At 39.2% G+C, this 72,089-nt stretch overlaps 3 protein-coding genes across 3 annotated transcripts; 2 read left to right on the top strand and 1 right to left on the bottom strand.

Moving 5' to 3' along the window:
• Positions 1 to 13,408: 13,408 nt before the first annotated feature.
• LOC118713760 (speckle-type POZ protein-like) lies at positions 13,409 to 14,506 on the top strand. The gene has a single exon (XM_036428653.1). It carries the CDS (start codon positions 13,409 to 13,411, stop codon positions 14,504 to 14,506), a length of 1,098 nt encoding a protein of 365 aa, XP_036284546.1.
• A 19,324-nt stretch (positions 14,507 to 33,830) lies between these two features.
• Positions 33,831 to 62,149, top strand: LOC118713759 (putative tripartite motif-containing protein 49B). Its single transcript, XM_036428652.1, has 7 exons — positions 33,831 to 34,238; positions 34,537 to 34,632; positions 37,119 to 37,349; positions 38,095 to 38,117; positions 41,065 to 41,162; positions 42,848 to 43,225; positions 62,034 to 62,149. Exons 1-7 carry the CDS (start codon positions 33,831 to 33,833, stop codon positions 62,147 to 62,149), a joined length of 1,350 nt encoding a protein of 449 aa, XP_036284545.1.
• A 2,490-nt stretch (positions 62,150 to 64,639) lies between these two features.
• Positions 64,640 to 65,767, bottom strand: LOC118712532 (speckle-type POZ protein-like). Its single transcript, XM_036426341.1, has one exon. The coding sequence runs from the start codon at positions 65,765 to 65,767 to the stop codon at positions 64,640 to 64,642; it is 1,128 nt and encodes a 375-aa protein (XP_036282234.1).
• Between the last annotated feature and the right edge of the window lie 6,322 nt (positions 65,768 to 72,089).

The following is a 72,089-nucleotide window of genomic DNA, read 5'->3' as shown; positions in this document are numbered from 1 at the left end:
ACACATACAGTATGATTGAAACTTCTTGGCCCATGCACAGAAATTGGTTTTTGGATCTCAAAAGAAATTTTAATCTTTGTACTATTGATATTTGGCTCTGTTGACAAATGAGTTTGCCAACCACTGCCCTAACTTGATAATTATTTTACTGTTTACTAATTTTTACCTTTGATATGCCTGAATGCATTCCTAAAAGGCAGATTTGTGTTCAAGTGAATAAAGGCAGCCAGGACTCAGAAGCCTAGGAGCTTCCCCACTATAGGAAAGTTTCCAGCCTGGCTCCCCATGCCTTCTAAATTTATATTTCTTGTCTAGTGCATTTGTTTATGCATGGCCCCTTTTCCAGATCCTGAATCTTTGCTGCAAAAGATTGTGGCAGGAGTTTTCTACTTAATAAATAGGGAATATGCTAATTAACCCTTATGCCATTGCAAAGATGGTGGCACTGACAGCCAATAAGGAGGGAATATGCTAATTGGCTGTCATTCCCTCAAAGATGGTGGTGCCCACAGGCACAAGATGGTGGCACCCAGTTTCCTGAGCCCTGTCTCCAAAGTTCCCCAGTTCCCTTAGCTCTCTAGCCACTCAGGGCTAGTCCAAGGTGCAGGCAAGCCTCAGATAGTGGCTGCCCAGCTGCCCAGGGCATCCTGAAGTTTAGGTAATCAGGGCTGATTGAACTTTGCACTGCTGGCAATGGCAGCAGCAGAGGTGTGATGGGGCATTGCCTTCCCCTGATTGCTGAGTAGCCTCCCTCCCCTGAGGGCTCCTATACTGGGGGCAGACTAGGCTGAGGGACCACCCCTCCAGTGCATGAATTTTCATGCACCAGTCCTCTAGTCTACATTAATAAAAGAAAACATGCAAATTTACCATATCTCCACTATGCCCACCAGCCACTGAGAGTGAGTCTAAAAATTAACAAAGATGGCAGGTAATTTTGCATATACAGGTGCAGCAGGCAGTGCCATGGCTTGCCCCTGGGCGTCTGGGTCCATTGGGGGCCAGGGCAGTACCAGACACCACCCATGGGGTCTGGGTCCATCACAGGCCCCAGGAGAGACAGTGGGCCTGCCTAGTCATGCCCGCAGGGCTCTGGGAACATCACTGCCCCAGGGAGGAGTGGCCAGCCTGCCTAGTCACTCCAGTGAGTCCCCAGGAACATCTCTACCCTGGGAAGAAGCTGCTGGGCCTGCTTAGCCATTCCTGTGGGGCCCCAGGAACATCACAGATATGGGGTTGCTGAGACCCAGACCAGGCCTCTGGCCACAGATTCACAGCTTCTTGGAGACCGACTCTACCAGGCAGCCTGGAGGCCATGTGGCTGGGCCACAGGTTGCCCGTTCAAGATGTGACACAGTGAGGAGGTGGGAGGAATTCCAGAGAATGGGATGTGGGCTGACAGACACTGCTCTGTGGGAGAGGCTGCTGAGGAAAAAAAGAGTGAGTAGTGTCCCTCAGAGCACCTTGGATACTGGAGGAGAATACAGCAAAGAGATGAGGATTCCTTGGCAACACCAGTCCCTTCTACATTTGGCCTATTGTAAACTCCTGGAAAAGCTCTCATTTTACTCCCTAAAGTCCCTCATTGTCCCTGGGCCATGGCTGTTCCTGAAACTTTCCAGGGCTAGTGGAGCCTAAGGGTTTTCCTCAGCCCCTTTTGAGAGCCAGTCCTTGGGCAATGGGAATTGTTTCCTCTCACAAGTCCCAGGAGCTAGAGTCAGAGGTGTTGCCTCTGCAAGAGCTGGGTTCTCTGTTCCTCCAGCCCCACCTACAAGTAACTCCCCTCCAGGACAACATCAGGGAATGGGGATTTCTCTCCTTTGCTCCAAGGACACCAGAGGGCCCTGTTCCCCCTTGAGGCCTTGAACTGGATTTCGTGGAGCAGGGACCCCACTTGTAGCTAGATGCTGGAACCAGGGACAGTACCTAACCACTGAAACTAGGCAGCTGCCTACCCTGGACCACAGGTTCATTGCCCCTGAGCTAGATTTCAGAGATGCACATTCCCTTCCATGAACCCTCTGGGATCTAGGGACTAATTTTATATTGATATATGCCGGGAACCAGGAACAGGGAAAGGAAACCTAGCATTGTCACTGGAGATAAAATGTAAAAAGAGCTAGAGGACCTTGATGGCTCTGAATGGTCAGAGCTATAAACTCATTGTCTAGTTGAGATAGTGGTGCTTGAGGCAACTTTAATTTGTTAATCATATGTAAATGTAAGTTGATTTTCTGCTGTTGGAACTTCCTCCTTAAGAGATGTCTTTGTTTCAGAATCTCCAATAAAAGGAATGGTAAAAGGCCAGAGAGCTGTTAGTCTTCCCACTAGAGGTAGACTTCCCGCCAGGCCCCCATTTTCCCAAATTAACTCTTTTCCAGTCTCTCTCTTCATTTTAGTGTGCAGCCTTCTCCAGAAACCGGACCCTGAATGGGCCCTGAACCACGCGGGTCGTGTTAAGGGATCCCACAGATATACTCAATATTTTCCAGTAGATGGAATTGGACATATAAATAAAATATTTTTCAAAAAAAAGAAACCAACCACCTTAGCTGGTTTTATTCAGTGGATAGAGCATTGGATTGTGGACTGAGTTAGTAGGGGATGTGATTCAGGTCAAGGGCACTTTCCTGGGATCCTGGCTTCTCCCAGGCCAGGATCCTGGTTGGGTCCCATGCAGGAGTCAACCAATTGATGTATTCTCTCACAGAGAGATTTCTCTCTGTCTTTTTCTTTCTCTTCCACCCTCTCTAAAAAAAAAAATGATGCAAAAAATAAATGCAAAAATATCCTCAGTTAAGGATTATGGAGGAACAAAACAAAAACAGCAATTTGAGTTATTCCTAGTCTCATTAAATATCAAGAAAAAAAAGATAACTGTAATCCATAAGAACTAATAATAGAATGACAGATTAGCCTTTTTAAACTGAAAGATTATTTACATTCTATATGCAAATACCACCAACAACCTTCATAATTCTCCAGGCACAGATAGTCCTAGCCCCCTAACTTCTTTTGGTCACCTCCAAGTGGTCTGGCCATCCTCAAAGTCAGTGGCAAAACCCTAAGTATAGATTAGATGAGTGGCAGTTGACAATGCTGACATACTGGACCACAAATCAGGTCATAGCAAGCCAAGACCCTGACAGCTTGCTTCTGTCCTGGCTCCTCCATTCTGCAGCAAACAGGAAAGGACTATGGAATCTGAGCCACAGGAGCGCTGCTGTGTGTCCATGCGTATGTTTGTGTGTGTGGAGGGGGCATGCTTAGATAGACAACCTGAAATTCCCTGTCCATCATCCCCACACTTACTAGGCTTTGTTTCACTTTTTCAATGTTGTAATAAAATAAAAGATAACTGATAGACAGAAAGAAAAAAAAAATATTAAAGGATTTCTATCCAAAGAACTCTTACAATTCAAAAAAGACCAAAATCCAGTGATCATTGTATAATTTAGAGGACTTGAGTAGGCACTTCACTAAAGAAGATATATGGATGGCTACTTAGGACATTGTCTTAACCTATTTGTATTTCCATAACAAAAAAAACTGTAGACTGAGTGGTTTATAAACAACATCAACTATTTCTCACAGTACTGGGGGCTGAGAAGGCCAAGGTCAATATGGTGGCTGATTCAGTTTCTGGGAAAGTCCTATTTCCTGAAGGAGCTGTCATCTCCTTCAGTCTTTACCAATTAGTAGAGGTGAGGGAGCTTTCTGAAGTTTCCTTCATAAGGGCACAAATCCTATTACTGAGGGCTCCAGCTTGATAAGATAATAATCTCCCAAAGGCTTTTTAAGTCTATCAATAATTGTAGGTAGTAGGTGATGAGTAAAGAATGAAATTGTGATTTATTGAGATTCTAAATCCACTACAGCTGCCTGGGTTACCATATCTTACATAAACTCAAGGTCATTGCTTGAAGGAAAGAAAAGCTGAGATAGATCTTCTCAGACCTTTATACCCTGTTCTTATGACAGTTTATCTATTCTTTTACACAAATATTCTCCCCCACAACATGGAAGCAGTTTTATGTGTGCTATGTAGATATGAAAGTAATTGAGGTGATAATGCCTACAAACTAGTACTGATTCATTCTTAGTGTGTGGTCTGTCTCTCCATTATTAACGAAAACATCTTCTAAAAGTGCTAGTCAGACACATTTATAAACCAATTTCTCAATTACATACACATGTATATGCACACACATTTTTTAAGCTTTGAATCTTATTTATGGTATTAGTCTCTTTGGTGAGAATGGACATAATTACTATATTATGTCTTTCAATCCATGAATATGGGATATTCCCATTTACAGGACTCATAGTATTTTCAATGGTGTTTAATAGATTATATACACAGAATCATATGACTTTTATTAGATTTATTTTCAGGAATTTCATTTTCTGATTATGTAAGATGCACTTTACATTTCCTTTTCTATTTTTTTTTTTTTATTGTTTAGAGGAAATTCACTGATCTCATTTCTTTCTAACTTCTTGAATTACAGATTTCAGGAAAATTTCTAATTATGCAATCATGTTGAGCTAATAATATTAATTATGATAACTTTCTTTCCTCTTAGAAGATTTTTTTTTCTTTCACTTGCCTAATTGCATTGAATAGGAATTCTTCTTAGAGTTGAATATATGTGGTAACAGCAGACATTTTGTTGTTTTTTTAATATGTTTTTATTGATTTCAGGGAAGAATGGAAAGGGAAATAGAAACCTCAATGATTAGAGGCAATCATTGGTTTTGTGCCACTAAGGATGGAGCCCACAATTTAGGCACAGAATGTACGTATAAGCTCTTATTTCTGGGGCCAATATTTTAATACATATATATATTAAAAGATTTGTATCCAAAGGACTCTTACAATTCAAAATAAGACCAGAAATCCAATGATTATTGTACAATTTAGAGGACTTAAGTAGGCATTTCACTAAATGGATGAGCAACATCAGAAGTCCAATGTTTTGGAACTTGCACATGGCAGAGAAGTATCTTTTTTCTTCTTAGTGCCCAGCTCATTGTAAACTCTTTGTAAGGCAGAGATTCTAACCTCTTTAATCCTCTTTAATCATTATTTTTCCGGGGCCTTTTCTGGGGAAAGATGAGGGGGAAGGATTCTCAGGTGCAGTCATCTGCTCTTCCTTTTCTTCTAAATTGTACACAGAAGATCCCTCTTATTTGAGCTTTAATAATTTTTTTATTTATCTGTGTATGCATTTATCTTTTCCACTAGCCTATAATGTGCAGATTCTAAGAATTTTGACTTACCTTTGAAGATTGGATTTGGTGCAGGGAAATTGAGAAGTTACTATGCTACCTAGGAAAACTTGGTTATAATAACTTAGTTAATATATTTATTTATTTTGATAAATATCTGCTTTTTCATTGATTTCAGAGAGAGGAAGCACAGAGAGAGATAGAGGGTAGTATCAATGTTGACAGATAAGATGGATTGGCTGCCTGCTATAAGCCCTCTAAGGAAATCTAGCCTGAAACTCTGGCGTGTGACCTGACCAAGATTCAAACCAAGTCTATCTGATTCATTGGTGGAGACTCAACCATTCAACCTCACCTGTCAGGCTAGTTGCTATATTTATTATTTGAAGTAGGAATGAGATTGCAGGAGCTGGCTTATAGAAGGTTAAAATGCTTTGTGACAGAATCAGAAATCTAGGAAATAATAGTGCACTTGACTGCTGGACAAGTTCCTATAAGGGACAGCACAAGGTAACAGCTTTATAGGAGGGCACTGCCCACAGAATTAATTGATTTTTGCTGGGAAATGAAATGTCTGCTGCAATATGCTTACGTGGTGACTTTCAACATGTTGAGAAATGTGTGATATAATTTTCTGAGAATTAATTAATTTTGGGTTCTTGCTGGTCAATGACCCTTCTGTTGGATTACAATCACAATCCTATACACTGAGTTAGAGGGCAGAAGCTTCAACTCTTTCTATAATAGGTCCTAAAATCTAGGATATGTGGTTTTTGTTGGCTTTTACATTTGTTTTTCCATAATTTTAAAAAGTTGAGTGTAGAGGGCCCCTGGGAATGCACATGGATGACCTTTAAGTTAATGTCAACTGAGAACGAGATGACTGGCAAGTCTGTTCCAAAATGTCAGAAACCGTTATCAGTACTGATTTCTTATCTTTATCCGTGTGCTTGGAATGAGGAACAAATAGGACCTTGACTTACCCAGATCTAGATATGCTAAATCCCAGGAATGAGGGAATGAATAGGACCTGGGCACACCCAAAACTTCTTTGACCTTAAACACCCCGTCCCTCCCGGAAATCAATAAATGCACTGTGTTGACAGCATCCACTTGGCACCCATCTTATGGATCTATTTCTGCCTCTGGTCTCTTTCTTTCTTTTATTTCTTAATCCCCAGTTCCTCCACTCAGGAACCTGTCCTTCCCCCTTTCCATGCGGGACACGGAAAGAGAAGCTCCCCAACACAGTGGAGTTACTTAGATTTTCACTTTTTAAACTTCCTGCAAGGTTAATTATTTTCATAGATTTTTAAAAATAGGACTTAAATTCCCAAACATTTGATAATGTGGGAAATAATTCATAAGGCAAGGGCATCAATAACTTGCTAACTTGTGATGCGTTTCAACAAAATACAGGTATCATGGCAACTCTGTTAAAATTAACTTTCTACAGCATCTGTAAGATAGTGTCTATAGTTACTACTGTATTGCATATTGAAAAGTTTCATGTATCTTACAGCAAAACACATTTACATTATGTTAAGATATCAGCTCTCACGTGTTGTTTTCTTTGTGTTGTAATCTTAATTAGCTATCAGACTACAATCTGTATAATCTATTCAAGGTGGTTAAATCCTTTTATGGATTTCAGCCCATTGTAGCAAATGGGTGTGGCCTAAGGGGAGTCTTATAAAAGGCCCATCTGTTCAGAGGCACTTCAGTTCTCCAGGGTAGACTGACTGAAGTTGGATCTGCCAGTTGAGTGAAGAGAATCCCTACAGACCTTGATATCAACAGAATTTACAGAGGTGGGGGTAGATTCCGGTGAGTATGGAATTTAGAATAGATATGTTTTTATTTTTTTGAGTAAATATCTCAAAAATGCCTACTTTATCTTATTACAAATATCTTCCTTTTAACTCTCCAATTGCTGTTATCTTCTCTAAGTAGAAAAGTACATTTCTTAGTTAATGGAAATGACATCAATATTTCAAATATCTGGATTTGGAGCACTTGTAATATATTGATATTTGCTATAAGCTTTTTCATTTTTTAAAAATTTTAGTATCATATTGCCATTAGGTGGTTTTTAGGTCATAAAAGAGATTTCTCTAATTATAGAAATTACAAACCATCTAAAATGTTTCACATAATGTATGCATGTTAGAATTTCATACTCATTAATCTGAAATATAAATGTGTCAATTAATGAGAAAAAAACACACACACACAATAAACACCTCATAAAGGTCCTTTATGCTCTTCCTTTAAAACCTTTAGTTCCAGGCTATATTAGAAAACTTTGAAATAGATCCTAACAACTGTAAGGCTTTCAAATAGGTGGCACTGGACTTAAAGATGAACTACTCATGGTCCCATGAACTGCATCTCAGGATCTTCTAGTGTACAGAGGCCATCCTATTGTTCTTCTTATTCTTTTAAATTTATTTCCAGGGAGAATTAAGGAGAGAGAGTGAGAGATTGAAGTATCTATGTGTGAGAATAATGGGAATCCAGTGCCTTGAATCCATTCACACCTTGAATGGGTGTGAAACCTGAAACCAGGGCTTGTGCCCTAATCAGGAATCTAATCCACAACCATTTGGTATAGGTGATGATGCTCTACCCAACTGGTCTTCCCTGGCCAGGGCTTTTGTATTTATTTATTTGTTTATTTATTCATTCATTCATTTCTCACCCGAGGATATTTTTCCATTGATTTTGAGTGAAAGTGGCCCTAACTAGTTTGGTTCATTGGATAGAGCATCGGCCTGCAGACTGAAGAGTCCCAGGTTTGATTCCAGTTGAGGGCATGTACCTTGGTTGCAGACACCTCCCCAGTAGGAGGTGTGCAAGGGGCAGCTGATCGATAATTCTCTCTCATTGATGTTTCTAATTCTCTATCTCTATCCCTTCCTCTCCGTAAAAATCAATAAAATATCTGTGTGTTTTTTAAAAAGGGAGAGTGAAATAGAGAGGGAAAGGCAGAGAGAAATATCTATGAGAGTGGAACACATCCATTGGTTGCCTTCTGCATATGTCCCCACCACGGTCCGGGCAAGGGCAGAGGCAGCAACCAAGATAAATGCCCTTGACCAGTATTTAACCTGACACCCTTTGGTCCACAGCTCAAGACTGTATCCACTGTGTGGAGGACATAAATGTTTCTCTGTCTCATCTTTGTCTTCCTCTCTCTTAAAAGTTAATAAAAACATTTTATTTAAAATAACTTATTAGGATATTCCCTCCCTAAATTTCTTTTCTTTTTGTCTTTTCATATAAAGTCATGAAGATATGGCACACCAGAAAAATACAGTTAGTCCTTCCTCTTACTTACAGATTCTGCATTTGCAATTTTGCTTATTCACTGAATTTATTTATATTCCTAAAACTAATAATCATGGTGTTTTCCTAGCCATTCTTGGACTTGCACTGAGAAGGAGAAATTTGAGTCTGGCAAGTTGAAGATTCTAAGCAGAGTTTGAATAAGGAGAAGATCAAACAGCAAGTAAGTGTCTTTGCCATGGTCTTATTATGTCAGGCTTTTGGCATTTGATGTTTATTGGTGACAACACTGTTTAAAATAGATCCAAACTAAGTGCCAAAGCACTGGGATATGCCTTATGGAGATAATGTATTTATCAGATAAGCTTCCTTAAGGAATGAGCTCTAGGGTTGTTGGCCATGAATTCAATATTAATAGTAAATAATATATATAAAATAAGATATCTTTAAATAGAAACACACACAAAACAAGATTATGTACTGACTGATAGATGGTCAAGCTATGACCAGAGCCTGGAAGGAGACTAACTCTGCCTTTTGGCCAAGAATAATATTTTAGTATGTACTATAAGTGTATAATATATTTAATTTTAGTCAGAAAGTAATTTGTTTATAGAATGCAATGAAAAAATCTATACTTAGAGTTAATAAAAGTAATAGGTTATGCAATAGAAACATGAACAATTTTATTTATTGCAAAGAAAATTAAAGAGAAAAGAAACTGGAAAAGATGCTAACTCTAATTACAAATCGGGAGAAAGCAATTGTGTTCACAAGAATTATTGTTTTATACATGAGATAGACAAAAAAAAATATTTTGTTTTAATTTGATGAGAGTCCCAAAGTATTGGATTATTTGTAATTTCTTTTAAGTGTTGGAAAGGGGAAGTAATTGGATTTTTAGGGAGTCTACTTTAGGGATTATACTGTAGTGTAAATACATTAGATTATAGGGGTGAGGAATCTTTTTGTGCCAAGGGCCATTTGGATATTGTTACCATTATTTGAGGGCCATACAAAATGTACTGAAATTATTAACAATTAGCTTGCTTCATGTGGTCAAACATTTAAATTACCCCTAATGCCTTGGGAGGGCCAGACCAAATGATTTTGAGGGCCTTATTTGGACCTCAGGCAGGACTTCTCCACCAGTGGATTAGAGGATCACTTTTAGAAATACCAGGAGAAGAGAAAACCAAGATTGTGGCCTAGGTAAGCACCTAAGCTGTCCCCTCGAACAACAATTTCAAAACAACTAAAATCAGAAAGGGATTCTGGGAAGATGGCAGCATAGGTAAACACTTGTACTTGCTGCTTCTCACAATCACATCAGAGCTGCAACTGGAGATCGTATCTGAGACCTGAAAAAACCACAACTGTGGAGACTACTGAGCAGCTACGGGGCCCCAATTAGTGTAGACACTCAGATTCCAAAGAAAGGTTGGATTTTGCCAGGGATAACGAGGGGTGTCTGGGTCCCTGAAGCGGAGGTGGCAGATGCAGAAGCTGTGGCCGCCACGGTGGCAGAGACAAAAGCTCAAAGTGACAATGCGGTACCATCTCACACCTGTCAGAATGGCCAACATCAACAAATCAACAAACTACAAGTGTTGGCGAGGTTGTGGAGAAAAAGGAACCCTCGTGCACTGCTGGTTGGAATGCAGACTGGTGCAACGACTCTGGAGAACAGTATGGAGTTTCCTCAAAAAACTGAAAATGGAACTCCCATTTGACCCAGTAATCCCACTCCTAGGAATATATCCCAAGAAACTAGAAACACCAGTCAGAAAGGATATATGCACCCCTCTGTTCATAGCAGCACAATTTACAATAGCTAGGATTTGGAAACAGCCTATGTGCCTGTCAGCAGATGATTGGATCCAAAAACTATGGTACATCTACACAATGGAATACTATGCTGCCACAAAAAAGAAGGAATTCTCATCATTTGCAGCAACTTGGATGGAATTGGAGAACATCATGCTGAGAGAAATAAGCCAGTCAATGAAAGAGAAACACCACATGACCTCACTCATTTATGGATAATAAAGAACATTATAAACTGATGAACCAAAACATAGATATAGAGACAGTAAAGCAACAAGCAGACTGTCAAATTACAACGGGGAGGGTAGGGAGATCTGGGAGAGATAAGAGATCAACCAAAGGACTCATATACAGGCATATAAGTACAACCAATGGACACAAAACTCTGGGGAGGGAGGGCATGTATAGGAGAGGGGGGGTCAATGGTAAGATATGTACACAGATAATAATTTAATTTAAAAAAAATGATTAAAAAAATAAAATACTGAATGGAAATCATCCAAAAATATAGGAAAGCTGGTAGAGTGGGAAAATCTACAACCAGAAAGGAGAGAAGCTCATGGATTGAATCGGGAGCCCCAAAATGCTGAGGTAGGGTGTTGCGCTTGCATAGAGGAAGTACAGCCTAATGCCTGGCTGGCAGGAGGGGAAAAGAAGTCCTCGATTGCATTGAACCCTTTCCAACTGCACTGAACCCCAATCCCGGCCGAAACCCTGTGGACCCAGGCTCATACAGGTGGAGTCCGGACTGTAGAGAAAGGCACCTGGAGACTCAGACTGGGAGACTGGGAGAGCTGAGAGCCTCAGCAGGCAGGGTCTATGTCGTTCAGGAGTGAGTGTGCACAAAAAGGTCTGACCACGGAGGTTACCGTGGCCTCTCCATAGCAGAAGGAGTCAGAAGCTCCAGACTACAGAGACCCAACCCAATTCCGGGAGTGCCCCTGGGGCACCCACGCTCTTACATGAGGAATCAGGACGGTCAGGCGGAAACTCAGGTGAGTGCACAAGGTCAGGGCTGATGGGAAGCCAAGATTGTCAGCTCAGCACAGACTCGGCCCCATCAAAGCTGAGCTCCGAGGCTTTTGCAAATTTGCAAGTCTGATCCTATAAGACTGTCTCCAATACAAAACTATCCCAGAGTAGACACAGCTGATATCCATATCTAATTGGCCTGAAGGCCATTTCCTCCCAGGGATACCAACAACAACCAAGACTTAACTACAACAAGGCTGTACATGCAGTCCACAAAGGGGAGCACCAACAATGTCTACCTCAGGTAACTGGGGAGGCTGACCCACTGAGCCATATAGGACACCAAACACACATCCATCCTACCAACTCTGGGAAGCAGCGAAAATGCGGAGACAAAGAAACATCACAAAAGAAAGAAATGGAGGACAAAAAGCAACTGGATATAGAGTTCAAAACCATGGTTATAAGCTTTTTCAAGAATTTCCTAAAAAAGACCTATAAAATAAATGAGACCTATGAGGATATGAAAAGGGATCCACTAGGAATAAAGAATACATTGTCTAAAAAAAAAAAATTTATTACACAGAGTCCTAAAAACAGAATGGAAGATTGCAAGAATCAAGTCAAAGATTTGGAACACAAAGAGCTAGAGGACACTCCTCCACAGAACCAAGAAAAGAAGAGAATCCAGAAAGTTGAAGATAGTGTAAGAAACCTCTGGGACAACTTCAAGTGAATCAACATCAGAATTATGAGGGTCCCAGAAGATGACAGAGAGCAAGATACCAAAAACATACTGGAAGAAATAGTGACAGAAAACTTCCCCCACCTAGGGAAAGAAATACAAGTCCAGGAAGCACCCAGAACCCCAAACAAAAGGAATCCAAAGAGTACCACACCAAGACACATCATAATTAAAATGCTAAGAGCAAAAGACAAAGAGAAAATATTAAAAGCAGCAAGAGAAAAGCAGGTAGTTACCTATAAAGGAGCACCTATACGATTGTCAGTTGATTTCTCAATAGAAATCATGCAGGCCAGATGGGAATGGCAAGAAATATTCAAAGTGATGAGTAGCAAGAACCTACTCTACCCAGCAAAGCTATCACTCAGAACTGAAGGCCAGATAAAGAGCTTCACAAATAAAAAAACCTAAAGGATTCATCACCACCAAACCAGAATTATATGAATTGCTGAAGGGGGTTCTTTAGGAAAAGGTAGAAGATACAAAAATTATGAACAACAAAAATGTAACTATCAACAAGTGAAACTAAAAATCAAGGGAATTAAAAAAAATCTGATGAAAATATTAACTGGTGAATATAATAGAATCAGAGGTATGGAATGGGAGTGGATTGATGATTCTCTGGGAAAAGGGGAATGGGGGGTGTGGGAAGAGACTAAACATAAACTGTGCACTATGGATGAGGACAATGGGGGGTGGGGAAAGGGCAAAGGGTGGAATGGTAATCTGGTGGAGGGGCGCAATGGAGGGGGGAAAAAGAGAAACATTTGTAATCATCTGAACAATAAAGAGTTATAAAAAGAAAAAGAAAAAGAAATGCCTGGCACTCAGAAGGAACTCAATAAATATCATTATATGAACCTTAGATATTGTTGGGCATCTGTCTGCTATGATAGCATATGTTTTATTTATTTTATTTTTATTTCAGAGAAGAAGGGAGAGGAAGAGACATAAAAATATCAATGAAGAGAGACAGTCACTGAATTGCTGCATCCTGCCAGACCCACAGTGGAGATCCATCCGGCAACTTGGCCATATGCCTGACCTGGAATGAAACAGACCTCCTGCTTCATAGGTGGACACTCAATCATTGAGCAACACCAGCCCAGCAGCATTTACGTTTTAGATGCATCTTTCAGACAGTTAATAGAAACAATGCTGGATATTGTAAAGAGTATGCAGCATATGCAGAAGGACATTTTCCAGCAGCTGTAGGCCCAGCTCTGGGGGATTTTGTGTTAGACAAGACAACTTCATCTTTCCACTACTGACTTAACCTGGCTGAAAAGAGAACAGAAATCTCTTCACTGACTTTGGAAATATTGTTTAACCTTCAAACTCACAATGTCCAACGTTGCAAGTCCTCCATTTCTGGCAGAAATGTCCGGAGGCCCTGTAGCTGCCAGCTGGTGCCACACACAGATCCAGGTAATGAAATTCTCCCACATGTGGACCATCAGTAACTTTAGCTTTTGCTGCCAGGAAGTGGGTGAATTCATTCAAAGTTCAACTTTTTCATCAGAAGCCAATGATCAACTGAAATGGTGTTTGGGAGTTTACCCAAAAGGGCAAGATGAAGAAAGCAAAGATTACCTGTCACTTTCCTTGTTTCTAGTCAGTTCTCCAAAGAGTGTATTTTTTGCAAAATTCAAATTGTCCATCCTGAATGACAAGGGAGAAGAAGTCCAGTCTTTGGAGAGTCGCTGTGCATATAGATTTGTACAAGGCCAAGAAAGGGGATTCAAAGAATTCATCCCTAGAGATGTTCTCTTGGATGAAGACTACAGCCTTCTCCCTGATGACAAGCTGACTCTCTTCTGTGAGGTGAGTGTGGTGCAAGATTCCGTCACCATTTCTGGCCGGTATCCCAGGAATATGGTAAAGGTTCCCAAGTGCCAGCTGGCCGATGAGCTAGGAGGACTTTGGGAGAATTCCTGGTTCACAGACTGTTGCTTTTGTGTGGCTGGCCAGGAATTCCAGGCTCACAAAGCTATCTTAGCAGCTCGTTCTCCAGTGTTTAGGGCCATGTTTGGACATGCAATGCAGGAGAGCATAACGAATCAGGTGGAAATCATTGACATGGAGCCTGGAGTGTTTAAGGAAATGATGTGCTTCATCTACACGGGGAAGGCTCCCAACCTGGACAAGATGGCTGATGGTTTGCTGGCAGCTGCTGACAAGTATGCCCTGGAGCGTTTGAAGGTCATGTGTGAGGAAGCCCTGAGTAGTCAGCTGTCTGTGGAGAGTGCTGCAGAAATGCTCACCTTGGCTGACTTGTACAGTGCGGATCAATTGAAAACTCAGGCAGTGCATTTCATCAACTTTCATGCTGAGAATGTTGTGGAGACATCGGGGTGGCAGGCACTGGTGGCATCCCATCCCCACTTGGTGGCTGAGGTGAACCCCTCAGGACCCCCACACAAGCGCCTGAAGCAGTTCTGAGCTCCTGCTTGTTGTGAGACTCCCTTGACTTTGCAGAAGCAACAGCCCCTTTTGCTGTCTTTGAGCACCAGATAGACAGCCCAATCTGTGCAGTTTTTCATCTGCTTTGTGTGTGTGTGTGTGTGTGTGTGTGGGGTCTGCATCTCAGCCCCAGATATTTAGTTTTATTATTTTCTTTAAAGAAACCATATGTTTTAATGTATTTTTATTGACTTTTAAGAAGAAAGGAGAGAGAGAAAGAGAAAGATAAGTTATGAGAGTGAATCGCTGGTAAGCTGATTCTTGCATGCACCCTAATTGAAATCAAGCCCTTAACTGAGGCATGTACCCTAAATACCAATGAATCCTTGATCTGCTGGTTCATAGATCTACATTCACCAACTGAGCAACACTAGCAGGGCTAAGGACATTTTTTCCCACTGATTTTTAGATTGAATGCATAAGAGGCTGTGCAAAAGAGAGACAGAGATACAGACTCAGAGAAAGAGACAAAGATGGAGTGCCCAGACAGATTCATTGCAAGGGGTAGAGACTGCAACCCAGATATGCACCCTTGAGTGGAATCAAACCCCTGATCCTTTATGTCTGAGCCAAAGCTCTAAACACTGAGACAATGGCCAGGGTGAAATGAGTCTTCTATTGGACCATGAACATGTAAATTTTAAAAATGTTCAAATGTGTGTCTTTAGGGATTTGTTTGTTCTACAGATGTTGTGGTCATCTCTTTATTAGATGTGACAACCAAAACTGCTCTTACTGTTCTGACCTCGTAATAAAATAACATCTTGAAAGACCAACTTTTGCCCCACTCTGTGAAAAACATTTATTTTCCTGATTAAATATGAAGAGTTGCTTTAATTTCAGAAATATGCTAATTTTTCTTGAAACCGGTTTATAAGGTTCTCCCTCCTCCCACCTGGTGGGTGGAGTTATGACATTACTGGCATCTGTCACAAAGACATCCCCAATACATTGAACCACAAATCAGCTCATGCCAAAGTGTCCTGGAGCCCACCCCTTCCTGTTCTGCCCCTGGATCCTGTTCCTCTCCTTAAAAAGGACCACCAGACCAGCCAAGTGCTGCTTGTCCTCCATGTCCAGGAGGCAGCCTGGCTGGGTCTATCCCCAATCCCCAACTCCTTCAATTTTGATTTCTCTACCTCAGTAATGAGTCCTGCTCATTACTGGGGAATAAACTTTACAATATCTTGGTGGTCAGTTTCCTGCGCCTCAAACCTTACACTGTTGAAACCTGTAAAGAATTTTTGTGAGTTTATTTGAGCTTAATTGTCAACATATGCTATGAATTGAGATAATGCTCTGGATAATGGAGGGTTACATCTATATACATTGCAATCAAAGGAAAGGGATGTAGGTGAGTCACATGGCATTCATTGGTGATAGATTAAAGAGATGGGATAAAGCAAAGTGAGGAAACCTGGGATAGGGCAAAAAGTGAAATGATGGACATGTGCTTCTCTTACAGAAATAGATACAGGATACATTAATGTAATTAACAGTTGACAACTTGATAACAAGAACAATGAGAGAATGTTCCAGTGCCATTTATTGTGCTCTGAGGGGTCCTAGGTAAAATGGAAGTAACAAGTTAAACAGACATCTCACAGATATGTTATCCTACAGGCAAAAAAGCAAGTAGGCTCAGTAAAGAAAATCTAAGTTGATCTTTGTCAGGGAAAATATTGGCCTAGGACATGACTACCTACTATACCTGTTTGTAGTTAAATATTTAAATTTCAAACCATCTTTTGTGGTTATTTTAGGTCTCTGAGTTTGCAAGACTGCCACCTGAGCAGTCTTTGTAGGCCTCCCCTGAGCTTGTCAGGTTAGCATGTGGCTCCTTTCATCCACACAATGATACTCATTTCTTTCTTTTTTTCTTTTTTTTTCTTTTTTTTAAATACATTTTATTGATTTCCTACAGAGAGGAAGGGAGAGAGATAGAGAGCTAGAAATGTCTACGAGAGAGAAACATCGACCAGCCGCCTCCTGCACACCCCCCACCGGGCATGTGCCCGCAACCAATGTACATGCCCTTGACCGGAATCGAACCTGGGACCCTCCAGTCCGCAGGCTGACGCTCTACCGCTGAGCCAAACCAGTTTTGGCGATACTCATTTCTTTTATTGTGTCGCCTAACATAAGCTATAGTTTGTAATTTGCTTTTCAACACAACTCTACACTATTCAAAGCTTACCATATCATACAATTAATGTTGGTTAGTGAAATTATTTTTAAATTAATTTATACGTCCAAAGAGCTACACAGAAAGAGTTTATGAGAGTAAAATATGTAGAGGAAGGGGAAATAAAGATATGGAAGTGGATAAATGATACCAGTTTCCAGCAAAAAAAATAAACAGTGAATATATATATATATATATATATATATATATATATGTATATATATGCCAGCAAACAGAAAATAGTGTCCAGAATTCTAATAAATTTGATTCTTGGACAGGGATAGAAGTTGGCTGAAGTCCCATTGGCTTGCAGGCAAATATCCACATATAACTTTTGATTCTCAGTCTTATCTGTTAGGCAATGTTTATAGGACCCCATTGATAACAAATTCAAGGGATTTTCAGGTTACTTTAAGAAAATGATATAAAAGAATGAATACAGTTAGCCCTCTAAGTTCATGCATTTCCAAACAAAGGTTAAAATTGTATTTGATACCAGGACAACACAGATACAGATGGTCAACTGTGTATTTATTGAATTAAATCAGAGTACTAGTTTAGTTTCTTCACAGTTCAAACCTATGTTGAGGAAGTTGCACTTTAAAGGCTTGGTGTATTTTCCAGAATCAGAGTATAAGACAATACTACATTAATTTTGACTATGAAGGAGAAAAAAGAAGTATAGTAATACCTAGAAAAAAATCAGAGAATATTTAAAAAAAAAAACAACCTGAAATAATAGAGTATATAGTTAAATATTTTTAAATGTAAAAAATTAGCCAAGGAATAAGAGAGAAAGAAAGAAGGTAAGAGAAAAGAAATGTATGCACTTATAACCTTAATGAAACATCATACTGGGACCCTGAAGATTGCTTTTTTTAAAAACATTTTTTTATTGATTAAGGTATCATATATTTGTCTTCATCCCCAATTCCCATCTCAAAACCCTCCCCACATATGCCCTCATCCCCCTGTTGTCCATGGCCACTGGTTAGGCTTTTATGCATGCATACAAGTCCTTTGGTTGATCTCTCCCCCTTTCCCCTGCCCTCCCCTACCTTCTCTCAGAGGTTTGATAGTTTTATCGATGCTTCTCTGTCTCTGGGTCTGTTTTTGTTCATCATTTATATTGTTTATTATTTCCCCTAGATGAGTGAGATCAAGTGAAACAAGAAATATACTTATAAGAACCGAAAATCAGACAAGCAATATGGTTATGCTGGGAGGCAAATGAATCAGTCTGTAGTGAGTTTCATTCTGGGCTAACAGTTCTTTTGAGTCCAAATTTCAATGTTGAACAGTTTCTTATGTGTACATGTCAGCAATGATATTTCAGTTCTGGAAGGTGGACAAATGGTGATAATACAGGTCTAACAGCATAAGAGGACTTGATTCAACAGGAAAAGAGCTCAGCAATATAGGGTCAAAATGGGCAGAAGGACTAGCAAGTACTCAAGACACTTTGGGGTCTGAGGCAGAGAATTTTCCAAGTGAACAGAAAATAATGAACAACAACAACAACAACAACAAAAAAAACTTTTGAAATTCTGCTTATGGTGAGGATATGTCATCCCTTTGACCCTCTATCTGAGCAGAAGTGCCAGAAGATGCTTCTACTTCTCCATGAGGAGGAACACCTCCACTGCACATGATGGAGAGAGAAGCCAAGGAGATCTTCCAACAACTGCAGGGAAGCAAAATTTGAATGACCTAACAGACAGAAAGCCTGAGAGAAATGTTCAGAGAGCAGATGGACATGTGTCATAAGCTGGACATGGGACTGCTCCAGGTGAGAAGGGAGGGTCCATCAATAAGACAGAAAGCTTCTTCTGGACAATATTGCCATGAAACTGAAATGTTAGTTGCAAATACCACTACCCTCAGCTTAGCGATAAGTCTCCGTGACTCCCATCATGTCTGTCCAGTCAGTCACTAATTTTTTTATGTCCTCTTAATTCTAAGAAGTGATATTGGACAAAATTATTTCAGGGCAATCTGAAGGACTATCTACAGACACAGATTGTTCAAATTCAGTCAGTATCTGAGCAGGGCAATGTTAACTTTGCTGTAGTAATTCTGGATTTACATTCCCTAAATGCACTGTCACTCTCTATTATGGACACAAAAGCAACTTGCTAAAGAGTTGGAGGTTTTACCCATTACTTAAGCAAGGTTTCTAGAATTTGATGATTAATGTTCATGCTCTATGTAAGTCAAATATTTTGATTTCCTTGTTATAAATGATCAAATCTGTTCTTGGAATAACATGGGCAATGAGTGACATTGGAAACATAGATCTTGTTGCATCACTTCCCTTCTCTGCCTGGTCTCCATGTGTTTTAGCTGAAGTGTTATGATTAAGATGGCCTCTGATTGTTCCTTAAAAGAGAATAGGAAAAAATACACTACCGTGTTTCCCCGAAAATAAAACATCCTCCAAAAATGAGACCTACTTACAGGTTTCCTTCTGAGTGAAATATAAAGCATCCCCCTAGGCTCTGTCTCAGAATGAAAATTAATTTACTATAAATTGGTCGCTAAAGCCGCCCGACTGGCAACCAGTGACGTTAGGAATGACGGCCTATCTCCAGACTCTTGATATTGCAATAAACAAGCCATTCAAAGACAATTTGCACATGGAAATTAATGACTACATTGAAAATAGAATGGAGAGAAATCAGCGTGGAAACTTTGTGAAACCTAAACTGAAAGAAGTTGTGACTTGGGTGAAGAATGCAGGGAAGAAAATCACTGAGAGTTGCATTGCAAATGCACTGCAGGCTACCTTGACAAGAAGTACTCATTTAAAGACAATGCTATTGCTAAACATGAGAGATTTGGTCCACTGATTCTGAAAGAAATAGAGTCACAAGAAATTCACCGGGAAATTCAGGAATTGGATTGTTATGATGATGTTCCAGAAGATGATGACATGATTGTCATTGAATAAATGAGTAAATTCTTGATACTGTAGGATTCACAGTTTGTCTGGTTTGTGTTGACAACTATCGTACTACTGTACCATATACAGGAAATAAATTTCCTTTATTTTCATTTAACAATAAATGTGTACCATATTCTTCATGGAAAAATAAGACATCCACTGAAAATAAGACCTAGCCCATCTTTGGGAGCAAAAATTAATATAAGACACTGTCTTATTTTTGGGAAAACATGATATTAAAACAAACCCTAGCCCTAGCCAGTTTGGTTCAGTGGATAGAGAGTCAGCCTAAATCTTGGGCACATGCTAGGGTTGCCTTCTCAATCCCCAGTAGGGAGCGTGCAGGAGGAAGCCGATCAATAATTATCTCTCATCATTGATGTTTCTATCTCTCTTTCCTCCTCTCCCTTCCTCTGTGGAATTGGTAATAAAAAATACTCAAATAGTTCCCTCTTTTGTTTAAAAAACAAAACTATACAATGTGTAGAAGGGCACAAGTTGCATGCTTACCATCTTTTTCTTTTTGCTTTGCAGGATTTTGGCATTGTATTGGAAAAGTGAGTTTACCTTTATTCTTTCTGAGAAAGGAGTTGGCTCTTGATGAGGTAACTGTCCATGTTTTGAACTAGGAACCTTGTCCTCTGTAGCTATTTTCCATTTTCTTTCAAAAATGGCCCTGAGACCTTCTGGTCTCAAAAGTTTTCTTCTGTGGCTGAATTCAAACATACTTACATACACGTGACCTGGGTTTTCTTCCAGCTCCTCTTCCCCATCCTCTCCAGGCTTAGCACAATAAACATTAAGGGATGGATTTTTGTAAGGTATCACTGAGGAGCTACCTACCGTGCAGAGCTGGAAGGTAAAAATGGACAGGAAAGAGGGAGATTTCCTATGAGTGGATGGGGGATTCTTTTATTCAATGGTCTATCAATGACTCAGACTGTTCCCCCACTGCTTGTCCCCTTGTAGGCAAACCTCAATGGGAATGACCTCTTGGTGCCCCCAAAGAAGTTAGAGTTTCAGGAGCATGCTGCCAGGCAGGAGTTAGATTTTTTGGCTTGGGAAAAAAGGAGCAAAGATGTCTTTTACCTTTCAGACACTGAATGTCTCATTGGTAATGACCCTGAAACTCAAGTCCCAAAGTCACTGTCTGGATGTTCTTCTCTCTGTCAGATACACAGGGGTTTTCATTCCCTGTGGTGGAATAGAGAGAGAAAATTATTCTCAGTCATTTTTGAAATGGAATAATATTTCAGGAGAATGGGGAAGTAAACATTTTATATAATTTAAATTTAGAAAAAGAAGTAAAGCAACATTTTTTTTTTTTACGTCCCCAGAAAGGTAGACTAAAATGTAAGCTCCATTATGTCAGAATGGAAATATTATGGTGAAATATCTTGGATTAAAAGCTCCAGTTTTTTTTTTTTAAATATATTTTATTGATATTTTACAGAGAGGAGGAAGGGAGAGAGATAGAGAGCTAGAAACGTCGATGAGAGGGAAACATCGACCAGCTGCCTCTTGCACACCCCCTACCGGGGATGTGCCCGCAACCAAGGTACATGCCCTTGACCGGAATCGAACCTGGGACCTTTCAGTCTGCAGACTGACGCTCTACCACTGAGCCAAACCAGTTTCGGCTGTACAGAGGCATCAATATTTATATCCTCAAGATAGACTACAATGTAAGCTCCATTATGTCATAATGGGAGTATTATGGTGAAATATTTTAGATTAAAAGCTCTAATTTTTATAATGGTTGTGTGACTACCTTTGGTCTCACATGCCACTGATGTCACTGCTTTCAGGACTGAATTGGTGCAGATGCAAAAGCCTCAGCCAGTGAATCCAGAGCTCACCTCACAGAGCTTCACTGAACTCTTAGACCTGCTGAGCACATTCAGAGGTGAGAGCCAGCCCTTTTGGCATCAGGCCTCAATGTCTTTGGTGGTTTTAGGTTCTTCTTCTATTTTAACTTTATTTTTTTCTGGCATGAATGCAGTCCATGACTTCCCAAATTTAGGATCTTCTTACCCTATGAATCATATCACAATGATCAAGACTGAACTTTGCAATGTATTGATAATACTAAGCAAGATACCTATTTTTTAAATCACATTTGGTATACATAGAGGAAAAGCAATGAGGTTGACCATGTGGTCATGAGGAGATAGAATATTTAGTTCTCAGCGTAGCCATCAATATTGTATGTTTATTTAGTTACCACACTCACACTCTTGAATGTTTAACTCTGACATCGATGGCTTTAAATCTGTTGTATTTTGCAAGTGTATTTATGCATTGCACTAACAATATTCATCATTTATAAAATCAGTAAGTGCAACAAATGACTGAAAATTTCATTATCAGAATGATTTTAATGCTGTTGGATCAATATCAGAACCACTGACAAGAGAAGGATCTGTGACCATGGTCCAACCACATCAGGCTCATTCTAGGCATCAGGGCTAGGTCCTGAGGGCTGATATGGATGAATGTAGATTGAGTGCAGGGTCTGATCATTTAATAGGAAGCCAAAGCATTAATTTCAGAAACTTCTAGTTTATTTGTAAATGTGTATTCCCAGCAAATATTTTGATTCCTAAAAATGTAACAGGAGCAGCTTATATTCCAATAACAACACACACGATAGCAAAGTGCTGTCTATTTGTTAAATAGTAACAAGGACAATCAACACAAGAAGAGATTTCTAAAGGTAAGGAAAGTTTTTAGGTGTGACCTGCAAGAAACTACCTGAGGTTGACACTAAATCTCTGCTTCACACAGTGACACTTTTCATGATACATATAGAGGTTCTCTTTTCTTTTTCTGTATAATTTGAAGGACTTCTGTTTGCTATAGAGGTAATAACGACCTTTTCTTTTTATAGTGGGGCCAGTTTGCACTCTCTTTCCTATCTTTATCTTGTATTTCCTTAGAGGGGGGACAAATGAAGAGACTGCCCCTCAGGCAATCGGAATTTCACTCATTGACCTCTCTCTGCACTGGAGGAAGCAATCATTCCCTGCCTGAGCCTTTCTGAGGATGTGAGGAATGTGCTCTTTAAAGCTGGCCATCACAGCACGTCCATGGACTCTCAGAGAATGCGGAGTTGTGTAACATGGGGAACTCAGACCTTCACCTCTGGTAGACATTACTGGGAGGTGGATGTGCCATGCTCCTGGATTTGGATTCTGGGAGTCTGTAAACATTCCCTCATAAGTGATACTGATATCATAATGGATTTTGAAGAGGCATTTCTCCTATTTTCATTAAGATGAATGACCAGTATTATCTCCCCCACTAACCACCCTTCCTTAATTCATTATGTGCAAAGGCCTCTGGGAAGGGTATCACTGGAGTGTTTCTGAATTATGACAAAGGAACTGAGAGTTTCCATAATGCTGGCAATGGTTTCCTCAGATGCAGTTTAGTTTCTTACTCCTTTTCTTCTCCTCTGAAGCCCTTCCTTTGCTTTGAAGCTTCACAAAAACTTGTTTGGGCCAGTTACTTGATGAGCTTCCAGGTCTCTGGAATTTATGAAACATCCTAAATGGCAGTAGGATGACACCTGACTGTCTCTGAGCACATTGTGATGTAAGGGAAGATGATTTTTCTATTTTTATAAATGGCACAGCCACATTAAATATATACATGTGTTTATAAATTCTTACTTAATAAATGTTTATAATGGAACACTTACTTCCTAGAAACAATCAATGGCTTTTGTTTTTGTTTATTAACAGTTATATTAAGGTGAATGTTAAATACCATCACAATGTCCTTCTGAATACCAATCTAAAATTGTTAAAATATTTAAAATTAATTTCTCTTCCAAAATCTGCTCCTTAATTAAGCATACTTCTTCTTAGCAAGGACCATACTGAATCCTTCCCACACTCCATTCAGTTGCACTCTCCCTTACCTCCTCCTGAAAAGTGAGCCTGATCTCTCCTCTCACCAAACAACTGAAAATGTGAGCTCCTTGAGGAGTGTCATAGGGCCTGCCAAACTTTACTAGGTTTTTAGAAAATAATCTTGGATGATTATACTTTTCTTATGCTTTATCTGACATTAAACTCATATTAAGTTGAGAAGACAGACAGTTGCAGAGACCCCAATAGGAGCAATTGGGAACTCTCCCAAGGAGCATATTCTTAGCATCTCTAATAGCAGGAAAAATAAGAAGAGGTCAGCTCAGGAATCAAGCCTCTAAGTGTGGTCATAGCCTCTTCCAGAAGTCTCCTCAGCTGGGTGACTTCCCAAGACACTCTCTCTCTTAGAGAAGATTGAGTTGGGTTTCCTGATGTCCATATATTGATTAAAGACCACACCCATTTCTTCTAAGGATTACATTTCAGAGGTGTTTAGATAGAATTAATTTCATACTTTAGCTAATCTTCATAAATATACCTGAATAAGCATAATCTCATCAATAAATTACTGATTTTACAACAAACCAGCTTTCCCATGCTGCCTTTCTACCAGAATTATTATACATAAGTGTTTTGATTTTATTACTGGAGGGCCAGTGCATGAAATTTGTGCATGGGTAGGGTCCCTAGTGGCTACCAGCTGCCAGCTACCAGCTGGGGTCTCCCTTCCCAGACTGCCAGCCACTGGTCCAGGAGCCTCCATTTATTCTGTGCGGCCCCTGGTGGTCAGCACACATCACAGCGAGTAATCGAATTTCTGGTCAGTGGAACTTCTGAAAGGATACTTTGCATATTAGGCTTTTTATATAAGTCAGTTCTCAAATGTATAAGTATTTGATAAGGCTTGCGTCACAGCTATCATTTTACTACATTATAGTGACCCCATTACTAAATAGGACCATACATTCCATTTACAGGCTTTTCTTCTCTGCAAGATAAAGCTTAGCAAAAGGAAAAGGTCACCCACAACGTACCCTAACTGGAGGACCCCGCCAGGTGACACTCACCTCGGAAGAGGTTGAGCCTGCCCACCAGTCCAGTGATGGGATATGCAGGGAGCTGTGGCTATAGAGGCTGAGGCATGTGCAGCTGCACCTACTCACTCCTGTCAAGAGGAAGAGGCAATTAATCCTGCTGGTGGCATCACCATTCAGTTGAAAATTTTTCATCAAAATCCATTTGTTCATAATCATGGTACAGAATTGGGCCATTCTTAGGGAATCTCTCTTACTTTTCTTCTTTGCCTGCTATCAGCCCCATTTCTCAGATGTACTTGTCTCTATTACCAATTCTGGGAAGATCTATTCTTTGCCATTTCAGTTCTTATTTATTGTGAAATATTAAATTATAAATGACTGGTCTTCCGAAAAAGTCTGCATTGGGCCTGACAACACATACCCCCTCAGCCACAGAAGGGAAAGAACTAACTTCTGGTCAAAAGGAACAAAAAGTCCTATTTTGCCTGGGGGAGGCAAACCATCAATGTTTCTCTCTCACAGTGAAGTTATTTCTCGCTCTTTTCTCTCCCTTCTTCACTCTCTATGATCAATAAACATATTCTTGGGTGAGGATTAAATTAAAAGAGAAGTGGCCAAGGTGTTCTTATATTAAAGTCTTACATTAAAATATAAATAACATCCCTAGCTGGTTTGGCTCAGGCAGGGGTCCTCAAACTTTTTAAAGTGGGGGCCAGATCACGGTCCCTCAGAGAGCTGGAGGGCCGGACTATATGAACTACTAATTCCTACTGTAACACCTCGGCTGCGCTCACTGCCCAAAAAACCTGGCGGGCCGGATCAGACTCCTCTGCGGGCCGCATGTGGCCCGCGGGCCGTAGTTTGAAGACAGCTGAATCAGCCCATGGTTCCATTCCTAATCAAGGTCATACTCCTGACTTGCAGGATTTATCCCTGGGCCTGGTCGGGTATGTAAGTGAGGATACCTCTCTATGTGTCTCTCTAAGGTTGGTGTTTCTCATTTTCTCTCTCTCTCTCTCTCTCTCTCTCTCTCTCTCTCTCTCTCTCTCTCTCCTCTCTACTCTCTCTCTCTCTCTCTCTCTCTCTCCCCCTTGGTCTCTCTCCCTCTACTCTACTTACCAGTCTCTCTAAAAATCTATTGTAAAAATAATAAATAACAGAATGAAAATAATAGTAACAATAATAAAATTATACCAACAAATAAAGCTACATATAGAATACAGTTAAAATGTTTCAAAAAAAAACCACAGTAAAATATTTCTAAGTTTTTGGACAGCTGCTTAAGTCACTAATTAGTAAAATAATCGATTCTATTTGTTTGTAAGTTAAAAATAAAAGTTCTTAATGTCCATAAATGTAAAAATAAATGCAACCTGTGAGGGTTGGTTTGTTGGGAAATTGGTGACTTGATGAGATTATGTTACTGTGGGTATATTTAGGGAGATTAGCAAAGGTGTTGCTAATTTTCCTTCCCCTTAGAACAGACTAGCTCTATGGAGAGCTCTCAAATCCCATCACCTGGAAAAAATGGGTGTGACCTTCTGGGACTCCATATAAGGAGTAAAACTCTTCCCAGAACACAGGGAGTGTGCTTGGAGCTTACCTGATCAGGAGTCTTCTGAGAGCTACTCCTGCTACCATGGTTGGAAGGCTTGATCCCTGAGCTGACCTCTTTGTACTAATATTTCTTGAGCAAACATTGGTGAGTTTAATTTATCAGCAAACTGAGGATGTTTCTATAAAATCACATTGTTTGCTAACTTAGTAAAAATGATTTTTATTATTGTTTTGTTTGGTCTGTGTTTTGAAATTAATATGACGATTAATTTTAGTTCCCTTATTTTATTAAGCCTTAGTAGTTCCTAGGACTCAGAAAATAGGGGCCAGATATCTTGTAGTTTTGTACATGCTTATAGATTCTAAAAACACTTAGGAGTATTTGATTCTATACGTAGTTACACATTACAACCTACTTAAAACATGATGAATGTCTTTGTACACAAGAGAGATGCTATTCTATAATGGTGCTTCCACATGCATAAAAATCCAAAGTACTGAATGACATGAAAGTAAAACAAACAAAATACCTTACTAACATCAATCAAGGTCACAGTGAGTGACCTTGAGGCTAAAATTCAATTTATTGCTAATGTAATCAGAAATATTTATTAACATTATCAATGCATTGTTTTGGGAAGATACATACATCCAGGGCCTTTACTCTGTAGATGGTTGACATGGGAAACCTAGAATGGAACAAGGAGACCTGTTCTTATATTTCTTAAATTTAATGTCATATCAATTTATGATGGTTTTCCATAGGCCAACTAGATTAGGCAGAATTATAAGGATGAAATTGAGGGCAGCAACTTTTTTTTTTAACATACATTCCTCTTGCCTAATTATTCAATCAAAGGCTAATCTACTTGGTGCTGTGAGAAGACAGCAGGTGTAACTGAAGTCCCTTATTTTGACTGTGAGCTAAAGAAATTCTGAAGTCCTGACTTCATCAGTGAAAGTCCTTTCAGGAAAGGTGTAGACAATCCTTGAACAATACTCCAAACATCAAATCAGTCTGTATTGCTCCAGAAACTCCTTGCTGATAGAGACAAATACTTTGTCCCATGACTATTGGGTCCAGCCTGCTGGTGATTTCTCTTTTCCCTTACTCTACCACAGATCTCACACTTGCTTAACAAGTCCCTATGGTCCTGTAAGCCATTTCTTTGTAGTAAATCTGTACATGGATCTCTTCACAGGTGTGTACATATTTCTGGTTCTGCTTCTGTGGTTGAGCCTTGATTGGCAGCACTGATAAGTCCTTCTTCACTGCTGTGACAGTCTTATCCATAAATCCTGTGGTCCATCGGCAAAGAATTCTTATCATATTAGGCCCTGCCCAATGTGATTCAGTTGGTTGGGTATTATTCATGTACCAAAAGGTTTCCAATTTGATTCACAGATGTGCCATGATTTCTGGGTCAATACCAGTAAGGGCTGTATAGGCGTCAAGTAAGAGATGGTTCTCTCTCCCTCTCTGCTTTCCTCTCTTTTTAAAAATAAATTTAAAATATTTTTAAAAATAAAATATTAGGTAGCACTCCCCAAATTTACTTCCTTTATTTCATTTTCATATAAAAACCACATAGATATAGCATACCAAGAAAAATAGTCAGTCCTTCCTCTTTATTTGTGTGTTCTGTAGTTGCAAATTTGCTTATTCACTGAAACTTATTTGTTAGCCTAAAACTAATACTCATGGTGTCTTCCTAGCCATTCTTGGACTTTCACTTAGTAGGAGAAATTTGAGTCATGTCAATTGAATGTTCCAAGCAGAGTTTGAATCAGGAGAAGCTCATACAGTAGTGCCTTTTCCTTGTTATATTATGCCAGGTTTTGGCATTTTGGTGCTATTTTTTGGTGACATTGCTATTTGAAACAGCATCAGCCTTAGTGCTATGCTTTATGGAGATGATGTATCTGTTAGATAAGTGTCCTTAAGGAATGAGCTCTAGTGCTTTTGGCCATGAATTCAATGTTAATATATAAACAATATATAAGATGTCTTTAAATAGCAACACAGCTAAACTGAGGTTATATATTAATGTGCTATGACCAGAGGCTGGAAGGAGACTAACTGCATTTTCACAGGGAACAATGCTTCAGTACTTGCTAGCAAAGTACTTTGTAGAACATGGATGGAATTTACTATGTATAATATCTGTCACTTTAAGAAGGAAGTAATTTACTTTTAGAATACAATGAAGAATCAATAATTATAGATAAAAGTAATAGATTACCCAATAGAAAAATGAACAATTTTATAAAGAGCTTATTTACAGAAAAGAAAAAGAACAAATTAACAGGAAAGGGTGCTAACTCTAATTAAGAATGGGGAGAAAGAAATTAAAATCAAAATTATTTTTCACACAAGTGATTGACAAAACTTTTGTAAATTTGATAATAGTTCCCCAGAATTGGATAATTAGAGACTTCTTTTAAGTGTTAGAAAGGGAAAGTATTGGGATTTTTAGAAAGTGTTCCCTGTGGATCTATTCCAGGGCATAACCTGTGATGTAGATAAATTAGACGATAGGGGGGAGAGAATTTTTTTTCTGCCAAAGGCCATTTGCATAGTTATAACATCATTTGAGGGTTATAACAACATTTGCAGAGTTATAACACCATACAAAATTATCAGCTTAAAAAGTATCCTGCTGCACTTGATCAAACATTTAAATTACTCACTCCTAGTGCCTTGGCAGGATCAGACAATGCTTTTGAGGCCTTATATGGACCTCAGGCAGATCACTCCCAAGCTGTGAATTAGAGGATTGCTTTAAGAAACTCCTGCCACTCCCACAAAAATAAATAAATAAATAATATATATTAAATAAATCTTAGATCATTGTTGAGTATCTGTGTACTATGATAACATTTATGTTTTAGATGCATCTTTCAGAGAGTTTTCTTTAGAAACAAAGCTGGATAGAATTTAATCAATGGACCAAAAATGAGTTGTTAATAGATCATGAATTCCTATTGTCCTCTGGCTACATACCTAAGTACAATCTAAAAAGGTGGGTGTGGACCTAGCAGGTTTTCTCAGTGGATAGAACAATGGCTCTGGGATTGAAGGGTCTCCTGTTCATTAAGGTCAAGGAGCTTGTCTCATTTGCTGAGTGGGCCTAGTTCCGGTGCATGCAGGAGGCAAACAATCAATGTGTCTCTTCTTACATCAATGTGTCTCTCTCCTTCCCTTTTACTGTCTCTAAAATTCAATGGAATAAAATATCCTCTGGTGAGAATTAACAAAATAATAATAATAATAATAATAATAATAATAATGATGTAATTTTCAAACATTCTAGTAAAAGGGCCTACATAACACAAGTTTATTTTTCTTTAGAGGAGACAGACTGCTCTTAAACGTGGCTGCCCTGTGCAGACCACTGTAGCCAGTGAGCTCCTCAGCCTGAGGTGTGTTTCACAGAATTCGTTTCAGAGAAATCCTTGTATAAACCATTCACAGAACTCGGAGGTAAGTGCAAGTTAAGTCAAGAAAATACTTTCTATTTAGGTGCTAAACATATTTTATCTTTGACCTACTCAGTTATATTATTTGTAACTCCTATTCTTCTTTTTTTTTTTTTAATCTTTATTGTTCATATTCTTACAAATGTTCCTATTTTTCCCCCTCCATTGCTCCCCTCCACCAGGTTCCCACCCCACCCTCTGCCCTTTCCACACCCCCCATTGTCCTCATCCATAGGTGCACAGTTTATGTTCAGTCTCTTTCCACACCCCCCACTTTCCTTTTCCCTGAGAATCGTCAGTTCACTCCCCTTTGATACCTTCGATTCTATTATATTCACCAGTTAATATTGTTCATCAGAGTTTTTTTTAAATTCCCTTGGTTTTTAGATTCACTTATTGATAGTTACATATTTGTTGTTCATAATTTTTATCTTTATTTTCTTTCTCTTCTGAAAGAACCCTCTTCTGCAATTCATATAATTCTGGTTTGGTGGTGATGAACTCCTTTAGCTTTTTTTTATTTGTGAAGTTCTTTATCTGGCCTTCGATTCTGAGTGATAGCTTTTCTGGGTAGATTATTTTTGGCTGTAGGTTCTTGCTATTCATCACCTTGAATATTTCTTGCTATTGCCGTCTGGCCTGCATGGTTTCTGTTGAGAAATCAGCTGACAATCGTATGGGTGCTCCTTTATAGGTAACTACCTGCTTTGCTCTTGCTGCTTTTAATATTCTTTGTCTTTTGCTCTTGGAATTTTAATTATGATGTGTCCTGGTGAGGTCCTCTTTGGATTCCTTTTGTTTGGGGTTCTGTGCGCTTCCTGGACTTGTGAATCTATTTCTTTCCCCAGGTGGGGGAAGTTTTCTGTCACTATTTCTTTCAGTATGTTTTTGGTATCTTGCTCTCTTTCATCTTCTGGGACCCCCATAATTCTGAAGTTGGTTTGCTTGAAGTTGTCCCAGAGGTTTCTTACACTATCTTCAACTTTCTGTATTCTCTTGTCTTCTGGCTCTTTATGTTCCAAATCTTTGACTTGATTCTTGCGATCTTCCATTTTGTTTTTAGGACTCTGTATAATATTTTTTATTTCAGATAATGTATTCTTTTTTTTTTATTATTTCTAGTTGATCCCTTTTCATATCCTCATAGGTCTCATTTATTTTATTGGCCTTTTCTAGGAAACTCTTGAAAAACCTTATAAGTGTGGTTTTGAACTCTATATCCAGTTGCTTCTTGTCCTCCAATTCTTTTGTTCGTGATCTGTTTCCTTGTCTCAGCATTTTCACAGCTTCCCTGAGTTGGTAGGGTGGCTCTGTGTGCTAAGGTGTTCTATATGGTTCAGTGGGTCATATAGGACAGTTACCTGAGGTGGACAGTGTTGGTGTAGCCCTTTGTGGGCTGTGTGCGCAGTCTTGTTGTTAAGCCTTGCTTGTTGTTGGTATCACTGGGAAGCGTTGATCTCCAAGCCAATTGGCTATGAGGATCAGAAGTGTCTCAGCTAGGAGGGTTTCTGTATTCCCCTTGGAAGGGGTGGAGTCTCGGGGTGGCACAACCTAGGTTTGGTGAATCCCGAAGATTGGTTGCAGGCATGCGCACCTTTTTGGTATAGGTGCAGACAAGCTTTGGATTGCTGTCTGTCCCTCCCTAGGAAAGTCCTATTTGTGGTGAATGAGAAAGCTAGCGACTGGAAGGGCTTCTGTGCTCCACTTAGATGGGGCGGAGTCTCGGGGTGGTGCAGACAAGCTTTGGTCAGCCCCTCCCTATGAGGGTCTGGTTTCTGAGTCCCGCAGTAATGGCCACTGGCTTCACACACCTTTGAGAAATCTCTGCCCACTGCCTGACAGTCTGGCCTCTCCCTGTCTGAGGCTGTCTATCAGAGCAATAGGGTGGTTCTGTTTTTCTCTCGAACAAGAAAGCTAGCCATGCATTAGCTGTCCACCCTCTCCGTGAGCAGGGAGTAAGCCAGCAGCGAACTCGGCCCGCCCTCTCCAAGCTCCGCAAGCAAGCCAGCAGCGAAGTCTGGCGGCCTCCTTTTCACGCACACAGTTCTCCGCACCTTCACAGCTTCTGAGGTTCAGTGTGCCCTCTCTCTCCTTCCCAGATGGTAGAGCCTCCTCTCAGCCAGCCATCTGGTGCTCTAGGGCAAGGTTTCCCTTGTTTTCCAGTTCTAAATTCAAATTTGTTGTGGTAGGCTGCATTCAGGTGTCTACCCTATGCCGCCATCTTGGTTTTTCCTGTAATTCATATTCTTACTAAGTACTTTTATGAATCCTCAAGGTTTAATCTGCTACTATTTTGTATATTTGTGTTATTTGATGTATTGCTATGCCTTAGAAGGTAGTTATCAAATATCATGTAATTTTATAGCAAAGCATCTAAAAGATCCAGTTTGCTGCTATAGGTATGGCTGAGTAGTGAACTTATGGAATTCACATGAATATCCATTTACATATATATCATGAGAGCATTAGAAATATCTTATAATTGAATACTGTAAGTGCTATACCCTTTAAACTTTTAACTTTTATACTTTCTTTTAAGTTATTAAGAAAATGACTAGGGCCGGGACCGGTTTGGCTCAATGGATAGAGCGTCGGCTTGGGGACTGAAGGGTCCCGGGTTCGATTCCGGTCAAGGGCATGTACCTTGGTTGCGGGCACATCCCCGGTAGGGGGTGTGCAGGAGGCAGCTGATCGATGACTCTCTCTCATCGATGTTTCTAACTCTCTATCTCTCTCCCTTCCTCTCTGTACAAAATCAATAAAATATATATATATATATTTAAAAAAAAAAAAAGAAAATGACTAGGAATACAAATCTAAGGGAAATGAGAAGGCTCACTGAGATACTTATGTTAGACATTAGACCCCAATTGTTTGACCAATTAAACATATTTGAATGCATAATTTTACATATGATTTGGTTGGCATTTCACTTTAGGCTTACAGTACATCTCCTTAAAGCATGAAAAAGTTCCTGTAAATTCTGACTTGACTGAACTTAATTGACAATTCTGTTCTTTTTACTTTTTACCTTATTCAGAAATGAAAAGCACCATAGCTGGTTTGGTTTTGTGGATAGAGTGTTGGCCCATGGACTGAAGGTCTTGGGTTTGATTCTGGTCAAGGGCATGTACCTCAGTTACTGGCTCCATCCATGGTCCTGTTCTGGGCATGTGCATGAGGCAACCAATCAATGGGTCTCTCTCACATCCATGATTCTCTCTTTCTGTCTCATTTCTTCCATTCCTCTCTCTGAAAATCAATGGAAAAATATCCTGGGGTGAGGATTAAGAAAACAAAACAAAATAAAAGATGCTGCCAAGAAAAAAAGAAAAAAAAAAAGAAATGAAAAGTCAACTCCTAGTACTGTGAAAGCAAAGTTTGTAGCTGCAAATGGTTAAATGTATTTTAGTTTAAAAATAATCTACTATTTTGTATTAAACTTTTAGCCTATATTTTTATTCCAGAAATATGAATTATAGAACATTATAGAGAATAATACTTATAGAACATTCACTTTACTGTTATAGTGATAATATATGTATATTTTTAAAATATGTCAGTTCAGAGTTTGTATAATCAGAAGTTAATTTAATCCTCAAGGATTCAAAAAAAGGCCAATTTTTTTCATAATTTCTTTTCAAATGAATCTTCATTGGTTCAATTTGTATTTGTTTTTTTCCTTATTTGTCTGTTTTAAAAGAGAGAGCTAGGTTTTCTTGACCCTCTCCCTAAAGTCATTTCATAGAACCATTCTGGTCATCTTCCTCTCAGATTTATTGGCTAAATATTTATTGGCTAAATATTTATTGGCTAAATAGATTTATGGGGTATATTTCATACTTCTGTACTCACTAACAAGTTATTGAAAAAAGAATGTGGATAATTCTGATTGATTTTGAGCCATTAAGAACAGTAATATAATTATATATCCCACTTCCTGGAAATGGATACTTGCACACATTTGTATTTGGATAATGACTAGGAACTGAATGTGTAAGGTTATGTGAGTCATCTAGAGAGAACCTTGTCTGCTGTTAAAGCCCAAGGACTCTTTCTGTGCTCCAGATTTCCATCTGTATCATGGCATAAATAGATTATCTTGCTTTAGTGAGTATTGCAAAGAGAAAAAAAAATATAGACATCACTACCCTCATATAACTGTTCAGAAGCCTCTCACTAACTCATGCCCAGAAATGACCTGTTGCTAATTCTTCTCAGAAACATGGATCACATCTTGCAAGTCATCCAGAATAAACTCATCTGCTCCATCTGTAGAAACTGCTTTGTAGACCCCATCACCATTAACTGTGGGCACAGCTTTTGTAGGCCCTGTTTCAACCTCAACTGGCTGAACAGGTCAGTTCTTGCTCACTGCTCTGAATGCCAGGAAGCAATCCAGGAGGAAGACTTTAAAACAAATGTCACTCTCAAGCAAATTGTTCTCATTGTCAGAAAAGCCAGTCTGTGGCAATTCCTGCACTCTGTGGGAAATGAGTGTATGATACACATGGAGGCAAAGCAGATCTTCTGTGAGGAGCAGAGGAGCCTGCTCTGTACGCAGTGCTCTACCTCCCAGGAGCATGGGGCTCACAGACATGGTTCAGCAGAAGAGGCGGCTGAGCAACTCAGGGTAAGTGATGCCCTTTTGGACCCACTTCTCTAAAGTGAGTATGAAATTCCTGTGAGTCTGTTTCCTTGGGGATGGGATTACTCCATCCAGGTGTTTCTTTCAGAATCTCTGCCCTGGAATTCCTTAGTGTGAAGTCTCTCAGATTTCACAAATATGTGATGTAAACAAGGCAATTCTATAATGATTCCCTGTTTTCAATGGCTCTGATTTATCATTCTGGGGACCCTCCCTCTTTGGGGGCTAAATGTTACATTGTCCTCTTCATTGGCTCTATTTGACTCTTGTGGTTCTTTTGCAGGAGAAACTACTCGAGATAATGGGATTTTTATGGGAGAAATATTGTCTAAATGACAGAAACCTGAAGGTAGAAACTGCCACAATCAGATCTTGGGAGGTTGGTATTTGCATTTCTCCAACCTGCATCATGCACATGGTGTCGTTGGATGAATAACTTTATTTTTTATTTATTTTTTAAAATATATTTTATTGATTTTGTACAGAGAAGAAGGGAGAGAGATAGAGAGTTAGAAACATTGATGAGAGAGAGTCATCGATCAGCTGCCTCTTGCACACCCCCTACTGGGGATATGCCTGCAACCAAGGTACATGCCCTTGACCTGGAATCGAACCCAGGACCTTTCAGTCCCCAAGCCAACGCTCTATCCATTGAGCCAAACCAGTTTTGGCTGGATGAATAACTTTAAAATAGAAACTTCCTCTGACACTATAGTGTTCTTTGGTATTCAATATAGAAAGTGTGATCAACAGGAAAAGGGTATTTTCCCTGCATAGGATAGATACCGTATTTTTCGGACCATAAGACACACTTTTTTCCCCGGGAAAAGGTCCCTGCGTCTTATGGTCCAAATATAGCCTACACATATACTTTAAAAAAAAAGTTTTTTTACTTGCCCGGCTCTGTGTGGTCTGTGTGTGCTTGCCCGGCTCTAAAATGGTTCTAAATGCTGCTGTTTACTTTACAGGGTTGATTACATGTGTTTATGACTGTGATGTTGGGTTTTAATGCACATAAAATATTTTAGGACACTATTTGTTTCAGAATCTTTTTTTCTTCATTTCCCTTCTCTAAAAACTGGTGCGTCTTATGGTCCTGTGCGTCTTATGGTCTGAAAAATACGGTAGTTGGGCTCTTAGTCAGGGCTTCTAACAAAATAACAGCTGTCACACAAAGCATGCTGGTTTGTTCCCAGGTTTAACAATATTTACCACTTCTACACCAATATCCACAACAGACTGGGCTATTTCACAGAGTGCCATATGTGATGGGGGAGAGTAAATACTGGGCATAAAAGACATTTGGTAGCCATTGAAAATTCAGGTGAAGCATCTGAATGTGAATGTTGTTTGAAAAGTAGTATTTGAAAACAGATGAAAAATTTTAGGTATAAAGAACAGTGTCCCCAAAACAGGGAAACTCTGAACTTATACCAAGTAATTAATTTAGAATCTGTAGATATAAAGTATGTAACTGAAGGACTGAATAATCAACCAGTTGCTATCAGGCCCTCTGACCACAGAGGAAAGATGATCAACACAGGTGGTGCCCCCTAGTGGTCAGTGTGCTCCCACAGTCAACCTGTCCTGACCATTCAACCTTCCAGAGTCCCTTCCCCTAGCTGGCCTACAACCTGTGGTTCCTCCCTCCAACAAGGCAGCCCCCACAATTGGCACCAATGGTGGCGGTATGGGGGGCCAGCCTGCCAACCTACAGGTGTTCATCCCACCTGCGGGCAAGATCCACCGATTGGCCCTGATCACTAGCCTCTAGTAATATATAATGTCTGAGGAGAAAAGTGACAAGAGATGAGGGATACATATAAATATGCCACTATCGACCCTGGTATCTAAATAGAAGGCGAGGCTTAAACACATTAGCTGATTTCCTCAATCTGGATGGTTATCTTGAAGATGTGATATCTCATATGAATTTACTCAACACATATTTCATGAGCACCTTGTCTGTACCAAATATTGATCCAAAAAATGGAGCAGTAAGCAAAGTAGACACTATCCTTGCACTGATAAAGCTTACACTCTAAATCAAAGGGCAAATGGCCAACATGTATAAAGGTATAATATATGATGCCTGATAAGTTTTTTGTAGAATAATAAAGCAGTAAGGAGAAAGAGGAGTATAGGAGAGTAGGGACTACTGATGAAGGTTTGAGTTCTAGATAGAATTGATCATCAGAAAGACCTCACTGAAAATTTTACTTTATTAAAAAAGATATCTGAAGAGGAAGGCAACCTCAAGGGTAGGGAGAGCATTCTAGATGGAGAAAATAGCACAGATGAGTATATTGGGAGCAGTTAAAAACCACAAAGATCTGAGGGGGCATCAGAGTGAATTAGGAAGAGAATAAAAGGAAATAAAATCAAAGAGATATTGGGGGTCAGATTGTCAATGAAACCTCCTCAGGATAGAATTTAGCTGGATGAAATGCAAGGGGATGAGCACATCAGTCTGAGGTCACAGCATGTAAAATGGCTGGAAGTAATTTGCACCAAATTTCAGAAATTGGGCTAAATAGAGGATTCTAATCCAATTAACACGAATTTAAACAGCATGTTTTATGGATAAACTGTGTTGCCTTCTCACAAATATTGTCGGGAAAATAGAAATCACACATTTTTTTGTGGTTATCTTATCAATGGCATAAGTATGAATGAAGTGGTTATAATTGATTGTTTAAAAATATTTGGAAAAGAGGATGGAGAAAATGTGGACTTTGAGACTATGCAAGACTGAGGGTTAAAGCTTAAATATAATTGATTTTTGCAACTCAAAGATGAACCAGTGAGATTCAGTGGGAGATGAGTGAAAGAGTTCATGTTTTGACTAACTTCATGTCATTGCAGACTTATGTGATCTCAAAGGGGAGTGCGGTCAGAGGTGTTTATAAGAATCTGCCTTCATATTTCTATCTGGAAAAGGATTATTATTTAGAAAAACTGACAAAGGAAGCCAATATGATTTCTGGCCAACTCAGAGACAATGGAGCCAGGATGATAGAGAAGAGGGAGCTTTTAATAGAAATGTATACAGAGATGAAGGAAATGTGCCATAAACCAGATGTAGAGATGCTCCTGGTAAGAATTCAGAAGTTGGGTGTTGAACATTCACATGCACTGGCATTCCTTCAGTGGAAATCCATCTCTTCTTTTATGTCATTTCTTTCCAACAACCTATTACCATAAACTCAATTACTTTGTTGGGAGTGTATTACTCCTCCAAGGAACCCTACAAACCAAAGATCCCTCCCACATTATCCATAAGAAACAAAACTCTGTGAGATGGTAAAAGAATCCTGAATTTGATTCCCCTTCTAAAAGTCCATGATATATTTTGGCTTTGTGAAAATGCACAAAATGGTAGGGGGGTTATGGATATTGAGGCTAATTACAGACATGGCAATATGCAGAGATTTGGGGATCTACACTTGCATTGCTGTCATTTTTGGGTGCCCCCAAATTAGAAATAGAAAAGATGCTGGATACTTAATCATGCTTACAGGAATGCACAGGGACTCCTCAGCTCTCTTCCCCATTCACTGGCCCATGGAAAGTCTCCAGGAATCAGTCTCTAGCAGAACATGAGTTTATGACAATATGGTAAATTGGGGAGAGGCAGTAGATATATTTCCCAGGAGGAAATACAATATTGAAATAATGACTTCTGGATCTATCTCAAGATTGCCCATCAGAATGCTGGAGGGATTGAGAGCAAAAAGTAAAATAAGAAAAAAAAACTAAATGAAAAAAAAAAAAATCTCCCATGGACCTAGCAGAAGAGTCATTGGCAAAAATCACTAAACCTTTCTATTTATCTCCACAGGATTTTGGAAATATATTGTTCAGGTGAGTTTATACCTTGATACTAGCTGATGCTCTTTCAGAATTTTCATAGACATCAGGCAAGATATGCTACAGTGAAGGCAGAACTTACTGTGATCTTGACTGATTTTTTTTTCTGTGTCTATTTTCCCCTCTTTAACTCCATGTAGATGTCTCTTTTCATTGCAATACTAAGTTATTTCTTTCTGCAGTTTCAATGGATATATTGAAGAAAAAAAAAACTGAATAAGGAAAATCCCTTAATTCTCAATTTCCTTTTTTGTTCTAAAAAATCCCACCTATATGATGGAAAACGTGCTAAGTATGAGAATGATGTGAGGCCCCTAGAACCACTTGCCTAAGGAAGCAGATCCCCCCTGCCTGGAAAAAGTTTCACAGCCTCTACATTGAGAGTGTGCAATAGGCCAACTAGTCTTCAGAGAACCTCATGATTTCCAGATGGGGAGCATGTCAGTAGTATTCAGAATTTCCCTCTTGAATATCCTCAAGGACATAAAAGACTGAGGGTCTTTACAAATTCCTGGACAAGATGAGAAAGGGTTAGACTGAATTTTGTTTCTTTTTTTTTTTTAATGAAATCTTTATTGTTCAGATTATTATAGTTGTTCCTATTTCCCCCCCATAGCTACCCTCCACCAGGTTCCCACCCTACCCTCTGCCCTTACTATCTTACTCCCACTGTCCTCATCCATAGATGTATGATTTTTATCCAGTTTCTTCCCACACGCCCCAGACCCCTTTCTCCCTGAGGTTTTTATCAGTCTACTCCCTTTCTATGACCCTGATTCTATTATATTCACCAGTTTATTCTGTTTATCAGGGTTTTTTTTTATTAACTTGATTTTTAGATTCACTTATTGATAGGTATGTATTTATTATTCATAATTTTTATCTTTATCTTTTTTTCCTTCTTCCTCTTCTTAAAGAATACCTTTCAGCATTTTATATAATAGTGGTTTGGCAGTGATGAACTCCTTTAGCTTTTTCTTATCTGTGAAACTCTTTATCTGACCTTCAATTCTGAATGATAGCTTTGCTGAGTAGAGTCATCTTGATTGTAGGTTCTTGCTATACATCACTTTGAATATTTCTTGCCACTCCCATTTGGCCTGCATAGTTTCTGTTGAAAAATCAGCTGGAAATCATATGGGTGCTTCCATGTAGGTAACTAATTGTTTTTCTCTTGCTGCTTTTAATATTCTTGCTTTGTCTTTTGCTCTTGGCATTTTAATTATGATGTGTCTTGGTGTGGTCCTCTTTGGATTCCTTTTGTTTGAGGTTCTCTGTGCTTCTTGGACTTGTAAGTCTTTCACCAGGTGGGGGAAGTTTTCTGTCATTATTTCTTCAAATAGCTTTTCAATATTTTGCTCTCTCTCTACTTCTTGCATCCCAATAATTCTGATGTTGGTACACTTGAAATTGTCCCAGAGGCTTCTTACACTGTCTTCATATTTTTGGAATCTTTTTTTTTCCTTTTTTTTCTTTTCTGGTTATTTTTGCTTCTTTGAACTTCAAATCTTGGCAATCATCTAATCTGCTTTTGGATCTCTGTACATTATTCTTTATTTAAGTCATTGTATGCTTAATTTCTAGTTGGTCCTAGAAATTTCATATCCTCAAGAGTCTCACTAAATTTATCGGCAGTTTTTAGAAGATTCCTGAAAAACCTTATAACCGTGGTTTTGAACTCTATATCCAGTAGTTTGCTTTTCTCCATTTATTTTATTTTTGACCTGTTTCTTTGGCTTTGCATTTTAGCTGCTTCCTTGTGTTGATAGAGTGGCTTTGTGTTCTAGGTGTTCTATAGGGCCCGATAGATCAGCCTACCAGCTACCTGAGGTGGACACTCTTGGTGTACCACTTTGTGTGCTGTGTGCACAGTATTGTTATAGTTAAGCCTTGATTGTTGTTGGTATCACTAGGACAAAGTGACCTCCAGGCCAAAGTGGCTGTGAGGATCACTTGTGTCTGTGATGGGAGAACTTCTGTGCTGGAGACACCCTTATGAGGTTAGACTTGCTTCAGTGCAGCTGAAAATTTAAATTTAGCTTCTGAGGCCACTCAGCAGGAGCTATGGAAAGATATGCATATTCTTCTTTGTTTGGGGTTTGGAGGTGCCCAGATGAGGCCCAGATGTGAAATAATGCAAGCTGCTGTTTGGCTTGGGCCTTCTTTTGGATGTTCTAGGTCTCTCTGACTCAGCTTTAGTTTGTTAGGTAATTTTAGATTTCAAAGCACAAGTGCATTCATATGCAAAAGCCTCTGTGCACAACTTGGGTGGGGCAGGGTCTCAGGGCAGAGCAAACAGCAATGGCTAGTCTTTAGCCCTGCCCTAAGAGGCCCCTGTGTCTTAGTGTCCCTCAGTAATTGCTACAAACACCTCTGAGAGAAAGCTGCCCTCGAGTTCTGCCTGAAGCCAGACAGTCCAGTTTCTCCCCAGAGTCTTGCCCAGAACTGGAGTTCAGAGCAATGGGAAACTTGTGTCTCCCTCCAAATTGATCAAAAAAGACAGCTTGTCCTCAGTTGCCAGCCCTTTCTGTGTGCATGCCTCTGTACCTCTGCACTTTACTTCCACACCTCCTCTGAGTCCCAGTGTGCTTTTCTGTTTCCTTCTATTTATAGAATTTCCACTCAGCCAGCCTTCCTGTGACTCTGAATGATGTCTATTTTGTCTTTTAGTTGTAGTTTTGAAGTGGTTGTGCGAAGCAGCAATTTCAGGTGTTTACCTATGCCATCATCTTGGTTTCTCCTGAATTCTGTTTCAAATGGACTTTCTATTTGATTTGAAAATCAAGGGACTATGAAGAAGAATTATAATATTTGACAAAGTGATACTTCTGGGTTTTCAAGTTAATGGATTTAAATAATTCTATTGAAGTATCTTATACATAAAATATAGTGGTTTTGTTTGTTGATTGTAAACATGGTAACTATCTCTTTCTTCTTGTAGGGGTGAGTTGTTATGTATATACACACCCCAGCCCCTGAAACCAGAGCTCACTGTAGAGAGCATCACGTGGCTGATTGAAACTTTCAACTTCTTCAAAGGTAAGTGCAAGCACAAGCCCATAGGCCATATTTCCATAATCTATTGTGTGTTGTTAGGACCATGCAGGTAATCTACCCTCTTTTATTAAGTGTGTCACAATTTTCAGCCCTAAGTGGATCATTTGACTTTATAATCCTTTTGTAAGTGATAATGTCTTTACAGGACCAAGAATGAAAGGTAGTGAAAACAGAAATATAATTCAGACTCATAAATAGTGAGTTTTCTATAGGTAAAGAAATGATGTTAGAAATGAGCAGTTTAGCAAATGAAACAATGTTCAGATTTAATATTAATTATCCAATTTTATGTATAAAACTATATATAATTTTCAAATGTAATATATAATATACTTAATCTTATTTTATTTCCTTGTATTTTTATTTACAATGGTCATTTAATGTAAAAATTTAATTAATATGGAAGAGTTAATAGAAGACATATTTTTATAAACAATAAAGTAAAAACACAGCAACATTCAGTTTACTCATAATCTGAAGATGTACATGTTAAATGTCAAAATGCTGATAGCTCAGAGCCAGGATAGAGGACAGAGAGACTGGTGAAGAGTTTTGCAAACACCATTTTAACAAATTACTACAAAGGATATAAATTGAGTTTTCATTAATTTATCCAGAGAAATGCTTGAGTCATGGAAAATCTGTACCTCCCTTCCAAAATGATGATGTGATTATTTAGAAGAAATGTTCTCCTGATTCTAATTTTTTACAATGAAGACAAATCAGAGAATATTAGCATTGGCCATTTTGCTATGAAAAGTGAACTTGGAGACATGAGTCTTTTTGTTCTTAATCCTCATCCAAGGAGACATATACAATTATTTAAAAATTATTATTGATTGAAGAGAGGCAGGGAGATGAAGAGTGAAATAGAAACATCAATGATGAGAGAGTATCATTGATCAGCTGCCTCCTGCATGCCCTTCCTGGGGATCAAGCCCACAACCAAGGCATGTGCCCTGACCAGCAATGGAACCTTGACCTCCTGTTTCATATGTCGACACTCAAACTGTGAGACACAAGGGGGGAGAGAGAGAGAGAGAGAGAGAGAGAGAGAGAGAGAGAGAGGGGGGGGGGAGAGACACGGGCGGGTGAGAGAAAGGCGGGTGAGAGAAAGGCGGGTGAGAGAAAGGCGGGTGAGAGAAAGGCGGGTGAGAGAAAGGCGGGTGAGAGAAAGGCGGGTGAGAGAAAGGCGGGTGAGAGAAAGGCGGGTGAGAGAAAGGCGAGAGAGAGAAAGGCGAGAGAGAGAAAGGCGAGAGAGAGAGAGAATATGAGAGGGATTCCAAGAACGCAGACAGATGCAGGTGTAGGGAATGGAACCTGCAACCCAGGATGCCCCCTGACTGGAATCAAACCCATTATCCTGAGCCAATATTCTGACCACTGAGTCACAGTAGCCAAGGTGAGACAAGTCTTATATTTGACCCTAAATATTTGAATTTCAAAAAAATATCCAAATGTCTGTCGTTAGGGATGTTTGTTCTGCACTTGTATTGGTCATCTCTGTGCTTCATTAGATGTGACAACCAACATTGCTCTTGCTGTTGTGACCTCATAATAAAGTAACATCTTGAAAGAGCAACTTTCGCATCAGGAATTTTATTTGCAATGTGTCCACTTGATCTCTTCTTCTTCTTTTTTTTTTTTTTTCTTCTTTCTTTTTGCAGTGAATATCACTCTGCAGCATAGAAGTACTCCTGATCATGTCTTCCTACAAGGAGATTTGATAAACCTGAGAGTTGGATGTGGTTCTCAAGGTGCACCATATACCTCTCCACTAGCTGAGTGTTTTTATCACTGGGATGCTCAGACTTTTACCACTGGGAGACATTACTGGGAGATAGCAGTGGGAGACACTTGTGATTGGGCTTTAGGAGTCTCTTGTAATGATTGGGTACAGGAGAATGTACATCTCCATAAGGCATTCTATCTTCTTGGCTGTGCTGAAACGGACATGCACCACAAGGTCTTCACCACCTCCCCACATTTACTGCAATATGTGCCCAGACCTACTGGCCGAGTAGGGATATTCCTGGATTATGAAGGTAGAAGTGTGACCTTTGTAAATGTAGCAAAAAGAACCCTCATATGTAGAATTGACTTTTGCTCTTTCTCTTCCCATCTCAGGCCTATCCTTTGCTGTAGTCACTTCTGACTAGAAATACATTAGGCATCTCTCTATCTGCTGGGGAACACCAATATCTAAAGAAGCCCTTTTCCTGGTGCCCTATCAAATAAAATAAATATGTTATAAGTTTTTGTTTTTAATTTCCTTTTATCCTGAATATCTATTTACTGTATTATTAAATATGATAACCTTCAAAACATATGAATTGGCTTGTGCTTTACTCAGTTTAGGAAAAGCATCACCCATGATGCATGGTGTAGAATAGGTTTACTTTTTTTTGCTTTATTTGTGAACTGTCATGAGGAAGTATAATTAGAGATGATAGGGGTGTCTGGAAATGTAAAATTCAATGCAAGAGAGCTGCCATCATTCATTCTTTTCCCAAACAGACATGGTTGTAGAGACACAATGGCTTAAATGTAAAATGCGGATTTTGTGGGGAGGATCCAAGATGGCTGCACAGGTAAACACCTAACCACAGCCTCACACAACAATTTCAATAAAATACAACTAAAATACAAAATGGACATTACCCAGAACTACAGGAAAGTCGACTGACTGGAAATTCTATAACGAGAAGGAAAGAGAAAACCAGAAGGAAAAGCAGAGGAGCTGTAAAAGCCTAAGGTATGGAGACATGCTGCATGCGTGGAGAGGACGGAGCCAGAGAGGAGAGGCAGCTGAGTGCCTGGCTGGCGTTCCCTGGTGGGAAAGAGATGAAGGCTCTGAACTGTGCTGAGCCCCAGTTCCGACTGCACTGAACCCCAGTTCTGGGCCAAATCCTGGGGACCCAGGCTCATGCAGGGGGAGCCTGGGCTGTAAGTCTGAAACCCAGGGGAGTGGTGAAAGGAAGTGCGCAGAGAGTGGACGGTTGGCTGTGCCGCTGATTGCCCTAGCAGGAAGGTGACAGGGGCTCCGGACTGCACTGAACCCGACGTCCAACTGCACTGAACCCCAGTTCCGGGCTCATTAGGGGAGAGCCTAGACTGTTTGGTGGTGGGCGAAACTCAAGGGCACCTTTCTCTCAGAGGTGCTTGCAGCGAGTACCAAAGGACACTGAGGAACACTGAGACTCAGGAGTCTCTTAGGGCGTGGCTGAGGGAAGCCAAGGCTGTAGGCTCCACCCTGAAACTCCACCCCATATAAGCTGAACACAGAGAGACTTTTAAGGCTACCAACTCAGGAAGCTTCGAAAATGCCGAGACAAGGAAACATTACAAACAAAAGAAATGGAGGACATAAAGCGACTGGATAGAGTTCAAAACCACACTTATAAGGTTTTTCAAGAATTTCCTAAAAAATGCCGATAAAATAAATGAGACCTATGAGGATATGAAAAGGGATCAACTAGAAATAATAAGGGATCAACAAGAAATAATAAAGGATCAACAAGAAATAAAGAATACATCGTCTGAAATAAAAAATATTATACAGAGTCCTAAAAACAGAATGGAAGATCACAAGAATCAAGTCAAAGATTTGGAACATAAAGAGCCAGAAGACACTCCTCCGCAGAAGCAAGAAGACAAGAGAATCCAGAAAGTTGAAGATAGTGTAAGAAACCTCTGGGACAACTTCAAGCGAACCAACTTCAGAATTATGGAGGTCCTAGAAGATGAAAGAGAGCAAGATACCAAAAACATACTGAAAGAAATAGTGACAGAAAACTTCCCCCACCTGGGGAAAGAAATAGATTCACAAGTCCAGGAAGCGCACAGAACCCCAAACAAAAGGAATCCAAAGAGGACCTCACCAGGACACATCATAATTAAAATTCCAAGAGCAAAAGACAAAGAATATTAAAAGCAGCAAGAGCCAAGCAGGTATTTACCTATAAAGGAGCACCCATACGATTGTCAGCTGATTTTTCAACAGAAACTATACAGGCCAGATGGGAATGGCAAGAAATATTCAAGGTGATGAATAGCAAGAACCTACAGCCAAAAATAATCTACCCAGAAAAGCTATCACTCAGAATCGAAGGCCAGATAAAGAACTTCACAAATAAAAAAAAGCTAAAGGAGTTCATCACCACCAAACCAGAATTCTATGAATTGCAGAAGGGGGTTCTTTCAGAAGAGAAAGAAAATAAAGATAAAAATTATGAACAACAAATATGTAACTATCAATAAGTGAATCTAAAAACCAAGGGAATTTAAAAAAAAACTCTGATGAACAATATTAACTGTTGAATATAATAGAATCGAAGGTATCGAAGGGTAGTGAACTGACGATTCTCAGGGAAAAGGAAAGTGGGGGGTATGGAAAGAGCCTGAACATAAACTGTGCACCTATGGATGAGGACAATGGGGAGTGTGGAAAGGGCAGAGGGTGGGGTGGGAACCTGGTGGAGGAGAGAAATGGGGGGGGGGGGTAAATGAGGAACATTTGTAATAATATGAACAATAATGATTTATTTTAAAAAAAGAATACAAAAAATGTAAAATGCACAAGCACAGAAGCACCAATGGCAATTTAGAAATAATTTTCTCATTTTTCTTTAGCTAATTATAGTCTACATGTTCTTGTCTCAGTTTAATAATCCATAGTTTGAAGTAAGGTTACTTAATAACCCAAGCTGTGCATTCCTTTGTAGTTCTCACCACAGTGATACACACTTCAGTGTTATTTGTATTCTCTGCTAGATGGAAATTCACAGGATGATCAGATCAGTACTCTTCTCAGCTTCCCTAGTATAAATCCACCATTAGCTATTAAAATTAATATAAAAACCACCATTAGCTATTAAAATTAATATAAAAACCACCATTAGCTATTAAAATTAATATATGGTAAAAACTTTTTTATTTATAAACACCTATGTATTATTTGACCAGCTAGTATTTTAAAGTTAAATAAAGAGCCACAGCATATATTCAATGAAATTGGTAATTAATAATGATGTTTAGTTAAGAATGTAAAAAATCTTAGTTACATTAGCATATAATTAAAAATTACATTACATACATTAATTAAGTTAAAGTGGGCTTTAACTTATGTTATAATATGACAGGTTATGATGTTCAAATTATATAAATATAATCTTATTCTGAGTTTGAGTCTTCATAGAACTAACAAATTCAGCAGATAGTTCCCATTATATTGAAGATAAAAATAGAATTTATATAATTTTTAAATGCAATAATTAAGACTAAATATTTGTTGAAGTGTTTAATCAACAGGTTAATCATAGCTGTGAAGGGGGGAATTGGATGATAGGTATGGGGAAATGGCACAGGGATTCACAGCTACATTAATAGAGGGAAAGCCAGGGAATGATATTGAGATATGAAGATGATAATATAGCATTAGGTACTTAACATATAGACAGTATAATGTCTGAATAAATGTCCTATTTCCTGTTTTATACACCATTGTCATCTCCTTCAGTCTTTACCAATTAGGAGAGGGAAGGAAGCTTTCTGGAATCTCCTTCATAAGGGCACTAATCCTATTACTGAGGGCTCCAGCCTTCTAAGCTAATCACCATCAAACGGCCTTTTAAGTCTATCAATAGTTTTTAGCTAGTAGGTGATGAGTAAAGAATGAAATTGTGTTTTACTGAGATTCTAAATCCCCTGGAGCTGCCTGTATTTTATTTAAAAATAATACAATTTTTAAAATATAAACTCAAGGTCAATGCTTGAAGGAAAGAAATGCTCAGGTATGCCTTTTATCAATAGATCTTTATACCCTGTCCCTACAACAGTTTATGTCTTCCTTTACACAAATATTCTCTTCTATAACATGGAAGCCGTTATATGTGTGCTATGTAGATATGAAAGTAATTGAGTTGATAATGCCTATAAGGGTAATTCATTTTTAGTGTTGACTATCTCTCCTTTATTGATTAAAACATCTTAGAATAGTCCTTGTCACACACACACATTTAAAATCAAACTTCTAAATTACATACACATGTATAGGCACACACATTTTTTAAGTTATTGAAACTTATTTATGGTATTGGTCTGTTTGGTGAGTTTGGCCATAATTACCATATTGTGTGTTTCTATTGATGAATATGGGATATTCCCATTTGCAGGATTCATAGTTCTTTTTTATGCTTCATTTAATAATGTTTAATAGTGTAAATGCCAGAATTACATGACATTTATTAAATTTATTTTCATGAATTTCAGTTTCTGATCCTATAAAATGGACTTTAAATTTCCTTATTTCCTTTCCTTTTTTTTTTATTGTTTAGAGGAAATTCACTGATCTAATTTCCTCACTTCATGAATTATAGATTTCAGGAAAATTTCTAATCATGTAATCATGTAGAGCTAATATTATTAATTATGATAGCTTTCTTTCCTCTTTTCTCTTAGAAGATTTCTTCTTTTATCTGTCTAATCACATGGAATAGTAATCACTCATAGTGCTGAAAATACAGTATGTGGTAACAGTAGATATTATGTTTTTAAATATATTTTTATTGATTTTAGAGATAAATGGAGAAGGAGATAGAAACATCAATGATGAGAGGGAATCATTGGTTTTCTGCCATTTACACACTGCCCACTATGATTGAAGCCCACAACCCAGGCATGTGTCCTGACAGGGAATGAACCTATGACCTCTTGATTCTGGGGCCAATGCTAAGTGGCTGAGCAACATCAGAAGGGTCAGTCCAATGTGTTAGAACTTGACCATGGCAGAAAATAGCTATTTCCTGCTTATTGCCTGGCTCAAGTTAGCCAAAGCAGGGATTCCAGACTCTTTAATATGCTTTAGTTATTGTATTATGGGGCCATTTTCTGGGAAAAGATGAGGGGGAAGGATTCAAGGTGCAGTCATCTGCTATTTGTTTTCTTCTTCAGTGTACACCGCAGACCCTCTGTCTTATTTGAACACTTATGGATTTTTTATTTCTCTGTGCCTGCATTTATCTTTTACACTGACCTATAATCTGAAGATACTAGTGGTTTTGCCTTACCTTGAAGACTTGGTTTGGTGGAGGGGAATTGATAAGTTACTATGATACCTAGCAAAACATGGTTATAATGACTTAGTTACTATATTTATTTATTTTGATGAATATATATTTTATTGATTTCAGAGAGAAGGGCAGATAGAGAGAGAGAGAGGGTAACTAACATCAATGTGGACAGATAATGATTGATTGGCTGTCTCCTACATGCCCCTTAAGGGAATCTAGCCTGAAATTCTGTCATGTCCCCTGTCCAAAATTCAAACCAAGTGCATCTGGTTCATGGGTGGAGACTCAATCATTCAACCACAACAGCCAGACTAGTTGCGATATTTATTATTTGAAATAGGAATGAGATTTCAGGTCCTGGATTATAGAATGTTAAAAAGCTGTGTGTCATAATCAGAAATCTAGAAAATAATAGTGTGAGTACTGGACAAGGTCCTGTAAGGGACAGCACTATGTTACAGCACCACAGGAGGGCAAACTGCCCACAGAATTTATTGATTTTTGTGGGAAAATGAAACTTCTACTATATGCTTACTTGTGTGACTAGCAACATGTTAAGGAATGTGATAAAATTTTCTGAGAATTAATTAATTTTGGGATCCTGTGGGTCAATGACCCTACCGTTTGTTGGCTTACAATCCTATACACTGAGTTAGAGGGCAGCAGTTTCATCTCTTTGTGGGATATGTGGTCTCTGATGATTTTTACATTTGTTTTTACATAATTTATCAAAGTTGAGATACCTAGAGTTTCACGTTTTAAATTTCTAACAATGTTAATAATTTTCATAGATTTTTAAAAACATGACTTAAATTTCCAAACATTTGATAATGTGGGAAGTAATTCATATGGAAGTGACATCAGTAAATTGTTAACTTGTGATGGGTTTCAACAAAAAGCAGGTAGCATGTCACATCTGTTAATAAGAATTCTCTACAGCATCTGTTAGGTAGTGACTATAGTTAGTACTATAATGCATATTGAAAAGTTTCATATATCTTATAGCAAAACATATTTACATACGGTTAGGCTGTGAGCCCCCAGGTGTTGTTATCCATGTTATAACTTTAATCAAATTATCAGACCACAATCTGCATAATCCATTCAAAGTGGTCACTTCCTTCTATAAATTTCAGCCAGTCTCATCAAGTGGGTCTGGCCTGAGGTAGGCAGTTATATAAAAGCTCCATCTGTACAGAACCCACTTCACTTCTTCAAGGTAGACTGACTGAAGTTGGAACAGCCAGGTGACTGAAGAGAATTCCTACAGACCCTGCTATCAACAGGACTTACTGAGTTGGGAGAACTCATAGTAGACTCTGGTGAGTATGATATTTATATGTTTTAATTTTTTTAGTAAATATCTAAAAAAAAGCATACTTTATCTTATTAAAAATATTTCCAATTTAACTTCTGGATTTTGTCTATTTCTAAACTTTCATAAGGAAGTACAATAATAGATGACATGGGTGTCTGAAAAAGTAATATTAAATGCAAGAAGTTGGCTGATTTCATGTACATAATATTCTCCAGGTCCATAAGTTTAAGAGATCCCTTGTACAGCTGTATAGTATTCCTTTGTATAAATGACTCTCAGCTGTTTTTTACCATTTGCCTACTGATGGCCACTTGTGCTGTTTCCAAATCTTTGTTATTGGGCAACAGAAACTAAGGAGAAAATAGAAAAATGGAACTAGGTCAAAATAAAAACCTTTCTGCATACCAAAATAATCAACATCTAAATGAAAAAGGAACCCATGGTATGGGAGAACATATTTGCAAATGTTTCCACTGATATGGGGTTAATATCCAAATTATATAAAGTAGTCATACAAGTAAAAAAAAGATAGAGAAATAATCCAACAAAAATTGGCTGAAGCCCTGCTTAGACATTTCCCGCATGGAATGAGCAAGTTGTGGTACAATCTTAGAGTGCAATACCATGAGAAAATAATAAAAACAAATGCAATACATGGGCAGTTCATAAATCTCACCAAAATGCTTTCCTACAATTCTTTAATTTTAAAGATACTTTTATTGATTTCAAAGAGGAAGGGTGAGAGAGAGAAGCATTAATGATGACAGAAAATAATTGATTAGTTTCCTGCTACTCATACATGTCTCTGACTGGGGAACCAACTTGCAAATTGAGCATGTACCATGACTGGGAATTCAACTGTAACCTCCTGGTGTATAGATTGGCACTCAGCCACTAATTCACTCTGGCTGGGATCACCGAAATACTTTTAAACAAAAGAAAGTACACACCAAAAATGGTATACTATGTGATTTTATTCATATAAATTTAAAGAAATGATCATTTAGAACCAGGGCATGTTAATCACCAGCATATGATTCACTTTATGGGAGAGGCGATTAGACTTGGGACAGGGTATGTAATCTTGGGATCTAGAGGTATAAGTATGTTACATTTGTGTTATGAAAGAGAACCTTCTTTTTGACAATTTCTTCATTTTTCCATAATATTTAGAAACCTCGGGACAGGGAATGTATAATTTTGGGTCAGTAATATGGAACCTTATCCTTTCACTCTGTTACCAAACATTATTTCATTTATGGTTTCCTATCTTATGGATTTCAGAGACCTCTAAGGGCATTATTTCCCTAGTATGATCTAAAAAGGAGACACAAAATTGCTTTCAGTTAAAAATGATTTCTAAGATGTGGGAAGTGAGCTCCAATGACCTTTCAATTTTTATTTCACTCTGTGAAAAAACACATACAATTATTTTCCTGATTTAATATGAAGCTTTGCTGAATTAACTAGCGAAATTATTTTTAATTTATGCATCTAAACAGCTACCCATAAAGCATTCTATGAGAGTGAAATATTTATAGCAAGGGGCAATAAAGATATGGAGACACAGACAGAGAAATGAAATGGACAGATCTGAGGTGTCTTAGAGTTTTTGGGCTTGTTCCTGATTCTGGGCTTTGTGCATTTTTCAAATTGATAAAATTACACACACATACACATACACACACACACACACACAAATACAGAATAAAAACCAGGCTGCAGCCAGGCCCAACTGCGACCTGCTGGCTTACATCTAGGCCACCATTCTCTTCTAGGGCCTCTGCAGCATGGTGACCACCAGGCGGTTCAGATGGTCCTGCAAGTGGAGCAGGGGGAAGGGACACCATTCCAGGTGCTCAGACTCATCCCCAAGTGCTCCTCCTGGATCCACTCTGAGTCTCTGAAGAGTCTGCAGCCACTTCACCTGGAGGGGTTTCTAATGAGAGTGAAGTCTGGCCACGGAAGCAGAGAGCATATTCCACATGTTTTGTGTGTGCTGCAGAACCTGCTTCATGCCAGTCAGGAGGACCCTGAAGGTGAGGCTAAGATCTTGATATTTGGGCGGCCTTCTTGTCAAAACGATGTGTCCAAGATGATCCTGCCCTTGGCTTACTAACACAGCCCATTCAGGATGCAATGCTGAGACAAAGACACTCAGAGCTCCCCTGGCTGCTGTCTGGACAGCAGCAATCCAGAGAACTCCAGACCCTACCCAGCCAGGTTCCTAAGATTCTTAGGTATTTATGGGCCCGGGAGTGATAACCAGGCAAGGTTCCAGTGACAACCCCTATGTAGAGCCCTATTGTTCTAGGTCCTGCTTTTGCAGCAGAAACTGGGGAAGGATGGTGCAGATTGTTCTGTTTTCCTCTCCTGAAATCTATCTCTACCAGGATCAGGTAGTTAGAATATGGCAGTGATTTGAGATGTTTTCCTAAAGACTCAAAATTACTTTAGGGAAAGCACAGATCATTTAGAATATATCTTAGCTAAATAAATCATTCTGAATCAAGAGAAGTGACTGAAGAACTAGAGAAGGAGAAGAATTTAAAGAAGGGATAGTTGAGATGGTACTACTACCTAAGACAGTTCCTGCATCTGGTGTCCTGAGCCTTGTCACTTAAACTTCCATGTACTTCCTTAAATATATTTTCCATTTCATCTTGTGGTATTTCTTTCACCCAGTTATTAAATGCAAAATGTAGGAATTGTCTTTGGTTCATCTCAACCCATCATCATTCAAACCAATCTCTTATCAAGACCTGCAAACATTTGAATTTTTATTTGACTAAATCTCCAATCAGTAAAAATGAAAGTTATAATAACAAATGGCATAATCCAAATCTTAGTGTTTTATTTTTGATGCTGGTCATGATAATGACAATTTTATAGCTTTTATTTTGTGAAAGTATTATAGGTCTCTTCTTCATAAAATGTCACATGTTACTGAAACAATTGATAGTGAAAAACTGTGCATCCCCTGTTTGAGGGAAGTGTGGGAGGCAGTGTGAAGGGGTTTAAAGACCTGAAATTGTGCCACTGGGCTTGTATGATCCACTGTCTCTCCCTGGATTGTGGACGTGAGTTGCAGCCACCAGTTAGGCCTCCTGCCTGTGACCCATGGATAGTCAAGGATCAATGGCTGACAGCCACCAAGGACAGGTTCAATCCTGAAGGTGTTTTTGCACTTAGTTCATCATTCCCTGATTTTCTTGGGGAGCCTGTCCATGTGAATTGCTTTCTGCACAGCTTCAACCTTCCAGGATCCAAAACTTAAAGTTCTGGACACAGACTCCAGCAGTATTCAATGGTTTTGTAAAAACTAGAATAAAATTTGAAATGTTTGCCATGCAAATGTAAAAGAAAAACATGGATCCCTTAACCCACTTTCATGCTTGAACCACCTTTGATTCTGTTCACCAGACTAAAGTGCTTTCAACTAATCCATTTTATGTATTACTCATTTACTCCCTACCAGGGAAGATAGGCATTGGGATTTTCATATGTATTTTTTGTTTGTTTGTTTGTTTTTTAGTTGCCACATAATAAAAACATTTAAGTTAAATTATAATCATACATTTAACCCAATACATCCAAAACATAATCATTTTAACACATAATTACTATTGAAAATATTAATGAGATATTTCACTATTTTTTCCTAGTGTCTTTAAAATTCTGCATTCATTTTACCCTAGAACACAGCTCAAGTCAGACTATTCACATTTCAAGTGCTCAAGATCTGCATGCGACCACCCAACTAGACAAAACCAAGTTAGGCAAAACACCCATCCTCGTAGGGGACAACTTGTTTTCAAATCCTTAACTGGCAGGACAATTTCAAGTACTCTAAGTAAGAGAGAGTAGTTAGCAAACCACATTCTCTAAACTCCACAGAAGGCCAATATAAGTGGTCTTATGGTAATAGTTTTGGAGGAAATTTTGTCAAAGCTAGCCAGCCTGGTTGCTTTATAGAGCATGATTCATGGCAGGATATAACTTGGCATCCTAATAACCCCTCAGTGAGGGTCTTTGTTTTCTGGAAAATGTGGAGGACTGAATTTTATTCCTTGGTTCGTCTGTAGAATTTCCAAAGACTAGACAATTTTCTTAACAAGTTTTGAACTATACTCTCAACCAGAGATGAGGTTAAGGTAGGAGCAAGCAGAGATCCGTTCCTACAGCAAAACTGAATGGGATTTTCATCGTAAGCTGGAACCCACCTACACAAGCACCTACATAACCCACATGGAACACATACACAGCAGTAATAAAGTGAAACAGTAAAAAACAAAACAAACAAAAAAAAACTAAAAGAAAGATAACAATTCCTGACCTTTACTTGTGGTAAATAAACAATAAAAAACATAAAGCACATATGACCCTAACCGGTTTGGCTCAGTGGATAGAGTGTCACCCTTTGGACGGAAGGGTCCCAGGTTCGATTCCAGCCATGGGCATGTGCCTTGGTTGCAGTCACATCCCCAGTAGGAGGTGTGCAGGAGGCAGCTGATTGATGATTCTCTCTCAATGATGTTTCTAACTCTTTATCCCTCTCCCTTCCTCTCTGTATTTTATTAACTATATCAATACAATATATTTAAAAAAATAAAGTACATATCTTGAAATGAAGGAACTTTTTTTAATAAATAAATTGGAGATGGCAACATAATCATGAAAGGATGTACATTGAGTCTGACATAACCCAAGGACTGCCTTATTGCTTTAGACAATGTATAATGAAATGTAATCCCCATAATAGTATCATCTATATCTAAAAAGCCAGCGACCATAAGGACGGAAACTGCTGGTTGCTATGATGCCCACTGTGGCCAGTGAACCAGCCTCATCTGGCGGGCCCTACCTCTGATGGGTTCTCACCACTCTGATCAGTCCCTCCCCCTGGACAATCCACTCTGATAGCCCCCTCTCATCCCAATGGGGGGCAAGTCAGACCAGCCAACATCCTGCAGGCCCTCCCCCAACCCACTCCACCCTCAATAGATCCCCACCACCCCAATTGCCCAAAGCCCTTCCCCCAGTCAGCCCTGCCATAATCCCCACCCACCTCAATAGAGAGCAGGGCCCACCAGCCAATTGCCCACAGCCTCTCCCCTCAGCCACCAGGACCTGATTGGCCAATCAGAGTGGGCCAGGCAACTTCCCACCACCTCCTCCTCCTGATAAGCACAGCCACAATCTATTTTGATTGAGGCTGAGCCCGCCTGACCCCATAGGTATAGGAATTCATGCAGAGCCTCTAGTATAGAATAATTTCACTACCCTAAAAATCTTCTCTGCTGCACTTAAACTCATTATTTGATTATAAATCGTGTTACAGTGGAGAAAATTTTATAAGACAATTTAAAGTAAATATTTTCTTATGAAAATAACAAACTCTGAGTTCTGTCAAAAAATAGTCCTTTAAGTTGAAGTAGTTTATAAGCACTTGGAATGTATAAGTTTTCTTTAAAAGAACTGTTTTTATTTGTGAACATTTTTAAAGTTAGAAACATGTCACAAAACAAGAAGAGTTTGAATGACTTTGATGACATGTTTACTATTCAATAAAAGTACTGTCTATGGGTGCTGAGTTATTGGTCTGAAACTATAACCATTGTGGGTCATGGGACCTGTATCTTGAAGCATAAATTAGTTGTAATGCATTAGAAAAATTCTGAATCACAGAGCACATGATTTTATTGATCAAAAGTTTGCAGTGTGCGATGAGCTTCACTGAAGATTGTCTGAACTTCCTATAATTATGAAAAGCAAAAAGCAATAAAAATATTTTTGATGAGATGGGTCAGACTGAGCAGGGTCTCTTGGTATAGGGCTCTTTTCAACTCTGGGTCACTATATTATGGAGATTAACCCTTTCTGTCACCTCTCATTCTAATTTATTCTTGTTCAATAATTCTCTTGACTCTGCATCTAAACTTGCAATTTTATTGTCTTAATCTAATTATTATGAGAGTTTTTGCATCCCCTGGTAATAGATATAATTCTATCTTACTAGAATGGTTGTGACTGAATTTCAGGCTAGAAGAAGTCTTAACTGTCTGCATTTTCATTCTACACTTCTTTCTTTGTGACTTGGCTTTATGCTCTTATTTCTGTTGTTTTTATTTCCTAATGTGAACACACACACACACACACACACACACACACACACACACACACACCACTCTCACCCTTAGGGGAGTTGGAATTGAATTATAAATATGTAGCTGGTTAGTCACCAGGCTATGGAGAACTAGTTGAGGGTTATGCACCCTCTGGCAGATGACCCACTACCTGGAGTATTGCCTCAGGAGGACTGCTACTGCCCTGGGGGCTGCTGTGCATGCCTGTGACTGCAGTGATGTGCCACATCACCTCCCAGGTACAGCTTTCCTGGACCCATTATCTCCCAAATCAGAGAAACCATGTGGAGCTGGTGGCACAGGCCTTGCAGGAGCTATGTAACACTGCCCAGGCCCCAGCTGGGGCCCAGTACTGACGCTCATGACTTTCACAGGGTTCGTGCTAGAGAGACCACCTCCATGCCACACGTGGGCACTGAAGGAGTGGGGGGCCACCATTGACAAGGACTGCCAGAGCCTGGTGACCTTGCTGTGAGCTTGGCTCATGGGGCAGCACCACATCTGGCTGGAGACACAAGGCCGCTGGGATGGTTTCTGTCAGGACTTCAGAGCTGCAAGGCCTCCTGGGAGCAGACTGCTGGCTCGGGTGCTTCCGCCTTACCTTACACTAACAATCTTAGCCTACTTGGGTACAAAATTATTGAGTTGCAAAATTTACCCCATTTCTAGCTTCCTGCAACCAGCCACATGAATTTGGGACGTGAACGAACAGAGTTCAGCACCTTCTGAGACCCTTTTATGAGCATTGGATAAGGAGTCCTGTGGTATTACTACCGCCAGTGGTGTAGCTCCTGACAAATACTTGAAGGACAAAGGCACTTGAGTGGCTATTCTCTGTCTGAGGAAAATGGGAATCTAAAGTCTTATTGCTCCCATGAATAGTAAAAGAAACTGAATCTCATTAAATGGTAAACCAGTGCTATTTACTACACTTAGATTAATATGAGTATGAGACTTCATCAGCCCACAATTTTATGTGCTTTTTCTGGCCACTTATCCTGGCACTGGGTCAGGGGGGAAATGGTGAAATGATATCAGGAGTTCTCTAAGAAGCAGTCTTACAAAGAATGGAAGAGTAACACCTTCATAAGGATTTTTTTCTAAAGCCTTTGAATTTTAATTCTTATGTTTCTAGAATTATTATTAAGACTAGCCTTTGCTGGTTTGACTAGGTGGTTAGAGCATCTGTCTGCAGTCTGAGAGGTCCTGGATTCAATTCAATTCTGGTCAAAGGCATGTGCCTGGGTTGTGGTCCTGCTCCCCAGTAAGGGCTTTTCAGGAGGAAGCCGATCAATGATTCTGTCTCATCATTGATGTTTCTATCTCTCTCCCTCTCCCTCTCCCTTCCTCTCTGAAATCAATAAAAATATACCTGAAAAAATAGTTACTAATTTGAAATGCACATAATAGAACATTGTTTTCATTTGTATTTTTGAATTGTTAATTAATCTGAATATTATTAATATCTGTGTCAGTACTGGTGGCATCCTCTTTTAGATTTGTTTACCTTGGCAATGGGCATGTCCAGCAGTATTTCCAACTTTGAGCTTTTGGATTTTCTTATTAATTTTCAAAACATATTTTTTATAATCATTATATTGCCCCCTTTCCACATTCGCTGAAAAGGAGGTTTCCTGTCTTTGAGGAGGGGGAGGAGCAGGGACTCTTAGGACAATGTGAGCTGCCCCTCTCCCATCCTCTGGCTTTAGTGACGAGACAGGCTGTCCCTCAGGGCCTTCAGAAGGTTTTTCACTCTTTTATCTTTGAATTTGATCATTAGTTCTCATATAATTAACCATTGCTTTGTTCTCAAGTCTGGTTGTATTGTCATTTCCCTATGGCTTCTAAACTTGAAATTTTACTTCCAAATTTTTTTTTTTTCTCTTAGAGTATATTTTTTATTATTTATTTATTTTTGCCCCCCTCCCTCCCTCCCTCCCACACATCCCCTCCCTCCCCAGAGTTTTGTGTCCATTGGTTGTACTTATATGCATGTATAAAAGTCCTTCGGTTGATCTATTATCTCCCCCAGATCTTCCTCCCCTCCCCGCTGTAATTTGACAGTCTACTTGTTGATATACTGTCTCTATATCTATCTTTTGGTTCATCAGTTTATAATGCTCTTTATTATCCACAAATGAATGAGGTCATGTGGTGTTTCTCTTTGATTGATTGGCTTATTTCACTCAGCATGATGTTCTCCAATTCCATCCAGGTTGCTGCAAATGATGAGAATTCCTTCTTTTTTATGGCAGCATAGTATTCCATTGTGTAGATGTACCATAGTTTTTGGATCTAATCATCTGCTGACGGGCACCTAGGCTGTTTCCAAATTCTGGCTATTGTAGATTGTGCTGCTATGAACATAGGGGTGCATATATCCTTTCTGATTGGTGTTTCTAGTTTCTTGGGATAAATTCCTAGAAGTGGGATTACTGGGTCAAATGGGAGTTCCATTTTCAGTGTTTTGAGGAAACTCCACACTGTTCTCCACAGTGGTTGCACCAGTCTGCATTCCCACCAGCAGTGCACGAGGGTTCCTTTTTCTCCACAACCTCACCAACACTTGTCGTTTGTTGATTTGTTGATGTTGGCCATTCTGACAGGTGTGAGATGGTACCGCATTGTTGTTTTGATTTACATCTCTCGGATAATTAGTGACTTTGAGCATGTTTTCATGTGCCTTTTGGCCTTCCTTCTGTCTTCTTTTGAAAATGTTCTATTTAGGTCCATTGCCCATTTTTTAATTGGATTATTTATCTTCCTTTTATTTAGTTGTATAAGCTGTTTGTAGATGTTGGAGATTAAACCTTTATCAGTAGTATCATTTGCAAATATGTTCTCCCACACTGTGGGCTTTCTTGTTGTTTTGTTGATGGTTTCTTTTGCTGTACAAATTTTTTAATTTTAGTAAAGAGTTCTTCCACACTTGTTACTTATGTTTTGAAACAATGTGAAATGAGACTTTGAATTCACCTTTCTACCAGTTGCTAAAGAAACTTATACAACATTATGTTTGAATATGCCTTTCTTTCCCATTGATTTCATATGTATCCTTCATTACAAATACATCCTTATAGCCAAAGCCGGTTTGGCTCAGTGGTAGAGCGTCGGTCTGCAAACTGAAAGGTCCCAGGTTCATTCTGGTCAAGGGCATGTACATTGGTTGAGGGCACATCCCCGGTAGGGGGTGTGCAAGAGGCAGCTGGTCGATGTCTCTCTCTCATCTAGCTCTCTATCTCTCTCTCCCTTCTTTCTGTAAAAAAATCAATAAAATATATTTAATAAAAAAACAAAAAACAAATACATCCTTATAGATTACTAGCTAATTTTTGGACTTTCTACTCTTATATTTCCATGTAGTTTTTAAAATAATTTAATTGATTTTCAGAGAGAGAGGGAAAGGGAGGAGAAAAAGGGAGACATTTATCTTCTGCCTCCTGCTACCTGGGGTGAAGCCTGAAACCCAGGAATGTTCCCTGATTGGGAATCAAACCAACAACCTTTTGATTCAGGGCTATTTCTATGTAATTTTGCACTGATACCCATGGATTTGATATCAGTGTGATCATAAGGTGTGTAATATAAAATAAATGTTTACCCACAAAATTCTACCTTAAAAAAATCTTTCTTGTTAAAACTATGTCCCTCATATTAAAGCTATGTTAATATTGTGTTTGTGTGTGTGTGTGTGTGTGTGTGTGTGTGTGTGTGTGTGTGTGTTTTATACAGAATTAATCCTAAAATGATGGCTTTATAATATTTGGTATTCCAGATAAATAAAATTTTCCCACGTGGAAGTGGAAGAAAATAACCCTTTGCAGAGGTAATGACTTTAAGGAGAGGGAGAATGAAGGTGTGTTTGGGAATAAGAGTTTGGCTGAAGTCGTGGAGAGATACTGAAAGCACATGAGAGGAAGCTGGAGAAGGCTGTGGTCAGGCGGTGGAGGCCCTTCCATGGTCAGCTGGGGATTTGGCACTAACGAGTTGGCAGTGAAGGAGCATCAGCATTTCTCAGAAGCACAGTTGCCACTCAGGATGTCAGAAGTGGGTCTTTTTTTGAGAGATATGGTAGCCTATATGCTTAGAGTGAAGGGACAGAAGCAGCAAACACTTGAAAATTATTTCAACACCGAACTCCTTTATGTAGCTCATACTTGTTTTTACCCAAGACTTCGAGTTTTTTGCTGAACTTAGAAGCATTTTCTGAAAAGTTCTTCACTGAAGAAAAGAGTGAGTCTGAAAGAGAAATTGAGACCTAATGGTATTGCTTTATAGCTAAAGCAAATAAAACAAAAAAGTAAGCTATTCCCCTTTGTATTTTACAAGGTACTTATATTTGGCATATTACAAGATAAGCAAGAGTGAAATAAAAATGCATTTATATACATAAAGAAAACATTTGATCATATAGAACAGCAATGATAGGTAGGTCAGCATATTTTAGAGATTCACAGAAACATACAGATAATGAATTCTGAAAATGTGAAGCATACAACAGGACACACTGTGTTTCCATTTCTTGTGGACGTTTCATTGAAATGTAGACTTTGTCAGCCAACTTTCTTGAAACTAGCACAATCAGAACAGTGAAAGGGGAGCACAGCAGAATTAGCTAGTTCAAATACCATCCCAGCAATCTGGGCCTGGCATGGTGATACTTAAAAAGGTGGATCATAAAACTTTTCCACCAATTAATTCGTTTACTAAACACTGATTCAGTGGATGGCTGCTGAATTTGTTTATTGCCTACAAAAAAATCAAAGAACAAAATATATCTAATAAGATAGCTTATAATAAAATATAGTGCCGTATTTACTAGTAATGTTAGTGAGAATATTTTGGTCAGTAATGAATACAGAAAAGTGTTTAAGTACCTCAATCAGCCACTTATTAAAGGATTAGTATTAATATAATATGAAAATCTGTCCCAGGTTTTCACTAGAGTAAAACCTGCATTTTGTGGACCTCAACCTAATTGACTTTAGATTTAATGGATAAAATTTTCTGTCCCTATATCAATTAACATCCTATTAATTTTAAAATATATTTAACAAGATTTAATTATAATAGAACATACAGCTTATTTTTTATAATTAATTCACTGTTATTTTAAACAAATTTTACATGTTGGGAAAAATGCTGTAGTAATTTCACCACTAATAAATATTACATGTCTACAACTATAGTCTACATACTTAATCCAAGTGGCACTACTCTTAAACAATGTTCCAGGAATAAAGAACACGTGGTCACATCACATCCCACACACTAATTGTTGTCACCAGTTCTGTTGTCACCAGCCTGAGTTCTATAGCAGTTTCAAAGTGGCTGGCCCATTTTCCCACATGCACTAAGCTATACCCCAGCCTTGAGCATTTGTTTATTCCTAGTGACTGGTGAATACATATGTATGAGAACTATTCAGTATAAATTGAAAATTACAGTGTCTCACATCAAAATTTTTCTGTCTTTGTCTCTCTCCCTCCATCTTTCCCCTTCCACTTTCTAATAAAAACAGAAGATACTAAAAATCTCCTTTTGAAAAATATCAGAGAAAATCAAACTGTGATCAAATGGCCTAATTATCTCAACAGCAACCCTCAAGGCTGGAAAACAATGAAGCCATGTATTCAAATTTCTGAGGGTAGAAAATTTTCAAGCAAAAGTTGATGCACAGCAAAACTATAGAATTGTGTGTGGCACAGATAACATCTTCAGACATACATGGTCTTTAGCTTTCATCCACCTTTTTCAAAAAGAAGTATGCTTTCCAAAACAAGCAGAGCATATACAAGAGAGAGGAGGAAACAAATCCGAAAACAGAAGTTGTAATGGAGGGGATAAGTGAAAGTACCCTCAGATTTCTCTGTGAAGGAAAATTTCACAGGCAAGATTTTGCCCCAGGCAGAGAGAACCAGAGAACCCAGAGGAGCCAGGGAACAGGCCCTGAGGGGATAATGAACTCTGCCACATCACCTGATGTGATTGAATAGATGAAGAGTATGAGGTAAATTGCTTATGAGTACCTGGAGGAAAACAATAAAAGTGTTCTAATCCACAAGTAGAGTGCAGCTATAAGCTGAGAAAATGTGATGAGGGTTAAGTGTTTGGAGGCTGAGAGAAGAAGCCACATGAGAAAACTGAATGCCTATCTTCCCTGGTAAGAGGTAAATGAAACTGATCAGGTGAAAGCACTTTAGTCTGCTGAACAGAGTCAAAGATGGGTCAAACATGTATGTTAAGACAGGGGATCCATGTTTTTCTTTTATTTTTGTTTGCTTGGCATGCATTTCAAATTTTATTGTACTTTTTACAGGACCACTGAATGCTGCTGATTCTGTGTCCAGAGCTTTGGATTTCGGGACCTGGGAGGCCGAAACTGTGCAGAAAGCAATTCACATGGACAGGCTGCCCAAGGAAACCAGGGAATGATGACCTAGCTGCAAAGACATCTTCAAGACTGAACCTGTCCTTGGTGGCTGTCAGCCATTGGTCCCTGACTGTCCATGGATCATAGGCAGGAGGCCTGACTGGTGGCTGCAGCTCATGTCCATAATCCAGGGTGAAATAGTGGATCATACAAGCCTAGTGGAAGACTTTCACTTCTGCACACCGCCTCCTGCATGCTTCCCTCAAACAGGGGATCCACAGTTTTTTATTATCAATTGTTTTAATAATTGTGACATTGTACCAAGTATATACCTGTTACTTTCACAAAAGTAAAAGCTATAAAATTGTCATTATCATGACCAGAATCAACAATAAAAATCTAAGTCTTGGATTATGCCATTTATTATTTATCAATTATTTTTACTGAGTGGAGATGTAGTCACAGAGGGGAGGGTGGGGGTAAGGTCGAGAGATTAATCAAGGGACTTCTGGGCATGCATATGAGCCTAATTAATAGACATAGACAAGAAGGGGGTGGGGCATAAGTGGGTGGTGGAGGGTAATGGGGGAATAAGGACACATACGTAAAAAATAAAAATTAAAAAAAGAATTATTTAAAAAATAAAATATCAGCCTAAACCGGTTTGGCTAAGTGGATAGAGTGTCGGTGTCTGTGGACTGAAGGGTCCCAGGTTCAATTTATGTCAAGGGCATATACGTTGGTTGCAGGCACATCTCCGGTAGAGGGTGTGCAGGAGGCAGCTAGTCAATGTTTCTCTCTCATTAATGTTTCTAGCTCTGTAAAAAATCAATAAAATATTTAAAAAAATAAAATAAACTACCAAATATAATCCATACTATGGTCACCATAATGTTAAGAGAAATGGTTTCATGTGACAAAGATTTTTAAGTGAAACTCTCTGTAGACTGAAAATTATTTTGGGAGAAAACAAAGAGAAGTTTCCTTCAAAAATCGTAAGGATTATAATTGAAAGTCAATACATTTGGTTTCTTGAACTAAAAAAAGTACTTTGTGTTTTTGCCTCTCTGACAAAGTTTATATAAAGCTACAAAACAAAATTGACAGCCAGTTTGAAATTGAATTGCCATGGCCTAGAGCATGGGCCAAATCCGTCCTGCCAGGCCTTGCAATGTGGCCCGCACCGCGCTGTCATCACTGCACTCCGCTGCGTTTCCATCACAATGACAGTTTATGACTGTTCAGTAAACCATTCGGCCCGCTATTTAGGCTGGATTTTAGATTTTGGCCCCTTCTCTGATTGAGTTCGACACCCCTAGCCTAGAGCAATGAATATCCTTACATGATATTATTCTACAATCTACAAGAGAAACATGGCTGAAACCAGTTTGGCTAAGTGGATAGAGCATCAACCTGAGGATTGAAAAGTCCCAGGTTCGATTCCAGTCAAGGGCATGTGCCTTGGTTGTAGGTACATCCCCAGTAGGGAGTGTGCAAGAGGCAGCTGATAGATGATTCATATTACTATATTGTTCTTTGAATCATCACCACAGACTCCAAAAGCCCAATCCCAAGTGCCTCCCACTTCTATCTCCCACTAATGTCTCCCAGAGGTAAAAGTCTGAGCACCCCAATCATGAAAACACTCAGATCCAGGAGAGACACATGAGCCCCTTGAGAACCACATCCCATACAGAGGCTTATCAAACCTCCAGGTAGGAAGACAAGATATTAGCTCCCCCTAGTTGCAAAGTGAGAGTCACTGCAAAAATAAAATCATGTGGACACATTGCAAATGAATTCACTTTATTATGAAGTTACAACAGCAAGAGCAGTTTTGGTTGTCACATCTAATAAAGAGAAGACCACAACATCTGCAGAACAAGCAAATCCCTAAAGAGACACATTGGAACATTTTTGAAATTTACACATTCATGGTCCAATATGATACTCATCTCACCCTGACCATTGTCTCAGTGTTTAGAGCTCTGGCTCAGGCATGAAGGGTCACGGGTTCGATTCCACTCAAGGGTGCATATCTGGGTTGCAGTTTCCACCTTTTGCAATGCATCTGTCTGGGCTTTGAATCCTTTTCTCTTTCTCTGAGTCTCTGTCTCTACTCTCCTCCTTATAATCTCTCTAAAAAATAATGGAAGACAATATTCTTAGCACAACCAGTGTTGCTCAGTTTGTGAGAGTCAATTTATGAACCAGAAGGTCAAGGATCCATTGGGGGTAAGGGCACATGCCCCCGTTGTGCACTTCTTTTCCAGTAGGGCACATGCAGGAATCAGCTTATCAATGATTCACTCTTATCACTTAGGTCTCTTTCACTCCCTTTCCCTTCTTCTCTAAAATCAATAAATTACATTTCCAAATATGATCTCTATAAGAAGGAAAACAATCAAACTAAAAATCTGGGGCGGAGATGAAGTCTTCCCCCCACAATAGACTAAAAAATCTACAGATTTCACTGTCTATCTGGTGCTCAATCTCAACAACTATGGGTTCCGCTTCTGGAAAATCAAAGAAGTCTTATAACGGCCAAGATCTCAGGACTGTTTCAGGCACTTGAGTGGGGGTCCCAGACAGCGGCCCTGTGCTGAAGCCAGAGAGCGGTACAGCTCAGTCACCAAGCTGGGATTGGATGCCACCTTCTCTTGAAACCCCTCAGTATCCATAACATCCTCAGCATGAGAGTTGATGAAATCCACTGCCTGAGTTTTCAATTGATCTGCACTGTGGAGGTCAGCCAAGGTGAGCATTTCTGCAGCATTCTCCACAGACAGCTGACTGCTGAGGGCTTCCTCACACATGACCTTCAAACGCTCCAGGGCATACTTGTCAGCAGCTGCCAGCAAACCATCAGCCATCTTGTCCAGGTTGGGAGCCTTCCCCGTGTAGATGAAGCACATCATTTCCTTAAACACTCCAGGCTCCAAGTCAATGATTTCCACCAGGTTCGTTTTGCTCTCCTGCATTACATGTCCAAACATGGACCTAAACACTGGAGAACGAGCTGCTAAGATAGCTTTGTGAGCCTGGAATTCCTGGCCAGCCACACAAAAGCAACAGTCTGTGAACCAGGAATTCTCCCAAAGTCCTCGTAGCTCATGGGCCAGCTGGCACTCAGGAACCTCCATCATCTTCCTGCGATTCTGTCCAAAAATGGGGATGGAATCTTGTGACACCTCACAGAAGAGGGTCAGCTTGTCATCAGGTAGCAAACTGTCGCCTTCATGCAAGAGAACATCTAAAGGGATGAATTTCTTGAATCCCCATTCTTGGCCTTGTGCAAAGCTACATGTATAGCAACTCTTCATGCATATAATTTCGAATGTTTTTTCTTCCTTGTCAATCAGGAAAGAAAATTTGAATTTTGCCAAAGATATACTGTTTGAAGAGCTGACCAGAACCAGAAAAAGTGACAGGTAATCTTTGCTTTCTTCATCTTGCCCTTTTGGGTATACTCTCAAACACCATTTCAGTTGATCATTGGCTTCTGATGAAAAGGTTGAACTTTCCATGAATTCACCCACTTCCTGCCTGCAAAAGCTGAAGTTATTGATTGTCCACATGTGGGAGAATTTCATTACCTGGATCTGTGTGTGGCACCAGCTGTCAGCTACAGGGCCAGCGGACATTTCTGCCAGAGATGGAGGACTGGGAAACCTTGACATTGCAAGTTCGAAGGTTAAACAAGATTTTCAAAGTCCGAGGAAAATATTTCTGTTCTCTTCTCAGCCAGGCTAAGTCAGTAGTGGGAAGATAAAGTTGTCTGGTCTAACAGGAAATCTCTCAGAGCTGGGCCTACAGCTGTTGGTAAACTTACTTCTGCATTAGCTTCACACTCTCTACAACATCCAGACTTCGTTGCTAATAACAACTGTCTGAAAGATACATCTGAAACATAAATGCTGCTTGGCTGGCCTGGCTCAGTGGTTAAGTGTCCAGTTTTCAAGCAGGAGTGGGTTCCATTTCAGCTCATAGCATATCACCAATTTGCTGGCTTAATCCCCAATGTGGGGCTTTTAGGAGGTAGCAATTCAGTGATTCTCTGTCTTCATTGATGTTTCTAAGTCTCTCTTCCTCTCTGAAATTGAATAAAATAAATAAAACATAAATGCTATCATACCAGACAGATGCTCAACAATATTTCTTATTCATTTAAAAATATGTATTGAGTTTCTTGTGAGTTCCAGGCATTTCTTAGAATATTCCAGTTATTTCAAATATTCATGTCATTTCAGTGAACTAAGAAATCTACTTCTCTACTTAGAAAAGATCCCAGGAAGTTAAATTGGAAATATTTCTAATAAGATAAAGTATGCATTTTTTGAGATATTTACTAAAAAAATAAAAATTCATTCTAAATATCATACTCACCAGAGTGTACTCTGAGTTCTCCCAAGTCTGTAAGTTTTGTCAATAGCCGGATCCGTAGGAATTCTCTTCAGTCACCAGGCAACTCCAACTTCAGTCAGTCTACCTTGAAGAAGTGAAGTGGGCTCTGTACAGATTGGGCTTTTATATAACTGTCTACCTCAGGCCACACCCACTTGCTGAGATTGGCTTAAATTCACAAAAGGAAGTGACCACTTTGAATGGATTATGCAGGTTGTGGTCTGATAATTTGATTAAAGTTACAACACAGCAAACAATGCCTTGGGGCTGACAGCCTAACAAAATGTAAATGTGTTTTGCTGTAAGATACATGAAACTTTTTAATATCCAACACAGTACAAACTAGAGTCACTATCTTTCAGTTGCTGTAGAACAGTGTTTCCCAAAGTGTGGTAAGTGTACCCCCAGGGGAAGGGAAGAGTTTGGTGCAGGTACACGTTGCACCAGAGTTTGGTGGGGATATCCACTGCATGGTGTTTAGCTGCGCCTAATTCTATATTCTCATGAGTACGACGGTACTCAGTGTTATGAAATTATAGAAAGGGTACATATATGTCAAAAGTTTGTGGAACACTGCTAGAGAATTTTTATTAACAGTTGTGCCATGGTACCTGTTTTTTGTTGAAACCCATCACAAGTGAACAAGTTACTGATGCTACCTCCACATGAATTACTTCCCACATTATCAAATGTTTGGGAATTTAAGTCCTGTTTTTAAAAATCTATGAAAGTAATTAACATTGCTGGAAGTTTAAAAAGTGAAAATCTAAGTAACTCAACTTTTATAAATTATGGAAAAACAAATGTAAAAGTCTTCAGAGACCACATATCCTACAAGAGATGAAACTGCTACCCTCTCACTCAGTGTATGGGATTATAAGCCAACAAACGGAAGGTTATTAACCCATAAAATTCCAAAATTAATTAATTCTCGGAAAATTTTCTCACACATTACTCAACATGTTGCTACTCACCCAAGTAAGCATATAGCAGAAGTTTCATATTCCCAAAAAAGTCAATAAATTCTGTGGACAGTGTGCCCTCATGTGGTACTGTCCCTTACAGGACTGAGTCCAACATTCACTTGCACTATTAATTCCTAGATTTGTGATTCTGTGACACAGCATTTTAACATTCTATAATCCAGGCCCTGAAATTTCATTCCTACTTCAAATAATGAATATAGCAACTAGTCTGGCTGTTGTTGAATGATTGAGTCTCCACCCAGGAACCAGATAGACTCGGTTTGAATTCTGGACAGAGTACTTGCCAGAATTCCAGGCTAGATTCCCTTAAGGGGCATGTAGGAGGCAGCCAATCAATCATGATCTGTCCACACTGATGTTACCCTCTCTCTTTGTCTTCTCTTCCTGTCTCTGAAATCAATAAAAAATATATTTATCAAATTAAATAAATATAGTAACTAAGTCATTATGACCAAGTTTTGCTAGGTACCATAATAACTTCTCTATTCCCCTCCACCAAACCTGATCTTCAAGGGAAGGCAAAACTGCTAGAATCTTCAGATTATAGGCTACTGTAAACGATAAATGCAGAGAAATAAAGAATTCATAAGAGCTCAAACAAGGAAGAGGGATCGAAAGTGTACAACTGAAGGAGAAAACAAAGAGCAGATGACTGCACTTGAGAATCCTTCCCCCTCATCTTTCCCCCAAAAAAGACCAGGGGAAAACAATGACCAAAACAGATTTAAGAGGCTGGAGTCCATGCTTTGTCTAACTTGAGCCAGGCAATAAGCAGAAAATAGCTATTCTCTGCCTTGGGCAAGTTCTAAAATATTGGACTGACCCTTCTGATGTTGCTTAGCCACTTAGCATTGGCCCCAGAATCAAGAGGTCATAGGTTCATTCCCTGTCAGGACACATGCCTGGGTTGTGTGTTCCAATCATACTGGGCAGTGTGCAAAAGGCAGAACACCAATGATCCATCCCCTCGCATCATGGATGTCTCTATCTCTCTCTCCATTCTTTCCTGAAATCAATGAAAATATATTAAAAGAACAACAATATAATATCTGCTGTTACCACATACTGTATTTTCAGCACTATGACTGATTACTATTCAATGTGATTAGATAGAAGAAAGAAGAAATCTTCTAAGATAAAAGAGGAAAGAAAGATATCATAATTAATAATATCAGTTCAACATGATTGCATGATTAGAAATTTTTCTGAAAATCTATAGTTCATGAAGTTAGGAAGAAATGAGATCAGTGAATTTCCTCTAAATAATAAAAAAAAATAGGAAAGGAAATTTAAAGTCTATTTTATAGGATCAGAAATTGAAATTCAAGAAAATAAATCTAAGAAATGTCATGTAATTCTGTGTGTATAAACTATTAAACACTATTGAAAGAAGCGAAAGAAAGAACTATGAGTCCTGCAAATGGAAATATCTATATTCATCAATTGAAACACATAATATGGTATGAGCATGGTCAAAGTCCCCAAAAAAACCAATACCATAAATAGGATTAAAGAACTTAAAAAAGTGTGTGCATATACATGTATATGTAATTTAGAAGTTAGATTTTAAACGTGTGTGGGTGTGACAAGGACTATTCTAAGATGTTTTAATCAATAAAGAAGAGACAGTCCACCCTGAAAACAAATTACCATTATAGGCAATATAAACTAAAATATTTTCATATCTACATAGCTTACATATAACTGCTTCCATATTGTGGGGCTGAATATTTGCATAAAGAAAATATAAACTGTCATATGAACAATGTATAAAAGTCTTTGTAAGAAGATATGTCTCAACTTTTTATTCCTTCATATAGTGACCTTGAGTTTATGTAAGATACTTTAACCTAGGCAGCTGCAAGGGATTTAGAATCTCAGTAAATCACAATCTCATTTTTTACTCTACACCTACTACCTAAAACTATTCATAGTCTTAAAAGGCCTTTGGGAGATGATTATCTTATCAGGCTGGAGCCCTCAGGAATAGGATTAGTGCCCTAAAGCAGACTCCAGAAAGCTCCCTCACCTCGCCTAATTGGTAAAGACTGAAGGAGAAGACAGCTGTGTATAAAACAGTATAGCCAGCATCTTGACATTGGACTTCTCAGCCCACAGAACTGTGAGAAATATATTGATGTTGTAAACCATGCATCCAACAGTCTTTTTGATATAGAAGTACAAATAGGATAAGGCAATGTCCTTAGTAGCCATCCATATGTCATCTTTAGTGAAGTAACTACTCAAGTCCTTTAAATTGTACAAGGATCATTGGATGTTGGGTCTTCTTTTGAATTGTAAGAGTTCTTTGGATGCAAATTCTTTTTGAACTGTATGTATTCTAAATATTTTTCTTTCTATCTATGGGTTCTATTTTTGTTTTTATTAAAACATTAAAAAGTGAAACAAAGCCTAGTAAGTGTGAGGATGATGTGCAGAGAATTTGAGCTTGTCTATCTAAGCATGTCCCCTCCACACATACAAACATATGCATGTAAACACAGCAGCTCTCCTGTGGTTGAGAATCCATAGTCCTTTCTGGTTGCTGCAGAATGGAGGAGCCAGGGAAGAAGCAAGCTGTCAGAGTCTTGGCTTGCAGTGACCTGATTTATGTCCAGAATGTCGGTATTGTCAAGTGCCACTCACCTCATCTATACTTAGGGTTCTGCCACCCCCACTAGAGGATAGCCAGACCACCTGGAGGTTACTGAAAGGAACATTAGGGGGCGAGGCATATCTGTGCTTGGAGAGTTATGAAGGTTATTGGTGGTATTTGCATATAGGATGTAAATAATCTTTCAGTTTAAAAAGGGTAATCTGTCCTTCTAATATTAGTTAGTGCTTGTGAATTATAGTTATCTATTTTTCTTGATATCTAAAGTGACTAGTAATAATTCAAGGTGCTATTTTTGTTTTATTTGTTTTTATAATCCTCAAATGGGGATATTTTTGTATTGACTTTTAGGGACATTGGAAAAGAAAGAAAAAGACAGAGAGAAATATCTATGTGAGAGGGCACATCAATTGGTTGCCTTCTGCATGGACCCTAACAAGGACGCTGGCCTGGGAGGAGCCAGCATCCCAGGTAAGTGCCCTTGACCTGAATCACATGTCAGACTAATTCAGTCCACAATCCAATGCTCTATCCACTGCACCAAACCAGCTAAGGTGAGTGGGTTGTTGTTTTTTTTTAATATTTAATTATATGTCCAAGTTCGTGTACTGAAAATATTGAATATATCAAGCTAAAGTTAGTCCCTGGATCCAAGAGGAGACATGGAAGGAAACTTTCATCTTGAAATCTAGCTCAGAGGCAATGAACCTATGGTCCAGGGTAGGTTGCTGCCAAATTTCAGAGGTTAGGTACTGTCCTTGGTTCCAGCATGTAGCTACAAGTAGGGTCCCTGCTCCAAGAAATCCAGTTCAAGGCCTACATGGGGAACAGGTCCCTCTGGTGACCTTTCAGCAAACCAGAGAAATCCCCATATCCTTAGGCTGTCCTGCAGGGGTATGACCTGTAGTGGGGCCAGACAAACAGAGAAACCAGCTCTTACAGGGGCAACACAGCTCCCATTGCCCAAGAACTGGCTCTCAAGAGGGGCTCAGGAAAACACTTAGAGTCCACTAGCCCTGGAAAGTTCCAGGAGCAGCCATGGCCCGGGGACAAGGAGGGGCTCTATGGAGTAAAACAAGAGGTTGTCCAGGAGCCTACAAAATGCCAGGTGTTGAAAGCTCTGGCAGTGCCAAGGAATCCTGGAGGCTCTTCAGGAGACTGCACTCATTAATGTGCCAAAGGCTAAATGCTAAGAAGAAATTTTCTTTTCTTTTTTTATGCCAACACTACAGTGTTTTATGTCCTATAGCTCTACAGTAATATATCAAGTCCGTCCTCTAAAAATTTTCCTGATGAATCTTCTTCCTATTCTTTTCTTCCAGGTCAAGTTAAAGGTGTGCTTAGTTCTCTCAATGTTTACTATTAAAAAACTCCTGTTTAGTCATGCATCTCAGAAATCTTACTAATATGGAAGTAAAGCAAAGCAAAAACCTTTAAACACACTGGGTGGTATGACTGGAGAGGAATTCTTAGGAGACAAAGAAATTTAGAGAAGTCAATAGGAGATTATTGGCAATGGAAAGTAATAGATGAAGGAACATTAACTAGCTGGCCTACCAAAAGGAGATAAGGTGACACAGCCTTGTTGCCTAAGGGCAACTGTCCGGAGGTGAGTGGGGTCTGGGCAGGAAGCTCAGAAGTAACAGGGGTCCATGAGTGTAGGTGTGGGCTGCAAAGGGGCTCAGGATTCCCCCTCTACTCCAACCCTGGCGATACCTCAGCCAATGACAAATCACTGATATGAAGAACCCAGTTAGATGGCAAGGAAGCCTTGGGAGGCTGATGGTGATTATGGTCTCATGTGGATAGGAATGAGCAGCCCAGTGCAGAAGAGGGGCAGACTGTGGAGGCTTGTGAGTGGAGGTCTCTGTTTCCACCAAACAACCCTGGGCGAAGGCTACTCCCCCTGAGCCGCCACCGCACAGAAAAATGCAGCTGCCAGGACACCAGGGCATGAGTGGGAGAAATGCACAGGAGGCTGGTGAGCCTGAATGAGGT

The sequence above is a fragment of the Pipistrellus kuhlii genome, unplaced genomic scaffold (genome assembly GCF_014108245.1).
Source record: "Pipistrellus kuhlii isolate mPipKuh1 unplaced genomic scaffold, mPipKuh1.p scaffold_m20_p_9, whole genome shotgun sequence".
Taxonomy (NCBI): Eukaryota; Metazoa; Chordata; class Mammalia; order Chiroptera; family Vespertilionidae; genus Pipistrellus; species Pipistrellus kuhlii.
This window is presented reverse-complemented; position numbering and strand designations above follow the sequence as displayed.

Bases quoted from the DNA above. Each gene is read 5' to 3' on its own strand.
- LOC118713760 (XM_036428653.1), top strand. From the start codon at position 13,409: ATGTCCAACGTTGCAAGTCCTCCATTTCTGGCAGAAATGTCCGGAGGC.
- LOC118713759 (XM_036428652.1), top strand. From the start codon at position 33,831: ATGGATCACATCTTGCAAGTCATCCAGAATAAACTCATCTGCTCCATC. The intron at 38,118-41,064 runs GTGAGTTTATAC...TTCTTCTTGTAG, and splicing joins TTTGGAAATATATTGTTCAG to GGGTGAGTTGTTATGTATAT. The intron at 41,163-42,847 runs GTAAGTGCAAGC...TTCTTTTTGCAG, and splicing joins AACTTTCAACTTCTTCAAAG to TGAATATCACTCTGCAGCAT.
- LOC118712532 (XM_036426341.1), bottom strand. From the start codon at position 65,767: ATGTCAAGGTTTCCCAGTCCTCCATCTCTGGCAGAAATGTCCGCTGGC.